Consider the following 60,371-nt stretch of genomic DNA (forward strand, 5'->3'; position numbering starts at 1 on the left):
CTTCACGTTGTTGAATTTTTCGCGTGTTCTACGGAACACACAGTTAAAATATGCCTTATGTATGTACTATGAACATTCGTATCGATATCATGATTGCCGTAGCATGTCTATACGTATATCACAACAATAATACTACTAACGACTTGGGTAAATTATGGTTAATCAAGGTAGCGAAACGCACGGTAATAATTCGGGCAATCGTCCTATGATTGTTCTCGTGAAAGGCAGCCCGACCAAAGCGATTACCTTGAGTATTTTTCCGGCACTTTTAAACAATTACCACTTTTCCTGCTCGCTAACATAGATCGACATTGTCCCAAATGCTGCTACGGCATCAGTAATGTTACGACTGCACGCATTGTGCACTGTCTTCACCACTGCACACTGAACGGCCACGCGTATTCGAAGATCCGAGATCTGTAAGTTGCATTAATTTGGTTTTGAGCTGTAGCTCTAATAACGTTATTAACGTTAAAAAAAAGTTTCTCAATTGAGCTCTAATAATTGTCTACTTAAGGAAATGCAAACGTATTTGCATTACATACAGCACGCGTATACGTATGTTGATCAATTATAGTAATTGTCCATACTTCACCACGATGGTCAGTGCGGGTGGAGGGGGATGATGCGGGTCAGACATCACTCGGCACCGATGTTACAGCCCTGACCGGGAATCAAACTTAGGTGGCCGTGTTCGTAACCTGCGCAGTTCGTTGGCCACTGTTCAACCACCTCACCCACGTTCATATATTTTATGTTTAGTTTGGTGTCCTTCCCCCCGCACGTACGGTGCGAAAGAAGTTCAACATACATACATATTCTACACTCGTTAAGTGTACGTGTCCGCATACACTCCCAATTAGTTATTTGCGTTCCAAAGTCGCTGATTTAATTGTACCGTCTTCTTGGTTCTTTCGGTAAAGTCACGTAGAATGGAAATAATAAAATAATAAAAATAAAACATAATTTAAAAAAGAACAGGTCTGTCGAGACTGTTCTTCACCTGAGGACGGCTGCTTGCGTTGTGGCCGAAACGTCGTGAGAATTGTTTTTATTGTTTTATTTTTATTATTTTATTATTTCCATTCTACGTGACTTTACCGAAAGAACCAAGAAGATGAATCCCTGCAGTCACGAAAGCTTTAAATCGAAATTTAATTGTACCGGTTGAATCGCTATTTAAAGTTGTGACTACGAATGATCGACTTGTCCTGCTCATGTTATCGTTTGAATTTGTAATGCATTTAAATAAACACAATTAAATATAACAGATGCTACGCGAAAGCATTCTCTGTAACGTTTCCCACGGTACGAGTGTATTTCATCATCATCATCACCAATAGCCGTGGTCGATTCGCTGCTGGATGAAGGCCTCTTGCTCAAGCCGTCGTCATCTCTCACCGCAACAATCCTCATCCAGCAGCAGCAGCAGCGGCACACGGGACGATTCCATCGCTCCGTCTCCTCGGTTCACGTTCCTGTACTCTTGAGCGCGTGGAGTCCTTTCCACTTTTCTCTGCTAAATTGCACGCATTGTCCGCAGCATACGTTTGTTCTTGCTTGTGTATTCCCCGTGGCTAAATACAATCGTGATTTAATGTCAGAACGGCAGCGTACACTACAGACTGCCGGGGCAAGCGCTTGTTAGCGAGGCAACCTATGAAGGCCGGCACACTGTGGCACACGAGGGGGTGGATGACCAGCATCACGCCCGACCGCCTTTGTCTCCCCAGTGGCGATGTCTTTACACACCGCACTCGGTACTCATTTGAGGCTGAGTCGACCTAGGGGATGCCCATGACCGTAGCGCAGTGTAGCGCTGTCCACTCCACACCGCTCCCCACTCAGCGTACAAAGTATACATCAACACCTGCGACGTACACGGTGCAGTGTATAGCACTTAAAATATATATACAATTAATTCATACAAGGTGTATTTACATAAGTGTAACATTATAACATGTAACGGTTACATTACCCTGAGCTGCGAGTGATTTCTGGGGCAAAAACAAAAATCGAGTGCCGTGGTTTCGGAGTTGGCGAGTTTATGAGTATCGCATTGTTCAAAACAGCACACATCGTCAGAAGCGGCACTTTTCTCACAAATGACCAAACCCTGAATGCAAAGTTTACAAATCTCACTCGCGGTTTCGCGTCACATTGCGAGTGTGTTATGTGAAAACAACCTCGACTCGTTAACGACGTCGGTCCATTGACTACAAATAAAACTTACTTTGCGGTCGCTTTTCTCGAGGACATTTAAGAAGGGTGGGCGCCCGCATATCCTGCCTCGCGAAAGCTGGAAACCCCCCCTGCAAAGCCACGTCGATGACGTCACCAAGCTCCGCCTACCACCTCCCGCCCAGTAGCACACGTGGGAGCAGATGTGAAACTTTTTACCCCCAACTGTTGTCGTCTTATCCGATTAGTTGAGTGTTTGAACCGACAATTGGTGGAGAAATCGATTGATCAATTTCTCGAGATATCCGAGTTCTAGCAGAGACATTGGACGAGACTCGCACGGGTTTTTTTTATTGAGTGGGATCCACACATGGCTGTGATCGCAGCAGCAAGAGTAACCTAAAACACAACATGTTCATTGAAATAATACCAAAGCTATGTCTTAATACTGTCAGTGAGAGCAAATGTCGACGTTTCGACCGACTGGCTTTCAAAAGTTCCCGATACTAGCAGCAACAGTAATCCAAGGGCATCCATAAGCGTATCATCCATTGCTAAAGAATTATAATCTGCAAGCAGTCCAAGCCAGGGCGATGTAACTACACAAACACACACACGCGCGTGGTAGTGTGCAGATTTCATCACGTGAGCTTGCACCCCTCTCAACATCCACGTGTTCGACATCATCTCGGCTGTCATGGATTACGATGCTTCTGTTCCCTGCCCGATGAAGTTCATTCACACTTTTCGGGGTTTTCTTTGGCATGCCACTGTATCTTGCATCAACGCGTGACCCACAACATTGCAATCACTCACATAAGACTACAGTATTGCCCAACTGCAATTATTTAACGCAGGGTGGTAGAGGAGCGGTAGAGTACCGCAAGTTGTTCGTGAATTGTGATCGGAACCAGAGCACCTGAGTTCGATTTCTGGGCATGGGAATGCATATTAGCACACGTTTTGCCTGCACTTCGGACGCGTATTTGCTCCGTTGTTGTCTGTTCCTCTGTACAGGTAATTCTGAAGTTGTTGTTCATGTTTTCTATGTTGATGCACCACGGATATCTTTTGAAAACCAGCTGGGTAATTGTGTATGTTGAACTTCTTTCACACCGTACGTAGCCAACCATGCTAATCGGAGGCGCGGGGAAAGGACAACAAACTAAACACAAAAATCAGTTCTAAAGAAGTGAGTGTTCAATCGAGATGATTTAAACGTGCATAGCTCCAGTGGCTTCCTCATTTCGGAAGGAAGAGCGTTCCAGATGGCCGAAGAAGCGCATCTGAGAGCGCGCGATGCAGTGACCGTCTTTGTTCGAGGGCCAGCCAAAAGCCGCCGGGAGGGTGACCGGAGTTCACGTGATGGTGTATGCTCCTTTTATCAGATCAGCAAGGTATTGCTGTTCATTGGGGCACGCACTTTGTGTGTAATGAGTGCGAAGTGATATCTGAACTTGTTCCCAGCTCCCATGCCTTCCTTCATTAACCTACACTGACCGGCGTGAAGGAAGATCAATAATCACCCAAATACAGAAACGGCACGGGGAGACCTTTATCCAGCGATGGATTCACAAGCAGGCAGATTATGACAATGGATGAGACCTTTTATGGGCATCTTGGGTCACCGCAACACACGTGTAACTACGGGATCTGGCAGAAGGAAGGAAGCAATGGCGAGAGGCGTGATTACCCGCTGAGCTTGACACCTTTGCGTTTGTACAAAACAACTTTAAACGATCAACACACAACAGCAACAAACGCTCCACAAAGTTGTATCGCTTGAATACATTAGCCATGAGCCGCCAAGTCAACATGCCCCAATGGCTTCAAAGACGACTGGACTATAGTTTGGCAGTGTAGACTGAAAATAGTTTAAATATGTCACTGGTAATGGGTTGCTGCTTGGCCGAACTAACCTCCCTTGTAAGAGAGACCCCAGGTTCTTGTGGTAGATTTTTTTTTCAGTCCTTTGTCAAATCCACGACTGAAGGCTTTCCCACGGCATTAATAACAATGTCCTTCATCCAGAAAGCCTCGCTTGCCGGGCTTGCAGTCAAGTTTTTAAAAAGCGTTCCAACTACCGTAAGGTTAAAGGGTTTACGCATCGATTCCATCTGTCCTTCTATCTTGTAACGAGGGGCAGCGTAACTCGTAAAGCGTGACCCAAAATGAACAAAACTCTCTTCAAATAAAGATTGAACAAAACTGCAAAGCTGTCTCGTGCGGGACACACGCGTGTTGGAAAAGCAACACGGAATAATCACAAAAGTCACCCAAACGCATGCGATTTCATGCGCGTGTCTATTCCAGTGCCGTTCGTTACATTTGCTAAATTGTATTTGTAAAATCTACGCGGCGATTAAATATGTACACGTCTTCACCCACCCCCCCCCCCCCCCAAATAAAAACCCCAATCCTATTTGTGGACGGAATGAACGTCGAAAGGCCCTTCATACAAAGGGCCTTTTATTTGTTGTAGACTAACTGAACGGAGATTGAAGCCGAAATTGCGCTGCACACGTGCCTTGATTGTATCCAAACGCAGACGGTTACAATCAGGACGCCACTGCAGAACAAAGTCATAATCCAGTAAATCACAGCACACGACGTCAGTAGGAACACACAACCACGTTTTGAAAAAAACGTAAATGCTACTCAGCTTACACGAGAGGCGTGCAAGCAAAATAACAAGAAGCACGATTTTTTGTTCGAATTCGGTAAAAAAAAAATGTGGAAAAAAAAACATTAAAATTTCCGGGGGCGCAATTTCACGCGGTGAATACGAGACGACGGCCCTTCTATAAACAACGTTCACGAAGCAGTCCTCGAAGAGCCGCATGCGGCTCCGGCGCGTGGCAGGTTGCCGACCCTTTGCTATTGAAATGAGCCGTGTGGCGTCAATCGCAAAGGCGAGTAAGTAGTGTTCAGGCGCGCCCTGATAAAAAAAAACCGAGCAATTCCATTAAATGTCAGCGAATACATACAGGGGTGGTGCCAATTCGATGTCTGGCCACGGCTAACATCAGTAGCGAGTGTTGTCTGAACGGGTCATGACCTCTACCTTTCACCACCGCCCCCATACCCATGGCTGGTACAGCTTTCTGCACCGCAAAGGATTGACAACCATCTGTTAAAACCTTACACAGCGCCACCTCCTGTACCCTCGCATCGCCGTCTTGCCTGTAAGTCACGACAGTATATGCGTACCCTGAATCCATGTAGATACCCCCACTAAAACAACCGGGGAAAAATAATACAGAACCGTACATATTTCAAACCATACATATTTCAAAGCGTCTTACCTGTCTCCGCTCAATCTTCTCAATATTCAATCTTGACTTAAAGCTTTCGTGACTGCAGGAATTAATACTCTTTGGGTCTTTCGGTAAAGTAACGTGGATAAGGTTCAAAGAAAGATAGGTTCAGCAACCTATCTACGTGTTATTTTTTTGTTATTTTCTTTGAACCTATCTACGTGAAATTTCGATTTAAAGCTTTCGTGACTGCAGGGATTCATCTTCTTGGTTCTTTCGGTAAAGTCACGTAGAAGGGAAATAATAAAATAAAACATAATAAAAACATAACATAACATAATAAAATAATATTTATTATGTTGTATTTGTATTATTTTATTATTTCCCTTCTACGTGACTTTACCGAAAGAACCAAGAAGAACTATCTACGTGACTTTACCGAAAGACCCAACGAATATAATCTCAATTTTGTACGCGTATTAGATGCATCCCACTCCCATCTGTTAAGTCAGGGAGCTCCAACCAAGGAACTTGACCCCTCACTCTCCACCAATGCAGCCAAGACTCCCCGTGGAAGTCATCACGTAACTATTCACGATCCCTTCTGCTACGCTCGTCTGGGATCTCCCCAGTCATCAGTGCTGTCGACTCCCTGTCCGTTCAAAACTTGGCTGAATATTTATTTTCTCCTCTGCCGATGACTGCCTAAATAAATAGCCTCAAGTTTCTGAACAGCGCCTCGCGATGCAGTCGCATTTAGACGGATAATAACACAATTTTTTTTAGGCGTAATGTGTTGCAAAAATACCGCACACATAATAACCGATCCATCGTGCAGTTTATTATTCAGCATCCACACCACGGTGGCTGGCCTTACCTGGGCACAGCGGAACTTTCAGAAGTATGGGGCGTTAATGCTCTTACACCTCCGGTCATTCTCTTCTCCTCAATCCGGGCGAGCGAATTGAGCACTGAGGTTGATGTAGTAGTGGGAGAAATGTTATATGTCCGGGGCTATCTGGAGTGATCCTACAATAACGACGAGTCTCGTGAAAGTGCAAGCGAAGCGATTAAAGGAACACACGCAGTTATACAAATAACATGTCTGCAAGAAAACAACGCCTCTGCACTTTTGAGCGGCGGAAATAATCTCAAAGCAATCGTTAAGAGAGCTCACGACAGGAATTGGACTTTTAGGTTGTTGTTTTTTTGTCATTTTAACGCAGTGCGGCTTGAAACCTCGGTTTTAAAAAACTACTCGGGATATTGAGTAGGTGTTATGGAGCAGCGTCTGCTTTGCGTCAGCACAATTACGAGTTAACGTATGCAATGATCTCTTTTATTTTACCATTGTCCATTCACAAGTAGTTTATTTTAGTAAGATGAAAAATTGAAACGACACGCTAAGTGTCTTTTTAATCAAATCCAGCTTGGTAAACGCGTTAGTTGTGTATAGAAGTAAACTAAACGTCTTACATTGTTGTAACATTGTCGGGCATTATTTTTTTTGCCAAAACCCGTTATGAATACATCGTTATTTATGCGATATGCGCTAAAGTCAATGTATTCACTGACATGCAAAACAATGACCCAAAGTGCAAGTTACACGCCAGCAGTACAGCAAATAGGGTTACGACCTTGCTGTACCGAGATTGAATGTTTTTCTTTGGAGACGATGGTTTCCTCTAGAGTTTAACCTAAAAAAAATGAATTGGCCAAACATCGGAATCGAGGGCCCTCTGAAGCAGAAGACGTGAGATGAGTAAAGATTTCTTGTGTAAACATTTCCAACAGTCATCTCAATTGTATGTGTGATCTAAGTTACTGTAATGCACACGTGTTCTAAGTATAGATAACACATTTAAAATGAGTAATATTGGGGTTCTGTAACGTTCATAGTTTTTAGGGGCGTGCGCGCGCTCAGATCAACATCGTTTATTTTAAGCCCACACATTTCACGAGCACTTTCCACATCACGTAAACAAAACTTGGAGTGGTTACCCGCAACGTAGAGTTGGTGAAAAGTCTGCAATGCTATCTGGACTTCTCTAATTAAGCGACTTTGCCATGCATGCTCATCAGCCTTTACGATGAGACAAAGTGAAGACTTGGTCTCTTTTCACATGGTAAGAGGTTTTTTTTTCAAATAAAAGTTTGCAATACCAAGGCTGGTTTTAGGATTAACTTGACATGTCCAGTATCCGGGTAAAGTTAATCAGAGTATAAACCCCTTTTCAAGACAAATCCTGCATTGTATTTTTTTGGTCAATACCAATTTAAGAAGCTAATTAGTAAGGTTTGTCATGAAAACAAAACATACAAATTCGTTACGAGTACAACACACCAGTCAGTTGGAGAATAAACCCACAACATTTACAATTCCACTACGACGTTTTGGCAGTAATTACGAGCATATTTGTGTAGAAATGCTCCTATTTCGTTCTTAAATAGAGGATAAATATGATGTCGTCACTTGTCAGCCAATCTGGTGCGAAGACCAAAGGGGGGAAGTGGAATTTGACAGAACTCTCCCATTTCTGGATATTCTGCTCGGGCGTGGCCGAAACGTTTACCGAAAGAAAATGCACACTGACGCCTATCTGAATGCAGTCACACCATCACCCCGAACAGAAATCCTCTTATCAAGACGCTCATACATGGGTGTAAGAAAGTGTCAGATGGTGATAGTCTGAGAAGTGAAATGAACCAAAGAAGCGCTGCAATTAAAAACGGTTAAAATGATGTACAAATCAACAGGGCATTGAATCAAATATAAAAAGTATTGAAACCGACCAAGCAATTAAACTATTAAAATGCCGTACCTTGTGGGAGTAACTGATAAACTAGCCAGATTTTTGGAAAAAACAAACATGCGGGTCAAAATTTGGCATGGTATATACACTACAGCAACTAATATCTGGTACTAAAGATGGGTTATTGAAGCTATAAATAACAGGTGTGGACCGGATTAATTGCTCGTGACAAATGCTATGTTGGTCAGACAGCACGAATGATCAGCACGAGACTAAAATAACACCAAAGGAATATTACATATTCCCAAATCAGGTAGATAGAAAAATAATGAAAATAAAGTGAATACAAATATCACGACATTTCGATCACAACACAAGCGGTCGTCATCAGGAAAAGGGGTTAGCCTCTAAAGGCAAACTGTTTATAAAGGTTTGGAGATGGGCCTAGCCCAAGTGTATCAGCAAAGGTTTGCTTTGCTGCTAGAATTAGGCTTTGCCGACACATTTGGGCTTTGCCGACACACTTGGGGTTTGCTGATAGACTTGGGCTAAGTGTATCGACAAAGGTTTATAAAGGTTTGGATAGGGGCTAGGCCCATCTCCAAACTTTTATAAACAGTTTGCCTTTAGAGGCTAACCCCTTTTCCTGATGACGACCGCTTCTGTTGCAATCGAAACGTCGTGATATTTTAATTCACTTAATTTTTTTTCTATCTACTTGATTTTACCGAAAGAACCAAAGAATATGAATTCCTGCAGTGTACGAAAGTTAAGTCGAATTGTAAATGTTATGGGTTTACTCTCCAACACACCTGTGTGCTGTACTAGTAACGAATTAGCATGTAATGATAACGTGACAAACGTACTTGGTTGTCGGGTGGTGGCGGGTTTAACGACACATTTATATTTAAGTGATCTAACCCCAAAAAAAACCCCTCTTATGAACCAATTCAAGGAGCGTTGTGTGTAGGAGGAAACCGGAAATGCCTGGAGAAAGCCCACGCATGAGAGGACGTAACATTAACATGTCCACACAAATGCATTCGAGCACCCACATGCTAGACTGTCAAAACTTTTGGCCACCTTCTAGCCCAGAGCATTTGGGATTTTCACAAATTTGAGTGATCCACCAACCGTTGCCACCTCCGTCTTGAATTGCAGGATTGGCCCACCACAAAAAAACACTTGTTCGTAAAAATATGAACTTGATCGTTGATATTTTCCACTAAGAATTAACTGGAGTCAATTTACTTAATGTTAATGAAAAATACGGCACATGCTTTGTACGTATGTTAAAGTGCGTCGTCGTACAATGCGTTTACATACAAGTTACACAAGACGTTAAGCACATTATTTTTCACACATTTATTGTACACCACTGTGCAATCATGTTTACATAGACAGATGACACTTATTAAAAAAAAATGTTATTAAAGGATGAAATTCCTTCACAACCTTGCTAACACCCAGAGCTGTTAATTCAGCACACACAACAGGAAAATATGCAAACACATTCTGCTCATTCTGTGGATTTTCTGTACGTAAACTTAAAATTTATGAGACTGGAACTATAAATGCCAATTCAGTGGAATTCAATTTACCCAGAAACTCTGCCTAATTTATTTTGTGCATCAAACCTCGGTTGAATTTGTGGTCCAATACCATACCTGTGTGGGTAAAAATTCATTGTATCTTACTCTCCCATAGAACAAACATTTAAGATATTTTTCAATCTAAACTTTAATATCCAATAATAATAAAAACTTATTCTAACTGAAAAAAATGTAACCGAAATAGACAAGAAATGTATTCATAGCGAATGTCTAATTTTTTAACCCTTCATCAATATACCGCCAGAGAAATGGCATCACCATGCCCTGTCAGTCATTAAGTCCATACTTCACCTTACTGGTCAATGCACCTTGCTGAAGGGGAGCCAAGGACTGGTCCAGATATCCCTTGCCAGTGACCTGAGCCGTGGCCAAGCATCAATCGAAGGTAGCTGGGTGCAGTGTGCTGACCACTGCATCAACGCTCCCCCACCCAAATTTGTAATCATTCTTTAATGTATTTATAAATAGGAGAGAGTACTTGGATACATAAAGTCGACATGCACCTAAGCAGGCATCAACACCAGCTGGAATATACCCAAACTATGTTACTTGCATAAAACAAAATGTGTGAACATCCATGTGCGGTTCAATGCAGTTGTTAATCAAGGTGAGCGGTCCAAACAGAAGAGCTCCTGTGCCGCTACGCTCAAGCCATCATGACCGGCCTGGCCTCCTGGGCTTCCAGTGCCACTCCGGAGCCTGAGAAGCCGGTGCCACCCTGGGAACAGAGAGAAAAAATAAACGAAAATAAAGACAACCACAGGGACGTGCAGGGTGGGACAGAATAAAGAGTTTGCATTCCTCTGCCGGCACTTGCTCCGCACGTCATTGAACGCAAACCCATTATTCTAGCTAACTCCAGATTCACACAGACATGATGAAACCACCCCCTCTCTGCAGGGTGAGGGCAACGCAACCTTGAGCAGTAACCACAATGCAGCTCTCGCTGAACTGATGCACACCGTACACTCCTAAAATAAACATCCACATTGCTTTTAGAGGTTTCGCTGTTGGGAAACGCCCACATTAATCCACATAATGTAAATAAAGTGGCGCGCACACCCCTACAGCTGCCTACTCCCCCGTGGAAATGGTAAACCACTGGAGAAAAGGATTTGCAGCTCGTGAGTAATAAATACCGCTGGAAGAGCTGTAAGTTGCACGATCCAGTATGAAGTTTAGCTTGCAAACGCTGTGCCACTGATCAGCAGCTGTGTGTGTGTGGAGTAGAGACGACAGCTTAATACGTGTATAAGGTGGAGCATTATGGGCTGTACGGGCAAGAGACTTCCAGAAAATGGACGTGGATGGAAGAAAAGCAGGCAGGAAGCAGTTTGGTGAAATTAATTAATACATATCAAAAATATCAGAACTGAGGCTGTGTCAGCTGCACTGCCTCACCCTGTTATTAGTAACGGCTTCCAAACATACAAAAAAGCAACGATATTATTTAATACAACTAAGATGAGGCAGACATTTTACTTATTTTCAGTGAATCGATACATAATGTATTCATGAAAAGCCTAAGTAATAGTGCAACATGCATTCAATACAATAGAAGCACACGTACAGTCAATACAACACACGCACACACTAAACACAAAACAACAATCACCAATATGGCCTTTACCAGACTGTTGGGGCGAGTGTCGTTAGCGAGCACCTATTAAAGTGGGCACAGTACACGAGGTCGTGGGCTTGCCAGCACCATACTAGGCTGCCTTTGCTTCCAGAGTACTGTTGTTGACACACCACACAAGGTACTCATTTAAGGCTTAGTCAGCCTCGGGGAAGACCAGGACCAGTTCAGACATTCATCATCGTTATTGTTCGTAGCACAGCGTGCTAACACCACTACACAACTGCTCCCGCCACACTAAACACAACACAGGTGCACACACTCAGTACAATACTGACGCAAACACGCTCAATACAACGCAAGTGCATATGAGCAACAAAAACACATACACACACTCAATACAACACAGGCACACAAACAAATAATTTATGATCACATACAAGTACAACAAGCTTGATGTTTACCACGTGGTTGGAAAAGTGAGTGCGTTGACATTTTTTTAAGTTTTGTTCATCACATTATTACAACCTTGTTTTTCACGAGGACAATTACATTGTTTAGTTTTAATTCCAATCTCTAAGCAGAAGCCACAGCTACCGGTAGAGGCGAAGAAACACTGGATGCCACGGGTTTTGCTTTTGCCTACATCCCAAAGATTTGTTCATTCCAGGCCACACCATCCGTGTGGGCTCAGGGTCAAAATGTGCTCAGCCATCTGGAAGAGAAGAAGAAGCTGGGTCCCTGCGCCCTCCTTCAGCGGATATTGAAGATCCGCCGAGGATCTTCGCGAAGAAAGGTCACGGTGTGCCGCGTGCTCGCCAAAATTACATTTGGCTCACTGACAAAACGAGAGGCCTGTTTGTAAACAGGCAGCACGCAGCTCTGACAAGCTCCTTATTAATATCATCAATAACGTAAACAAAATAACTATTTAAGTATAACAATCCCATTCTGTGCAGCGACACAGAAGCCCTTATTGTAATAGCTCACATAAACAACACATTTCACATTCATAATTAAAACCGCCTTCTCACAATGTAATACATGAGCTCATATTTTGGACAATCGTCCTTCAGAGGACAAGATTGCACCTTGCAGTATGGTGCCTTAAAAACATTGGATAAGGTTGACATATGAACAACTTATCCCCACATATACTCTGTGCGGACCTTTGTTAATGCACTGCTGGATGAAGGGGATGTTGTGCAGTGCGCGTAGGGATTAATTTACCAACTTTACCACTCTGGTCTGTGCATGTTTCTGAACGTGGGGAGCACATATGTGCATAATATAAGTAAAGTATAATAGTATGTTGCTGCAATACCCTTTGCTGCTCACAACTGAGCCTGAATGTGTCGACACCATGTGTAAACATACATGTGTGTGCCATGATCACTTGTGTTGTTGCGATATGGAGATACTATGAAACATGGTACGACATACGGTTCACGATAATCATACTGTCTATTTGCAGACTATCTTTTTGTATGGTGATTCTTTTGGTTTATTAATCATTGGGAAATATACTTTCTACCATAATAATTAATTTCTTGAGAAATATTTCTCCATAGAGCAAAATGCCAATAATGAAAATTCGAAGTAAATATCTATTAATCATTAAATTAATGATTTGCAAGATGTTTTCTGTAATAAATGGCATGATAGTTATGACTTCATCATTTAGCTCATTCATCGAATAATTGTAATGAAAAGCACCTGCATTATAAGTTACAATTATTAAAACACATATGACATGCTTATGTTGAATGAATTGCAGTCTATGACCTTTGAAATCATCTTTATTTGTACTGGAAGTACAGCAAGAGCACAAACACCATAAAACATAAAGACAAAGTGATGGATAACAGATATCTCAATGATCATTTTGTCGTGGAAATGAATAATGTACCGTGGAAATATCGTGGCAACGCTGGGTATAACACTCACCCGTTGGAGTTGAATGATATCCTTCTCGGAGAGTGCTTCTCCAGTGGTGGGGTCTATCATGTCCTTGCGGATGAGCCTCTCCACACACTCCATTGTCACCACGGCACCCCTGCATTGACATGGGAGACAAAGACAAAGATTCCCTTGTATAGCTGTAACAGACTGTCGGGGCAAGTGCTGTGAGCGAGCACCTTTGAAAGTCGCCACGGCATCCGAGACAGAGTGGTGTGGCAAAACACGACACCCGGCCACCTTTTTCTCCCCAGTGTTGATGATTACACACCTTACTGGGTACTCATTTAAGGCTGAGTCGACCTAGCGGAGGCCCAGGACCGGTTCGGATATTCACCACTGTTATTGGTCGTGAGCGTGAATCGAACTCAGGTGGCCAGCTTTGTAGTGCAGTGGTTAGCACACTGCACTAAAGTGTGCTAACCACTGCACCACCACTCCCCCCCACACACACATGGCCCAATGCTATTTTTTTTTCTAAATCAACAAAATGCCAGTTTATTGAAAATAAAAATGTTGTTGTAACGTTCCGATTCCACGGTGCAATTTCACGTACATGTTGTGAGCCTAAATAATAAATATTAATCGATGCATTGCTACACTCCTGATTAACGGCAAATTGAAGTGTAAAGGAAGTGATGTCGCAGTAGCTTCACAAGTGATACAATGGAGTGTAAACATTAATTTAAAATCTGTTCTTCTCATTATGCAAATCTCAAACCTGTTTGACAGAGGACACAAAGCCTCGATACATATCAACCATATAACAAGCACAATTTAAATGTATATAATGCCCGAATGCAACTGCATCTCAAAATGCTTTAGAAAACAATAACTCCTTTGGAGCCTTATTATCCTTAATATATGCTGTAAGTTCTCCTGATATAAACAGCTGCAAGAAGAGAATGTGTCAGTCTCAGGACCATCACGTTTCATTACATTTATACAAAAGATGTTTGATTTCAACTTTGTGCACAAAAGACGATTAATACCTCCTTACATTAGCACATCACATTTTATCGGTCCCAATGCCACTATAAACTTTGATGAAACACTTTTCACCTTTTATATAACATCTATCAGCATCTATCTATCTTTTTTAACGTCAGGGTAAATGGCAGACTGCGCACAGGCTCCGCGAAGATAAAGTAAATAAATATATTATACATTTAAAAAAAACAGCATTGCCAGTCGGTCATCCGGAAACACTTCACCCCACGCTTGCCCCAACCCCTCTGAATCATCAGATAAATCTGCGACACTGGGCTGCCATGTCTATTGGGGTCAAGTCGCTGTGGCTATTCGGGGCAGATGTACACAAATAGGGGACTGGGCTTGGGAGGCAAAGGGCAGCCCTTCCAACGTTCAACGACTGATCATAACTTTGATTGAATGCGATAGTGCCATGCAGCGTATTAAACTGCAAATGCCACGCGCATGTCCGATCCGCTGTGGCCACTTTTCACTGGCGCTGTTGCAAACGCAAAAGAACCTCTTTGGCACTGGCGTTGGGAAATGGATGGCTATGCTTTACCTTGATGATAAATAATAAAAAAAAAGTCAGAATACACATTCTGAAGCAAAATTATTACCAGCTTTGCTAACATAAACCAAACGCATATTAAACATATGCTGAACCAATCATGAAAATGAAAGTTTTGCCAAAATTAATTTTAACTCGTATGTATTGCAAGGGGTATTTTCATTGAAATGTGCGACATTTTGTCAGTGCCAATAATTTAGAAAGCCAGCAACAAAGACATCGGTGTGCTTATTTCTGGGACGCAAGCTGTGCAGGGTCCAACGGCCATTAACAAGCAAGAAATGAAAATGCAGGGAAAAGCTCGTAAATAAAGTTCGAGTAAAGACTCCAATCACACGCCGCGGCACTTGGCACGGCTTCTCCGGGTCAGGCCCGCGAGGGGCATTCTGCAGGTGCGTACGAGCGTTGCTCTTGTAGAACCAAAGGTGATTTTTTCCCCCGTCAATCGCCCACCACCACCGCCGCCGCCACCGCCAGGAAGGGTGGACTGGCGCACAGATGTCACAGTAACACCCGTATTATTGCACTTGGGGATTATGAGCCAGGATCACACCATGTGCAGTCTCCCCGAAACAAGTTTTACTTTCATACAACAGTGCTGAAATGGGTTTTTTCCCCCCCATGTATGGCCTAAAGAGTTGCCAGAAAGGTGAAGTAAAACTGTTTTGCCCATCAGACATGTATACTTGTGTTTCAAAGTGGTATTTACAGTTTAAAAAAAACATGCGGTCATCCCGGTTAATGCCAGCGACACTATTCAATCTCGAGTGAAACCTTTTTCTTTCACATCCCATGACTGCTACAGTCAACCTACAAAGGTCAAGAACTACTTAAAAAAAAAAATTGTGTTTTTTCTGAATCATCTTCATTTAGAGTTAAGATTTTCTGTTTTGAATGGAAAATGCAAAAAAACGACTTGAAAACAAATGTGGGACTTAATTGTTACTAATGGTTTTGTAAGGAGCTCTGCTCAGAAAAAAAATGCGTGCATTTAAAGTGTTCATAAAATAACTACTATAGAATATTAGTCTATATGCAGTTTAGACGGAGTTCGATACAAGCTGAAAATTACGTTTAGATGATGATGATTAATATACACGGAGTTATTATCAGCAGCCATCATCTATCCACTGCTGGATGATGGCCTCCCCAAAGAGTCGCCATGTACAATGAGTTACCATTGAGTAAAAAAAAATGCAGAAATCAACAGCCAATGCACGAGAAATGCCGCACATTGGAAAAATATTGAGAAAACATTTTATCTCGTGTTTATTTTTTATTTTCTTTTGTAATAACACAGTGGCAACTACATCTCCACACTCCATAAATACAGAGACCATGCTATGCTGGAATGCAGTGGCATGCCAAACGAGGTTGCTCGGTTCTCTGCTAAAACATGGTGAATCCTACAGCAGATATCAGGCAAGACATGCCAAGCATAGCTTCCACTACTACCAACACAGAAATGCAGGAAGCATTCGATTTATCCACGAACAATTTGTAAGGTCTTACCGCACAAAAAAAGTAACTTTTTCATGAAATACTGCATGCCAAGTTGTTTTTGGCATTTTATTTGCAGAAGCTGCCAATCAAAACTTTCCGTTCACTTTTTTTATTTAAGTTTTTTGAAGGTGGAGAAAGCCTCGTCATGTAAGCAGATTGCTCTACTTCCAGTAAATACAACTGCAACAGATACGTTTTAGCAGCTGCAGTTAAAATTGTTTCATTAATAAACCTCAATATTAGTGTATTTCACCACATTCTGCAATTCATTAAGGACAAATAACTCATACCCAAAATGTACGAAAAGTGAATAATTTTTTGTTAATTCCCTTAAATGCTATTATTCTGAATAGAATGATGATGTCTGTGCTATGTCTGTGAGGCCAGCTACAATCACACATCATATATCATTGCCGTGCCCATTTTAACATTACAATAAAGAAAATCATTTAAAATTAAGATTAGTGCCTGATTTGCAAAACAAGCAGAACAATTGTAATTAAGTCCATCAATTACTTATTTTAGATGCGGCCAAATTGTAAAGATAGCAGTTTTAATGAAAGACTACTTATTTTTGTATACAGCCAAACAGAACACACACACACACACCACGGAATAACTTGTTGCTTACTTTTTAAGACAACTTGGCAGAGAAATAAGAAAATGAAGCCGAGATTGATGGTACACAAGAGTCTTGGGACTCTAAATGATGTTTTCTCGGTGACTATTAATACCTTTAACTAAAATCTCGTCGCACATACCATCTGGCCTTCTCTACTTAAAACAAAATATGTAGCAAGAGCCAAACGCAGCGATCCCTGGGATGACAAATTGATAACCAAAGAATGTCAATTTATTTAAAACTTCCTCTCAATTCTCCAATGGGTATGGAGACCGGAAAAGTGTGATGGTATCGCAATGCTAAGCACCAGAATTTGTGATAAATAAATAATTAAAGGGAACACAACCTCACTTTTTTTTGGTGCCCAGTTCCCCGCAGAATAATACATCAGCCCAATGTTTAAAGAACATTCCTCTAAAGCCAGACAACAGTATTCCCTGTGGCACAGTGAGAGGTGACACGATTTAAACACAACAAATGCTTTCAACACTCACTGCTTCTCACTACGAGCAGGTTCAACTAAACCTAAATGTCGCTAAAATGCCATCCTGTTAAACGTCAATTCCACGAAAGAGAACACAAATCTGCGACATCTACACAAGATGCGTTTGTGCTGCCTAGCGCAAAACGCAGATGTCCGTAAGTGAACAACACAAGCACTACTGGCATTGGCTATGATCCCTGTTAAAGGCGCGTGACCACTGCTGGCCATCAGGGGGTTTTACACAGTGCTTGCGCTACAAAGTGCTCTGTTATGCCTCAAGCGCAGGCAATGCGCCTGACGGTAATGAGCCCCCGGTGGCCCTTTTACGGCCCATGCCAACAGCTACACCCGCTTGCAAGCCGCACTATAAAACCACATTCCACCGAGGTGAAAAAGTGCCCAAGTTTTCAACATCTACGGATTAATTTACAACATTAAAATAACGCGCGCTCCACCGCCGACGTATAAACCTTGAACGGGAATGACAAATTATTGGGGGGGGGGGTTTCGTGGCCTTTGTACTGTGCACGGGAGGGTTACCGGGTGTAGAAAGAACTTCTGTTTAAGTGTCAGTGTTTAGGCTCTCAGGCGGGGTTAGGATTGAGGCAAAGGTTATAGGGCAATAAGATTAGGTCTCGTGTTTGCCATTTTGGCTTAGGGGTAATAGTGGAGGGGATAAGGTAAATTGTGAGAGTTAGCGATGGTGCTAGTGTTGGGCATTTCAGCTCAGAATTACAATTTTACGTTATGAGTTTAGTGCTCATAAAGTGAATAGCTATGAACATTATTTGTATGAGGGGTTTATGTTAAGTGTTGATAACATACTCGTATAGATAGGTTCAGAATTAGTATAAGTGGATTTTAAGTGAATGTTGATAATAGTGCTATATGGTTATGTTCAATGTTATGGCGGGTTTAGATTATGTTCATAACAGTTTGGTACAGCTTGGATCAGTGTGAGCAGCAGATTGTTTAAAGTAACGTGTTCATAGTGATACCATGCTTCTTGCTTCAACGCCAGTACAGCGGAAACTATATTTATCCATAACCCTTTATCCATTGCCGCCAATCAATCTGCGGTTATTTGGATGAGAACCCCTCTCATTCTCGAAGCTGTTTGTCCATGTACAGCGCCCTTAGCAACGTGGAGAAGAGCTTGCATATTAGGTTCTACATTTCTAACATTTGTTGTGACACATAGTTGAGAAACAAGGACGTTGACAAAGATCGTGGAACAAAGGTTAAAAAGTTCTCAAAGGGGCATGGAGAGATGTGTGGTTAAAAGTGCGACGTGAGGAGGAACACATGGATCAGAGCACATATACGCAAGTCAAATATATTCATTGTCATATTGACCATTAAGAACAGCAAGTGGACTTGAATGGACGAGACTAGTGACAGAGATGGCCGAGAGGATGTGCACAGTGTGTATGGAGCAATGAAATCAGCTCCTGTGAAATTGCCAGATGAATTGCTGAACTTGCAACATAGTGAGAGATAGCAATCGCTTGGAATGACCTCCATCGTGGCTGATGATATGGTTAGGTTCATTGCTCATATGTGTACATTTGTATTATTGTATAAAGAAGTTTAAAAAGTTCAGTGTTTATACCATCTCTATATGATGGCTGATAACAGTTAAAACAGCTCTTTTAGACTTATTATACAAGGGAAAAAGCTAGGCCAGCATGAGATTTTGGTGCAAAATACAGACTCTTTGTTTTGGGTATGTGAAAACAATTGATGCCAACCAATTTCCATCCGTGGCCTTGTCCTGCCATGTGGAAGGAGCAACTAGAGGCCATCCACACAGGTGGTGGAATGGTGCTATAAAGGAGGACCTAAAAGCCCTCCAAATAAATGTTCACATGGCCCACGTCCAAATGAGGATTCCCACTTTCAAACGGTCCCCAAACGATATTTGTGCATCAATTAAAGAATCGCAGCTGCACTAATTCAGTGCTAGAGGGTAATATTTTTTAACCTGACAAGGGCATCTTGCAGTGAAATTAGAAACATAGTAAATTAGAAACAGGTTGAAAACCCAAAAGTATTTTAACGTCCAATATAGCCCTCAGGAAACAATTCCCCACCTCTGCGATAAACTGTCAGGTTGAATAGTTACATCTCTTCCTGCACTTTAGTTTTGTCAGCAGGCTGGTACTGGTTCTATTCACTCCTCAGTCAGGAAAATATTGCACTTCCCTGTGCTACACACTTAGGTTGAATATGCATGTCTTAAGTCTGTACTCGTTCATAAAGCTCGTCTTCACCAGGCAAAAGTTTTAAATAAATCTAAGAATTAACCTGACATGATTTTTTACATTTTCTATCTACGATCAGACACCAACTACTCCAAAAATGTGTATTTTTCTGCAAAAAATGTTTTTTGACGACTTGCTTCAACTTCTTATATTTAAAGACGTACCCATCAGAAACCGCTCAATATAAAGATTCCGTCCTTTTTTTATAGAAAGAACAAAAAATTATTAACTTAATACTCTGGAGGGGAAGATCCTATTTTTTTTCAATTTTCGAATAATTCAAATTTTAACATAAAAAAATGCGTAAGTTTTTAGTTCCAAACCGCTTTAATCCGAAATATCTCAAAAACAATAAAATATCGAACAATGGTTCTTGCATTAATTTTATTTACTGTTTAACGCTCTATCAAAAGAAAAAAAACGCAATCTTATGTTTTGCACGGTTTGTCAATGACACGCGCAAACATGTTTATGGGGCACTTAAAATCGAGATTTGGGGGGGCCTTATTTTTTTTCTGTTGTGTCCTAAAAATTACACATCAAATGTCAGCTTTCTACCTTGTCTGGAAGTATCTTACAGCTTTTTGAGACACACACAGATTAAGGTACCTATTTATATAGATGCATGTTGAACCTTACGGACCCAACCATGCCAATCGGAGATCTCGCTGCATTCCAGTTTTGTGATCCCGGGTGAGGGACGGGGTGGGGGGTGGTGGGTGGTGGTGGTGGGTTCTCAGGCTGTGGCACTCACGATGGACGCAGCAAGGCGCACGGCACCGAGTTGCTGAGCACGTCGTTGGTGACGGCGCACACGAAGCGCTCCTGCTTGCTGATGAGCGCCGTCTTGGTGTCGCGATCATTCACCGCCATGAACTTCACCGGGTACAGATCCTTCAGCCGCAGGGGACGCCCACTCATCGGGCAATACACGTTCTTGTCCTGCACGCGGCGGGGGGAGGCAGAACGACCGCTCCGTTAGTTTTAGCAACATCTGTCGCATTGCGCTAGCAGTTGTAATTGTTTTATTTCCCCCTTTGTTGCACGACTATATTCCATGATGAGTCGATAAAAGTTCTTCGAAAATCTCACAGCTCTACTGTGTAGGCGTTCGCACTCGTGCTGCATAGCTCCGACGCGTTTTCAGGTTGTACCACGGCAAACTTCTTCAGGAGCTATTCCATTCCTTAAAGAACTACTTGGGAACTATTAAATTCCTGAATAAGTTCCCACACATGTGCAGGGAAACACATCAGAGATCAAGCCAGACAACACCCAGTACAACATGACAACACATCAGAGAACTCCTGTAGTTATAAGTGCACCGTCTTGTGTCGAATTTTGGCCCCGAAAAAGATGACGTCCCACAACTACTTCCGAAATAACTTCAGTAGGTATATTTATCCATACTAGAGGCATGCATTTTAATTCCCTGTATAGATTGTTAATCATGTGACTAGGTTGAGACCAACTCACTACAACTGAGAACATAGCTTAACCATGGTTAAGTCATATATCATTAGTTTTAACTGTAAAATACTTGGGTGAAATGCACCTATGGCAAAATGTTATTTGGAGGTGCTGAAATTGTCTCCTCATATTTGTGGGAAATTAATGGGACTCTGGATTGCATATTGTGGTTCCCATCTGGGATGGAGTAATTTTGAGATTTGTTGGTGGACCGCAACGTAATGAAGCCATGATGTGCGAGGGACACCCAACTGAAGGGCAATAACATGCCCAGAACAATAAGGAGGATTCTATCTTGATTTGAAGCTGACACAATATCTGTGGACATTTTACATGTTTTATATTTTTATCTCTATTTCAGGTGGGGATTTTCTCTGGCATTGAAATGTACAGAAAATTAATATTAGCCAATTATAAATTATTGCTTCTCTTCTTAATTCAACAATACCGAAAGAACCAAAGAGTATGGATCCCTGCAGTCACGAAAACTTCAAATCTAGAATAAAAATGTCTTACTCATAAAATGATTTGTATTTATTTCCCCTCTGAATGCAAATGCGGCTCAAAACCCTGTACAGAAAATAGGTAAAGGGCTTACATCTGAGTAAAAAGACAAGATACAACTGCTGATGCACATATCAAACTATATCACACTGTTTTTAATGTACGTACATGTACAGCTTTTTGTCAATGCAGGAGTGTATGACAGCTTCCCTGTGCAGTGTAGATCCATAGGTTATATCGACCATACTTCACCACGTTGGTCAGTGAAGGGTCGTGAAGGTGAGGAGTATGAATAGGGGGGAATATAAGTTCAGCACAGCTATAGATTGTGGTACACTGCCCTTTGCCGTCATCTACGTAAACACGCAGTCCCATGACAACCTCTTTGTGCGAATGATTACCCATCCAAGCACATGTTTATAAGGTCGCACTCTTTAGACACAAAGTGCTTTCCACAAATGAACCACAATACCTTGCCGATCTCGTCATGGAGCATAAACCATCACGTGAATTCCGGTCATCCTCGCAGCAGCGTTCGGCTAACCATCGAACAAAGACGGTCACTGCATCGCGCGCTTTCGTATGGGCTGCTGCAGTCGCCTGGGACGGTTTTTCTACCGATAGTAAGAAGCCACAGGAGCTATGCCATTTTAAATCTAGATTGAAAACTAATTTCTTTACAACTGCTTTTTGTGTTTAGTTTGCGGTCCTTCCCCGCACCTCCGATTAGCATTTTTGGCGACATACGGTGCGAAAGAAGTTCAACATACATACATACATAGCCAAGCTCAACCATGCCCATTCCATGTGATTTGGTGTATAGGTGCTCATGTAATTATATAAAACACAACTGTTGTTTACACATAGTGGATACGAACACATGATGACCAGATCTATCACGAGCATCTACGAGAGCGATAACCATCTCTCGTGAGAATATCCAGATCGTCCTTTGGGACTCACTCCGAGAGAGGCTGTGAGGGGCCTCAGCTATCTGCTCTCTTGTCACTCACGTGTAAACACGCACTTTGCAGATAAGTAACTTCCACCAACAACAGGACCTCTTCTATTTCCCCACGCAAATGACAGGCTCAATGGGCATAATCTAAATTTACTGGCCTAAAAACACCATCATTGACAGCGGGCCAGGTAATAAATTATGCCTTATCTATTCTAATGCATCAGCTACCAAGGGAAGGCTGAGAAACACTTACATCCATTCTCCAATGTGTTTGTTAAATCAACTGTCAGCTGCTATGAAACATTGTGCTTGAAACGTTGATGGATGAGACAGTGTTTAAAGCTAAATTGAAAACAAATCACTAATTATGCTCGAATGTTCCCACACCCTGTTTATCCCAATACCAAGTGATATATGTTATATATATATAACAATACCATGTTATATATGTTTACATGAAAAATGGGAATGCCTATAATGCAGGGGCACCCAAACGTTCATTGACTGAGATGTACAAATACATTTTTTTTAGATTTTTTATTATTTTAAGGACAAAAATCTGCCTTGTTTGGTCATGGATCTCTGGAGATTTAACTAAAATGAAAATACAAAATGACAAGCAAAATCATCGAAGCTATTGAACGTTTATAAATTAAATAAAGTCGACTCATCTTGGTAAACACATTTTTGGGCCACCATGTCGAGCATTAAAATGATAACTAACATTGCATAGATTAAAAAAAAAATCACACAATGATGTACCGCTTATAAGCATTTACATTTCAAGGGGTAGATTTAAAGTTTGAATCGTATCGTATTGTCCATATCATTATTTATAAAGGAATACTCCACTTGGATTAAAAACATGGATAACCACAAATTAACTAATATGTTCATAACTGGATTAATATGTGATGTTGTAAGACATGCCATGTATCATGACGTATCACTAAATCCTTCATGAATACCTCACTGAAAACTGACGTTCTTGCTCCTTAGAACATGGCACAGGCCCTCTCAAATCAGGGTGGCAATTTGAATTCTTGCGTAGGTCACTGGGGTTAATGAAGTCATTCTCTGACCCACCAGACTATGAATTTCACCAACTGCAGCCATCTACCCACTTAGAGTACGTGTAAGCAAACAAGATGAGCAGCACTGACAATTTACGTCAAGAGGGCCCAAGCAATGCATCAGCAGTCAAAACAAACACCCCGCTGCACACCGAAGTCACATGGGTCAAGCGAAACCAATTGCTAGAAAACACTGCATTAGGGACCACCGTGAGCCTATTCTATACGTGACGAAGATAACAGGTTAAATGTAATAATTGTTTTTTTACCCTTTTATCTGGCAACAAAACTGACACCTTTTTTACGAGGAGTCATGTTTGCATAGACCACAATACCTGCAGTCATAATGCAAACAAAAAAAACATAACTCTGATAATGTATGCACTGTCCTTGAAGTTGATTGGTCCACACCTGAGACAGCTTTCCTTAGAGCATAGTCTCACATGGTGTTGGACCAGATGACACCAAAAGGCACACAACTCAAAGACATATTTTTGACTGGCAAATGAGGTTCCAATGAGGTTAAATGTATCTATGGAGTGTGGCTTAAACATTCAAGCCCCCCCATTACACACATTTAGCATCTTGTATGTATGTTGAACTTCTTTTGCACCGCACGTAGACACCTCTGCTAATACAATGTAATTCAACTATGCGATATAGCATTGTACGTCTCAATGTAATTTATTGTTGTATAAAGTAATTAATTTATTTATGGTGTTTAAGTGAGGAAGTAAGTATCCTGTGTAATGCTACTAACAATAATAATCAGCTACTATCTATTGCTGGATGAAGGCCTCTCTAAGCTTGTTGTTTTTTCTTCTTGGTTCTTTCGGTAAAGTCACGTAGAATGAAAATAATAAAATAATAAAAATAAAACATAATAAAATAATTCTCACGACGTTTCGGCCACAACGCAAGCAGCCGTCCTCAGGTGAAGAACAGGTCTGTCTGTCTTCTCGACAGGTCTGTCTTTCTTCTCGACAGACCTGTTCTTCACATGAGGACGGCTGCTTGCGTTGTGGCCGAAACGTCGTGAGAATTATTTTATTATGTTTTATTTTTATTATTTTATTATTTCCATTCTACGTGACTTTACCGAAAGAACCAAGAAGATGAATCCCTGCAGTCACGAAAGCTTTAAATCGAAACTTGTTGTTTTTATCTACAGATGCGCAGCTGCAATCCATTCATCTACCAAAAGAGCCATGACCACTTTCGTTTGATGTTCTTTGTGCTTGTCCCTAAAGTGCATGTTCCATGTCTCAGCTGCCACTAATAATATCATTCATGCATGTGATACATCAGTAATATTTTAAGTTTCACTTAACAAGTTGCGGAGAAAAAACACACCGAAATTCCACATAAATCAGTGTGAACTTCAGAGGCATTGAGTGAACAAGACGTACCTGTATGTTCATTGCACTATCAAGCTGCCCTTTGCGCCAACATTTGCAGCGTAACCAACCAATCTTTCAGCTCTTCCAAAGCTTTTATCAGGCAAGTAACAATTCAATCAGATGCATTTCTAAAGTTTGGCATTGAGATTCTATACTAGATGTAGCGCAATATTAGCTTCAGGTTTTATATTACTCAATTAGATTAAAAACATAGTTTTTCTGCATCCCTTTGTCAATCAACCACTAGATGACAGCCTCCCCCCATGCCACCATGGTGGTGATTGAATGACAATATTTCACCTGGATGGTGGTGATTGCGAGTTGGTCAAGGCAAGCAGGCTAGAGGTGGGAGAACAGAAGTACAGGACAATAGATGCCTAATGCCCACTGTGTAGCACCACCAAACCTGCCTGGGACAACTCCACGTGCATATAAGCCCTCGCCAGGCTAAAGCCTGCTTAGTTTCCAGGGAAAAATTGGGCGTATTCCAGGTGATTTGGTCTCAGTCTGGTCGTGGATATTGACAAATATTGTGGCAACCAGTGTTGCCGCCAATAGAAGCTTTCTTTAGCGGCAACAACAGCACGTTGTGAGGGGCGATAGTCAGCCAACCGTTCTCTCGCTGTGCAGGATTAAGCCTCAGCTCATAAATCAAGTGCTGTCGTGCTCCCAAACACCAGAGCCCCGCCGTACAGGCTGTCATGACCGCCGCAATTCTAAATACACTAAATCACCGATATGCGGCACCCACAGTACAAGCTCACAGCCAGCACCATTTTACAATCCCTTATTCGAATTCCTCAAGTGCAAGGAACTGAGAACATTTATCTTTAATGCATCAACACACAACAGACTTTAGGTAGTGAAAACAGATATTGGTTTTCATCTGACAAAATAAACTTGAAAGCTAACATGAAATACAAATTGAATAATAAATATATATAGCTCCTCGTGAAACACATACTTGTACTGCCATTATATGGATAACTGATATTTAAATTCCTTCATATTCTTTCATTTGAATCCTGACAGAGGCAATGGCAGATCTGCACCTGATTTATTCAAGGGGAGTGTGAACCTGAGCACAATTACGCATTCTGACTGCAGGAATGCATGTTATAGAGGATTACAAAACACAGTGGTAACAATTACCTTTATTTATAGGATAACGCAATGTGAAAATTCCTCAACTCCCCACAAAAGCGTTGGACCATATGCCTGCAGTGATGTAAGTGTTTCGAAAAAGACAACATTTATCTTCCCTTACGAACGATGCAGAAGAAAAGCAGACAAACCCAGACAATACTGGTCTTGGTGATTACGGGTATCTATAAACTCATGCACAGGTGCTAGATGGATTGGTGCATCGCAAGACCATGCTAGATAGTGATGGCTTGGGAAGAACTTCATCCAGGAGAGGATTGCTCATAGCTAATAATAATGATGATGACGGTGTAGCCTCTTAAACCACCAATGCCACCCCATAATCCCCCGTGGCTCAGTGAATCATTGCTGTAATACATTCTTGTGAGCATAAACCAAAGCACACAAGATAACGCACCTGGCCGAGACAAGGCACAGAGTTCCCATTGAACAAACTATATCTATAAAAAATTGCAAACACACACTATGCGCGAGTTTTTCTCATGGAAATTCCCATTAAAAATGTGTGCAACCTACTCCTCTTCATTTGAGAAAACTTACACCTGCGCTAGCTACGCGGAGCTTGCAAGGAATATAATCTGGTGTTTGGATAAATATGCCGCTGTGATATACACCACTGCACTTTTTACAGGGGTTCCTGGCCTCTTTCAAGGTCCCTTACTCGCTATTTTACGAAGGATTGGCACCCTGCCCCAAGTACATATCTCTCCTTTTGCAGAAGGCCCATTTGTGCAGCTTGGTGAGAAACTTCAGGCTGCTGACATCACTATAAATATGTCCAGCGCCCTTAACAAGCCCATGCCCTTCATATCCGCTCCCACACACCCACCCTGAATGTTAAAGCCATTATTTTAGTGTAGAACACTCGTTGCTTAGACCAATACACAGCTTGTTAGCACTTAACACAACTCGTGACAGCTGAAATTATCGGGTGCAACAAAGTCCCCATAAAAATGAGTTGCCGTACGGCAGTTAGAAACGTGCATCTAAAAAACGCTCCGCTGCTTATTTATCCATCAGACCAAATTCTTGAGGCAGCCTAAATTTGTCAAGTTTCAACTTCACCAATGTTTAAGGGAAGGCGCATGTGTCCACATTATTCACTGCCCAAGCGCAGGTTGCTATGGCAAAAGATATATATATTTTTAAACTATTCGAGGAATTATGCTTCTTTACATCTCAGTATGCAAGTTCCTATTTGAAAGACTATAAAAAGCAATACGCCCTATAGGGTGCTAAACTTTGCCAGCGATGAATATCTTTGGTCAATTCCGCAAACATGTTACATCTTTTGCAGCAGAAAAAAAAACATCTTACCAAAGTATTGAAGCTTATCATGTTCACTAAAAACAGAATGTAAACATTCTTTATTTTGAATTTATTAAATTAACATTTGCTTGTTTCTGCCAAGACTGTAACATGTTTGTGGAATTGAACTCAAACAGACATTGTCCTGCTCCAATGCGGTTGTAACTGTTGCACCTGCTGTATATTGGGCACAAAACATAATCCCATGTGCGTGCAAGAGACGTGGGGTGTGGTCAGTGCAATGGCCAGTGCATCAAGCTCACACCAATCACAAACATTTTTTTAATCCTTTATATTAAGTTCACTTGCTTGCTTGCTTGCACGCTTACGACCGTGCAAATCTTTCGGTCGTTTTTTAACCCACTTCCCGTGATCCAATCGAGCTGACATTTTGCACACAGACTCGTTGTGCGTGACAATTTATTTTCGTGAATTTTTTTTCCATAACTTTACACTTTTTAGGAAAAAAAAAAATATATTTAATTACCAATTGCTTAATGGTGGCAGGCAATCATCTGACCCATAGGTGGCAGCCATCTCAAACCAGAGGACGAGAGGACTCTAGCCGCCACGCATATAAAGGATTTATAGTGAAAAACTTTTTTTTTACGGGTTAATTTTTATCATCAATAGCAGCCAAGATACATGCACTGTTGGACGAAGGCCTTCCAAGCTGTTGCTATCTTGGTCTCGCGAAACATCTATCTCCATGATGGACATGCCCTCGGATGTTTCCTCCTTTTGACGACACTCCATCAAGAGTTTCATCCAACAGCCATCATCTTGCTAAATCCCACTTCTTTGGCTTAACAGTCAGTGCATATCTTCTCTAATAAATGTGTTCCTCTTCCTGTTTCTCAGTTTAATGCCAAGTATGCATATTCTTATTCGTGCACTCTTCAGCTTTTGTTCAATTTATGTTGTCCTCGTCAATGTTTCTGATCCACGTGCCATAGCCAGTAATATAAAGTGACTTAAACTTTTTTCCCAAGCGCATTCGCATGCCGCTTGCTGTTATTAGAAAGTAAGAACTGAAAAACCATTTACACCAGTTGTTCTAAACCGTTTTGATTGAACGGCTCCCAATCAAGACGACTGGTCAGAAGAAGAGAGGAAGGGTGTGGACAGGGCGCTCTCGCCCTTCATCGCGTCACACGCGCGCTCACTTACAGGTTTCTTCAGCTCCGTAGCCTTGGCCTCGGGCGTGAGTGACGGGATCCAGAAGCTGGGCAGCTGCTTGTCATGTAGATTGGCCTTGGTGCTGCTGCTCCCTGCAGCCGGCTCCTCCGCGCTCGCTGGCAGATGTGCAAGCAATCGCAATTTGGATCGCGTTCAGTAAAAAAAACACCGTTAGATGGTTTAATCAATTGGTTTGCTACAATAACATAACATAGGTTATTGTAGCAACAGAAGGTGTATAGACACAAATTTAAAATATTGAAAATTGCAAACAATTGGTAAAGATTTATATCTTCTTGGTTCTTTCGGTAAAGTCGCGTAGAAGGAAAATAATAAAATATAAAAAATAAAACATAATAAAATAACCAAGAAAATGAATCCCTGCAGTCACGAAAGCTTTAAATCGAAAGATTTATATGTTGATGAGAATAAACATGTGGCTAGTAAAGACCGTTATTACAGTGTACATGTAAAGCCACTTGTGTTAATTCACTACTCGGACTCAGTGAGGGCCACCCCACGGCATCGTGGGGGTCAATTAACTGTCAGTACAGGTTGAAGGTGGGGACCATAGATGTGGAAGTGTATAAGTATAGTACAACAATTCATGTTATTGCACTGCCCTCTGCTGCCCACGTATCCCCACAGCCAATAACTTTCTGTACATGTTGGTCACCCATTAAAGTACTATTCAGGCTCAACCTTAGCTTACAAGATACGACAAATTCAGGCCCATCCCAAGGTGACATGATAGGTTTTACATAAAAAATCCAAAATGTGCTGAATAATCATGACTGAATAAAAGAAAAATAACCTTACCAACATAATTAGTTACAAAAGCCTCACTTGATAAACAGAACAGATGTAAATGAGCTTTCAGAAAGTCAGATAAACTTTATGGACACATATGCATGTTGTACTGACAAAAGCACATGTGCAATTATCAGAGCACAGGTCTAGAAGTGACCACTCGATTCGGTGTATTTGGGACTGTGCCAGTGTGTTTATGCCAGTGTGCAGGGAGCAGAGGTGCAGCGGTTAGCGCATTGAATTACGACCAACATGTACACAGATCCTAGTTCGATTCCCGCTTACGGCCAACACTAGTGATGAATATCTGAACCAGTCCTGGGCCTCCCCTAGATCGACTCAACGTTGCCAAGAGGGTGACAATGGCGGCAGGCCGTTATGCTGGCCACCCACCCCCTTCATGTGGAATGTCGACCTTCATAGGTGCTCGCTTACATCGCTTGGTTTAAAAGTCTGTTAAGGCTAAATGGAAGATGTTTGTGCGAGTGTGTGGAGGTGACTGGTAACTGATAATTGCTACTCACTCTGAAAATGATTTGGAGATGCTAAAACTGAACCTGGAGCATGCCACGAAGAGGGGGGCTGTTGTGGAGAGAGTGTAGAAGTTTTTGTGCCGAGGCAGCAGAGGTCGCAACCGGGTACCCGATACCCATACCCTACCCGATACCCGGCTACCCGTACCCGGCCGGGTACGGGTACCCGTTTGCGACCCTGGTTCGGCCGGGTACGGGTAGGCCGTGAGTCACTGGTGAGTAACCGTTTGTCACTCATTTCCCAACGTCTTGTCTCTTCTCACAATTCAAGTTCCTAGAATCAACCCACCCACGCCTGCAACATGGTTTCATCCCAGAGGTACCCTACCCGTACCCGGCCGGGTCCCATCGGTAACCTCCTCTGGCAGGAGAGGCTGTTTTTGCTGGGTCATATAGCCCACATGCCCAGCCACCGAATGCCCAAGCAGCTTCTGTTTGGCAGATAGAGGGGGCTAAATGGACTGATGCCGTATAAAAGGATGTGGAGCTGGTTGGACTGCCTGATGACTGGTACCAGCGGTGTCAAGAACGGGCTCTGTGGAGGAGGCTCGTGAAGGACACGACTGGGCAGTTGGAGGTAGGCGCCCTCCAACAACAATGGAGGACAGAGGAGCGACACTCAATACAATGAGCTGGGCGGCTAAAACGCGAGTTGGCACATTGGGGAGTACAGGTGGTGAAATCTGCCAGTCATTTGAGTCAGTCAACTCATGGCACCTGGGTGTGTCCCGTGATCTTCTGCCAACGAGCCTTCGACACTTCACGTGGCCTCAAGATGTACCGAGTTTGGCACAAGCGACGTAGTGACGTCGCCGCCACTTAGTGGTGAACAGCGGTTGTTGTGGATGACTGTGCTAGTGTGTGCAGGTGACTGTGCAGCTGCTTTTGCAGGTGAATGCAAGCTCTGACCAGCAGCAGATTTGGGTGCGAAGGGGTTGAGGGGCTTGGAGATAATGGAGCCTTCTTTGGCGAGGAACGCCTTCACCTTGGACTCCTTCTCAGCCTTTGCCAACTCCTGTAACTCTGTGCTCTTCTTTTTCTTCTGTTTCTCGTACAGCTGCACCAAAACCAAAATCAATAATTTACCCTGTACAATATCAACAGTTTAACAATACAGTGTGAATAATGCACCATCGGAAAAAGTTTGCCTTGTATGTGAGCACCAGTGAAAGCCAAGGCCACATTTTAATTCATGGCGTTTGTTTTAAATAACTGAGAATCGTGAACATATTGCACGACTGATAAAAGTACCTTTGTTTTCCTGGCTGTCTCGCACTTCTGGTGAAGAATATACTCCAGGATTGCCTCTTTCTCGTACAGAAATCCATCTGGCCTGCAATCACAGCAGCAGTGAACAAAGAAAATGAAAGATGGAGGATACATTTTTTTTAACTGCATAAACACTGCTTGGTTTCACAATAAAACAATAATAATCATCGACTTCTACCCACAACCACCTTAAAGCTGTCTCCAGCCAGATCAAGGTGAGGGTTTTCTATACAAAGTTATAGGCAATCTCTCAGTGTTTTTTTGTTCAAATAGTCTGCAAAGGTGTGGTCTGCTGCGGTTTGTTCCGTTATTTGATTTGTTAATTAATGAGACTGTGGGGACTCTCTCGTCTGGAGGTCTGGAGTCATGACCCAGCAAGAGAAGTGGTTTTGCCAGACGCCTTCCACTCAAGACGATTATGCATAGCAGATGCTGGAGAAATGCTTATGCGGTCCAGTTTCTTGTGTCGAAACCATTCTTCCTATGGACAGCTTAAATACACAATATATTCCTACTCGTCCTTTTTTACATGGTGCTTTCAAAAATTAATATCGAACACATGGCAAGAAAATGGGCAACAATAAAACTTTAACTGGCAGTAATACTGTTATTTCATGGCACTTATTCTATGTAAAGAAATGTATGTTTTCAAAATGAATATCATTCTGTGGTGCATATAGAAAACAACACAGTAACGCTTTGGCAGTTTTTTTTTCTCTTAACAATTGGAGATCTTAAATAAGGCTTTTAAAGACAATATTATTGTTTTTACAGTTCTCTGTTTTATTTTAAAAACACAAAAAATAACAACTACTGTCCTGCCAGATGTAGAATGCAAAGTTCATTGTCGTGCAAACACTCAAAACATGACGACAACAAAAACATTTCTGCTGGTCTCCCTTCAGAACTCCCAAACCATTCAACCAGTAGGGTAAGAGGTCTCAAGAGTACGTGGGCTCAGAGTACGCGGGGGACCTGCTCATACACGACCGACCCCTGACTCATATTTGCACTTCACGCACGGGGCGGGAAGCGAGTAAAATCACCCCCGCCATCATGTGAACATGTATTTGATGGCGTGTAACTGTATTAGCCCGTGAAAGAAACGAGTCCACCCAGCTCGCATCTCTCGTATTTATCATACACAGATGATATGAATAATCTACTGTGCAGTACTTTATTTTATTAAATATTTACGTACATATACACTCGTGTAGGCGAACCCCAACTTACGCGAATTCGCGCTTACGCGGGGGTACTCTGAGACCTTACTGTATTCTATTTACACTAATGCCAGGTTAAGTGTTTTAAGTGCAAAGCAAAACGGTCATTCTATTAATATCGCTCCTTAATCGAACGATACATGCATCGAAATCTGTAAAACCTCTGCAGCCACCAGTGGCTGCTACAATCACCATAAATTAAAATAATAATCATTCCCAAAACGTGACAAATTCGCCGAATCAGAGGGAATCGGGAGGGAATCGTAAACATCCTGGGACCTACTAGCAAAAGATAACAAAGGACAAGTACATTTTCTGAGTAGGGCTGATACAATAACCGCTGGAATTTATATTGCAGTAAGTGCTGCAGAATAAAAAAGGCTGACCGTCAAATACTGAATCGCTGACTGGTTACAAGTGAGTTATTTCCATTTAACCCGATCACCATAATAACATCTTCTTAGTTCTTTCGGTAAAGTCTACGTGACTTTACTGAAAGAACCAAGAAGATGAATCCCTGCAGTCACAAAAGCTTTAAATTGAAATTTCACCATAATAATAGTTGAACAAGTCTTCATTGCTGTCAACAAACATTAAGTACAATGACTATAATCGCCCATGAGACCGCACGATGTCTCACCACAATGTTTACGGAAAGAAACAACTGCTACAGTTAGCAGATGACGTGTATGAGTTTGGATTGCAAAGTGTGCGCTATGTGGAGAAACAACATATCACGCGCTGCTGCCGGGAAAGAAGGCCAAATGTGCAGCCAGTGGAGAAGGGCCACAAACTGCTGGGTGCTTTCCCAAACACCGTCTTTACTCTTGAGCGTTAAGCCCACGCAGTCTGCGATGAACCAGCCTTCTGTTTTAACCCTAATTCAACAGATTGGCGAGTCAGATGTGGTTCAGTTAGGCAATGGTTCTTTGTGTGTTTTAAATTTCTCGGCCAAAATTCTGTTAAGTGGCATTAATACAAGATATGATCAAAAGCATTAGGCTTGCAATCAACACCATGTGTAAAGAAAATTATATTAATTGCATTGAGCAAAACATGGTACATTCAAGTGTACTCAATCAACGATGACCATTTTTAAGTAGCAATACCCTTAAGACAATGTGTACAAGTCTCACATTATTTAATCCAGCTTTACTTAAAAAACAGGTGCTTTGCTTGGACCACTCTTGTAAATAAAACACTTAAGCGTGATGGATACTGCTTTGTATCAGGGAACGAGTTCTTTGGCAAACAATTTTTGTATTTTATCAGTTATGATAAACAATAGTTCATCATAACTGGGAAACATGAAGTAAAAATCCCTGCATTATTATCCATGTTGCATGAGTTTGGTTTCTATCCACTCACCTTCCACAAAGAAAACTTAATGTGGTTTACGTTTTTAAATGGCAGTTTTATGTTTATGAAATACTTTTGCTCAACGGGTGCTCAAAACAAACTCTCTTACTGAAAAGTATCATATTTGCCTGGGCTTTCATCTTTAATCATCACATCTCTCTGTCCTGAAGACAAAACATGGGTCATGTGTTTTCCAGTACGAATAGAATAAAGCTCCCTTCGCCGCAACTATCTTATTCATGTCTCCCTGCCCCCACATTATTTCAGAGAAGTCAAGTTCCTCTGTATTTACAAGAATATGCAAACTTAGATCAATCCAATTCCACAGACTCAGCTTGTGAGTGTTTGGGTCTCATCACTGATATTTTCTGCAGCACTGAAATGACAGACTAGTTACACGGTGGAAACCAAATCTTACTCACGTCACGACGGGCTCTTTACATGGCTGCAGGCTCAGGCAGCAGCAATCAAAGTCCTTTATGGAATCCTTGCTGAGGCGGGCCCGCTGGGTGCCATACCCGGAGACCGCTGTAAATCATCAAAAATCATCAATGAGAGAAATGTTTAGTCACATTAATGTTTTGAGAGTATAGGCGGTCCCCACTTTGACGACACAATGTGTTCTTGGAAACCCCTTCATTGTAAATCGGACCCTATTTTTCCAGACAGTAGAAACATCACTTGTCGATGTGTTTTTCCTTTTATCAGTCATATTTAAGAGGGCTTAATAGGCAAACAATCCACGGAAACACTTGAGGATAACAAAAGCCCCATGCAAAGTCACATCGGAAACCAGACCGACTCTGTTAAAAGGTATTTGGAGTGATGTTGGAAGATGCATTGTAAATAAAGCTTCTGCATTGTCGTAAATCCATGGTGGCATTATATAAACGTTATAAATGTGGATTGTTGAAAATCAGGTAAAGTGGACCGTCGTAGCCCGGAAACCGCCTGCCCAGTGTAACTGATGGGGTATAGCATGGGCTACCTCACCCCTGAAGAGAAGTGGGCCAAATGATGTATTTTATTTTATCTTCTGGGAAACCAGTGCAGGAGTCATCTTTACTCGAGAAATTGTACATGTACAGCCCTTTTGAAAATCCACTGCTGGATGACGGCTTCGCCACGCGATGTGGGTTGCGGGGATATTTGACACTTCACCACCCGGTTTGTGCGGGGTTGAAGGTGGGGAGCACGGACAATGCAGCATACAAGTATGGCACAATGGATTGTTACACTGCCCTCTACTGCCCTTCAAATAGCCCAAAAAATATTTATGCACACAATCTGCTTAGTTTTCAAGATCTTATAAGGTTATTTTGGTAATTCGACAAATGTTAATTGCATGAATCTTTTTTAGACTGGAGGAATCCGATGAGCTATGAAGTGTAGCTGGTATTGCCAGCCCAACTAAAGACAGTATTACTAATGTCGCACCTGTGTCCTTTTTCTTTTCGTAGTAGGTGTACACAGCACCGGCGGTGCAGTTTCTGCCATGTCTGGTCATGGTGCGTCACACTCCAGCCTGTGAACAATACCGTGGTTAACCACTCAGCTTAGCACATGTGCGAGTGAGACTGCATCTGGCGATCGTCCATCGTGCACTTGTGGCCACATTGTCCAGAACGCAATGTGCATGCATGCACACTGTACGATACAGCCTCCAAACTCCAAGGCGTCAATGTAATTGCATGTCAGTAAGGGTATTACGAATAAGCCACTGCATTTCCTTGATTAATTACATTTCACTTCTCGCCCACAGTTCTATCATTATATATTGCGGTTATTACGTGTACTTTGGTTAAAGCTGTTCTCACATAACTGTGGAAAATATTTTTACGCTTCAGTTATTGGACCGAAATATGAAGAGAAAACAATGTTCCGTATCTTAATTAATCAACATGTGTTATTTTGCTGAATAGTAGAATGCAAGCATTATAAACATGTTTATACAATTTTAAGGATAGTATTATCGTACGCTTTGATGTTTTTAAATATTATTTTATCACAACATACATCAACATCAATTTTTAAACTTTTCTGAGAAAACACCAAAAATGAGTTTTTTTAAAACAATGATTGACAGCAAAACAATACTCTAAAAATAGGCCCTTTTAATACAGCCAGCTCAATATCACAACAAATTACAAATTTGCAATTGCTCCTGCTTGCGTCACCTCTGACTATAAAGTTATTTCAGATTTCGTTTTGCCATTATTACTACAGTCATTTGTCACTGCCATTTTCAGAAAGAGCAAAGGCAAATATAATTAAATAAAGTTCTCACAACTAATAACAAAAATGATATCAACTATACTGCAGGCTAAAGGTTCACTCTTTTAACAAGTGGAAGGGTTTAGCATTTCAGTTGAAAAAAAAAACTGCACGTGTTAAAATATGCAACTTTGGCCAACATGGTAGTTTCAACTTTCTGAAAGAAGAGGCAGCATTTAATCAGGGGCCACGATAATCCTCCTCCTGTCGCAATCGGAGAGGTGCGGCAACCCCTGTGATCGATGGAAACGCTGAGGTCACAGACTCGAACTGATGCCTCCTGCTGCCCCCTGTTAGGAGCGGTCACAGGCGGGTAATTAATTTATCTACAGCACTTAGCGGAGACCTTTAGTTACAAGCACGGCAAGCAATCACGGGCCTGAAAATGATAGCGGGGGATTTAGACCCGACCGTGTACATGGACAGCTGCATACCGTCAAGGCAGATCGGTCAGCCGACTTGCAAGGGGAGACGTTCAAAGGGGGAACACCGCGCTGCACCGGTGGATGGGAGTCCTGTGACTTCATGACCACGCGGCCCATTAATTTTGGAGGTCCTTCATCCCGAGATGCACTACAAAGGACAAGCTGTCTGTGACCCCCCACAGCCCTGCAGGACCCAGCCCCCACGCTAATCCACCCTCCCCTGTGGAAGATAAATGAATTGCAGTGCGCCAGCTTGATGGCTGCAGGAAAAAGTCGTATATTGCCAAATTTCGCATCAAAAGGTCCTACAAGGCTCTGACAATTAAATGCTGGGTTCTGGCTCAAAATGTCAATCCAGCAACGAGTGTAATTCAAAATGCTATGAATTCTAAGGTTGCAGCATATTGCCACGTTATTTTTGAAGTGTTAAAAAATACTTACTCAAGTCTGTTAAGTTTGAATGAAATAGTACGATTTACAGATGGTACTAAAGTTTTTTAAATGAAAATTTGTGGTATGCAAATATACACAGGCTTACCTTTCATTATCAGTGCAAAATAGTCAAATCAACATGGATAAATGTAGTTTAAAGACTGAAAATATTTATAAAAAAAACTGTTATTCTGAATAACAATATTTTTTTTAAACAAGACAGTTTATTTAACTACCACTGGTCAAAAAATAAGAACAGCTGTATTATTGTACAAAAACAGCAACAGGTTTAATATTCAGCCAAATGTAAGAGTGTTATCTACTGATTTAGTTTTGCATGGCAGTCTGCAATGCATCCCACTTTATTTTCATCTGTCGAACGCTGTAAATTTCTGCAAAGGCACGGTTACAGGCAGGTGTCCGGGGCACGTAGGTCTGCTAGTCTTCCTACCATCTCTCCCTTGTCTCCACTCCTCTGCCTAATATAACATACGAGTGCATTTAACACATTGGCACTGAGCAGCTATATGGTGCAGTATGGCACTTGCACCTTTTCCATGCCAAATTAAATCCACAAAGTAACTCATCTCTGCAGACAGTACTGTGTGCACAACACTCCCTTTCTATGCCATTAGTAGTGCAAAAAGACGCAAGAACATTATCATCACTCTTAAAAGCAGCAGTGATGTTGCACAGATGCCTAATTGAATGTAGTAGCCTACACACTATATCGTTATAAACATAACCAGTATTCACACAAAAAACCCACCATATATCCATCACTAAAAACTCCTTAGAAAAGAAAAATAGGCTGACGTTTCAGACCGAGGTCCTTCATGAAGAAAAATGGCAGCCCATTTTATATGTTGCTGTTATAAGGAAATGTTCGTGATGTATTTGCCAAGGTTTTTATTTGAACTTGTGCATCAATGTTAAAAAGCAGTCCCTATATATTGTTAAACACCAACATGAATTTACTCTAAATAGTGGCAATATTTAGAATTGATGTATTTTAACTAATTATTACCTCTTACACAGGTCTTCCAAATGTTCAATTTCAACAGATGTCAAACATTGGTAAATGATGGGACAAAGGCCAATATTGGACAATATATTTCGGTGCAAAATGTATAATTAGCATAACTACTGACCATGAAGCGCTTAGGACACTATAGTCTACACTTACAGAATAACAATAAAATATTTTTAATTACTGCCGTTTTGCCGCTGTCAAACAAACTACTTATTCGATTTGTTTAGAATGATCAATATTTGGTAAAAACAGAAATTGTATTCAGGTTATTTGCATACCAAGGCCCCTGATGTGTGGGGAGGGGGGCAAAATGTAATATAAATCCCGTGGCCCTCCTCAACTCTCCCTTGATCTCAGTGGTGATCCTCCCTCACACAGCCACGCGACATTGACATTTTCACACTTAACGTCACACGTTAAATATGATTACGTTCACCCGCTCGACAACGTACAAAAAATGACTTAAAATTATATCACACAAACACCATTTCTGCGTTTCACCAATATCGTCCTTTTTTTAAGAACATAAAATGTCAAAAAAATGTTTTAAGTGCAAAGCAATGAATGCAATACAGTTAAATGACCGAATGATAAAAGAATAATGTGCAGCACTTTGGCAGTGATCAAGGTCTAGGATTTTGTAGGAATGCCCTGGACTAACATTCCATAGCCAAAGATTTGCAGCAGCATAGATAGTGCCCAGTGACTCCCTGTGATGTGTATACAACCGAGGGCATGCACTTGGTCTTTATGCAAACACTGACCATGGACCATCCACCAGTCACTAGAACCACCAACATGTGGAAATTCAGACACTGCATTCATGTTATGCAAAACCAACGCTTTCAAATTGTTTCGTCCCTATTGATGGAGTCAAAATTTCACTTTCTAAGAATGAAAGTAATTTTTTTATGAAAACGAACATAAACATACAATAACATACTAATCCATTTAAAATTATTAAACAAAAAATAACTATTAGTTTATCACTCATTTCTGAGTGAAGGTCTTCCAAAACCATCACCATCTTTCAATCTTGCCTACATTGCAACATTACATCAAAGTCCTGTTCATGAACTTATATCTCGTTTCATCTTTGCAGTGCTCATACCTCAGGTGCATTCTTTTAGGTGCGAATCTGTCACGAGCCTTGTCCATCGGCCAATATGCTTTCTATTGAAGTATCCTCTGAAAGCTCAAGTAACTTACAATTGGCCCAGATTCACCTACCTACCTGCTCCTAATTGAATGCATGAATCTCGGCATTTTTTACACGCTACTTTGTAAAATAATATTTCTGTGCCCATGGTTATGAAGAACCGATAGTCTTATTTTCTAAAGACAGACCGTAATTTCCTGCTGAAATTAGCAGAGGTGCTCATCTCGCTCATGGTCCAGAGGCGGTCGTGAAAATTTTATTATTTTTACTTTACCATGTCAGGCCCACTGAGCTATATACAGTATATACTGTAGTAATTTTTCAGAAGCCACCTGGCCACAAATGATAGCCCAAAGTGCCTTATCACGTCGAAATGTATTGCAGCCAAATACTCTCAACGCATATTTCTAACTGTGGAGGGAAAACCAGGAGGATCCGGATAAAATTCCACGCGACCACGGGGAGAGAGAAATGGAAACGCCAAATGTACAAGCGTCAGGGTCGGGATTGAACCCACAGCCATCTGTATATGCCAGGCGAGGTAGTTAACATCTCACCACCGCGGTCCTGAATTCCACATTCATATGACGGCGTGTCTATTCATAGGTCAATCCGGTTAACTGCTGACTTCCTCACAAATTGGTAATTTTATCGACAACGGAGATGATGAGCTAAGTCGAATCCCATCTGGGATTTGAACTCACAACCTTGTGTGACGCTCGCTCTACCGCTGAGCCACCTGGGCAGGATTATTAACAAATTTGCTGTAAATATATGGAAACAATATACATTGCTTCCAACAAAATGTTGTTATTTTTACAGACCCTGGAGAAAGTGGTCATAATTACGATATTCGAGGTACGGGGGCTCTTCCGCCCCTTCCTTTACCAAGGCGCACTGAGCAGCGTGGGTGAAGTATGGTCAAACAATCCCACACGATTCACACGCCGTGGGGACGCCTTCATCTGGCAAGACGTTGACAAGAGATCTACATAACTATGATGAATGACTACAGCTAAACTACCGTACAATGTGTGGGTGTTGTGCGGTTACAAAGATCCCCCACTCCTATTCTTAGGTTTTTTCGGTAAAGTCACGTAGGTAAAACATCAAAATTAATGAAAATAAAATAAAACAAAAATCACGACGTTTCGGAGGCAACACAAGTCTCCGTCATCAGGTGGGACCGTCACAGCCAGATTAGCTGCCCCGTGTAGCCTTAACAGAATGTTGGGGCAAGTGCTGTTCGTGGGCACCTATGAATGCCGGCACGGCACACGAGGTAATCATTTGAGGCTGAGTTGCCCTCGGGGAGGTCCAGCACCGGTTCAGACATTCGTCAGCGGCTTTGGTGGCCGTGAGCGGGCAAATCGAACTCGGGTCGCCGGGTTCGTAGCGTGGCGCGCTAACCACTACCCCCCCAACGCCCCCACTGTGTCATTAGACACAACAAACACGGAGAGCCACAGCACACACGGAGAGACACGGCACACAGGGACAGCCGTCGCGTTGGTGGCAAAAATCCAAGGGTGGCACAGTCGTTTTTTTACAATCGGGTTTAATTGTCTTTTTATATTAAACCCGATCATCTGAGATTGGGAGAAATCCGGTTTAATTGGTTCTAATTGCAGAATTGCACTTCTCAACGATGGGCTTCATCCATTCCAAGCTAAGGAACTCACTGGCGCCGACGATTGTGGAGAAGCTCGTGTTCATCAAGACCAACTTGCCCGCCGCATTCTACGACTACCCCGTGCCCGACGGCCCCCCGAGTACGATAGCAGCACCGACGAGGAAGCAGCCTAAGCCTTGGATCAGAGTTTCGTATTCATTAAACCAGGTTTTAATTACCCGAAGTTGGGTTTAATTGTATTAAAGAAAAAACACCGATGCCTGCCGCTGGAAAAATCGGGGTTTTCCACCCCGTAAATGCGATTGCGTCACCGCCCGGGCCTTGTAACAACAACAGCAGCAGCAGCTGGGGCCGCCCCAGGGGTACGAGATGGTCATCTTACACCGCGTGAGGCGAACGCCGCGACAGCGAAGCAACTTATAGGCGGGCGCGACCGCTCGGCACCGGACCGCGGAACGCTTCGACGAGAAGGCTGAAGGCGGCCGCCGGGCAACTCACTCCGCACTCGGCCGCAAGTCGAAGGCCTCACACCCCCCTCACCAAATACCACGGGGGGGGGGGGACTTTACATTACCTACAGCGTACGCGCGCGATTCCCAAAGGCGATTGGATGGAAGCGATCACGTGCCTGGAGTCAATCCGGGGTCCTATTGGTCAAAGTGGGGGCGGCTGCACTGACCACGCCCCCTTACCTCCCCCTCACAGACCCCCACCCCCCTCAAGATGACGTAACTGCGTATCCGTTGTGTGAAATACAAACGGGGTTTCGGGGATTTTTTAAGCTACGGATCGTCCGTAGGGGGTTTGGTGGGGGGGGTTCGCGATTTCGTAATGCGCGGGGCCGCCGTATCTCGCTATTGGTGTGCATAATAAAGATAATAGATTTTGATTTATAGCTTTCGTGACTGCAGGGATTCACATTCTTGGTTCTTTCGGTAAAGTCACGTAAAAGGGAAACAATAAAATAATATAAATGTAAAACAATAAAATTCTCACGACGTTTCGACTGCAATACAAGCAATCATCATCAGGTGTGAAATCTACAGCAAGAACATTGAAAACGTCCTTACACAGTACATTTTCTTGCTGTGGATTTCAAACCTGATGATGATTGCTTGTGTTGCAGTCGAAACGTCGTGAGAATTTTTATTGTTTTATGTTTGTATTATTTTATTATTTCCCTTCTACGTGACTTTACTGAAAGAACCAAGAATATAAAGATTATACTTCTAGATTTGAAGCTTTCGTGACTGCAAGGAATCATCTTCTTAGGTTTTTTCGGTAAAGTCACGTAGGTATAAAATAAAATACAGGTTATATTTGTTGTTGGGTTCGATCGCGTAAATATGTCGTTTAATTGTAAATGTTGTTTTAAATCAAATAAAAAGCTTGAATTTACAACCAGCTCAGTATTATTTTCTGATTAAGTAGCACTGATTGAGCAGCTCAAAAAAACTGGAATTGCTACCCGCCACCACCCGACACAGCCAATTAGTAAAGTTTGTCACGTCAACAGAACGTGCCAATTCGTTACTGGTACAGCAACATTTACAATCTGCGTACGACGTTTCGCCACTAACACTGGTCTACAGACAAAATGCTTCGGAAATGAATGTAGTCCAACTTTACTAATTCTGGGTCACTAAGAATGAAAATTATGCAAAAAATTGTTCATTGGCTCTAGTTTTCAAGATATGCTACTGGGTCAGTATATACGACCCTTGACTTGGGAATAGCGGAGGATATGTGAGTTTTTAAGGGAAGGGATCTCAATTTAAACCAGAAATCACGAAAATACATCTTTGACTGAATATATGAATAGATCTATATCTGGGTTTGGACAGTACTTGCTTTTTGAGCAAAACAATGATGCGATCTGAACCTGGTATCGTGTCATACATGATATGAATTTCGATTTAAAGCTTTCGTGACTGCAGGGATTCATCTTCTTGGTTCTTTCGGTAAAGTCACGTAATTATTTTATTATGTTTTGTTTTTATTATTTTATTACTTCCCTTCTACGTGACTTTACCGAAAGAACCAAGAAGATGTTATGAATTGCATAAAGTTATTCCTGGAAGTCATGTATACCATCATAACTAGGCTTACATCCCTCTGCTGAACAAATTGCCCTATATCAGCTCTAGAAATCAGATGGTGTCGTGCTCTCTTATTTGTCAGTGTTTGATTTTGTAAAGGGACACATTTCTGTTTAGCCAAGGTGAGCAGAGATGTGCCTCGTACTTGTGTGAACAAAGCAGATAACTTCTGCTATGTTTGTATCACAAAACCACAGTATAACTACTATGGTTAAGAACGCCTATCACCTTTATTTTGGCTGCAAAATTGGAGATCAGGACAAGATGTGGGCCCCACACATGCTGCAACACTTGTGCAACAAATATTCGCCAGTAGTTGAACAGGAAAAGGAACGCTATGCCTTTTGAAGTGGCAATGATTTGGAGAGAGCCAGCAGATCATATCAGCAATTGTTACTTCTGCATGGCACCTCCAGTTGGGAAAGGTGTGTCAAAGAACAAAAAGTGGACTTCATTATCCAAACATTCCATCAGCTATACGCCCAGTTCCTGATGCACCAAAATTATTCTCACTTGAGTCAGACGAGGAAGAGGATGAAACTTCATGGGACCTCCTTTTCCAGTACCAAAATATAAGAACAGGGTTTCTCCTTATTTCTGGCATACAAAACAGGTGTTAAGATGGTAAAACACCAAACTGAAACCTTTTACAAGGAATCATGTCAGCATTAACCACAATACTTGTGGTCAGAATGCACACAAAAAATACTTTGATAATATATGCATTGTCTTTGAAACACCGTTTGAGACTAGGCTCGAAAGAAAGCTGTTTGGTGTGGACCAATCTGTTAACACCGTTTTAAGGCTCGAAAGAAAGCTGTCTCTGGTGTGGACCAATCACACGAGAGACAGCTTCCAGATTTTCTCCCATGCTCCTCATCTGAACCACACCTCAAAACACAAGGTGAACTGAAAGACCTTGTCAGGGATTTGGAACTACCCAAGAGTAAGGCAGAGCTGTTGGGCTCCAGACTGCAGCAGTGGGATCTCCTGGCAGGTGATGTTAGGGTTTCCATGTTCCGTGACCGTCAAAAGGATCTTGGCCCATTCTTCTTCATGGAAGGTGATCTTTTAGCCTGCAACAACATCGATGGTGTGATAGCAGCCCTCAACATTGTTCATGATGCAGATGATTAAGGACTAAACTATGTACTTATATATAATCGTTTTTTGGCCTTTTTCATAATAAATGTTATTTATACTCTTTGCAGTCACGAAAGCTTCAAATAAAAAATGTTATTTATATAACCCTTTTGCTGATTTTAAAGTGTTACATGATAACCTGCCCTGCAACCATAAACACATGAAAAGACCTAGGTTTACAATTTATGAGTAAAACTCTACTATCTACACAATATACATAAACACTTAAATATCTTGGGAACAGTAGCCAATCAGTTGTTTTAATTGCCATATTTGAATTCAGCACAAAAATCCATAATAAACAGCACATTTAATCTCTGAAGCAGACGACATCTAAAAAATTGTAGACCAGTGTAATTACAGCTAGCTTCATCAGGCGACAGCCAGATTTGTGTAGAAATCCTCCTGTTCCGTTCCTTAAATAGAGGGGTAGATGTGATGACATCACTTGTGAGCAACTTCTTCCTTAAAATGGGGAGGGCGATTCATCAATGCATATAATGACTATGGGTGTCCATTACCGGTTAGGTTATTTGTATGGTAATCAACGTGTTCTAGTACCTCCTGTTGATTGTGTGCACTAAAATAGCCGTGCTTGTTGTTCAATGGTAATCCCTATTGAAGTATGGTGATACCCATATAATATAAGTATTTTTTTTGCATCGAGCCAACGCATGTTTTGCAAAGATAGAATTGATTTTTAGACTTTTGTTTAAGCTTTACAACTAAAGTTGAAAGTATGGTTGCTAGAGCCCTCAGTTTATCTGTTCATCTGCAATGGGACGGGACATGGGAACTCTCGTAGAGATGATCCAACATTAACAAATGTATAAAGTTGTGTTGCTAATGAGGAGCTGCCCTATGGAAAACCTAACCAATTGCGCCCGATACAGTTGTGGGAATTGTATTTCGCAAACCCCCGCACCACCGCTACCACCCTCAAGGTTATTAGCCGAGCAATTTATCCAAGTAATGATTTTAAGCCTGCAATAAAAAAATGTATTACAAAATAATATAGAATAATATTTTGTCAACGGCTGTTCTTTGGCGGATTTTACATTTAAAAGTTTCACTATTGAGATCCTTGTTGGTAATTAGAGGCACAAATGGGCATCGTGGCATGTTTCTCCGTGGTTTCCAGTGTCCGTGTCCATAGCTGGGAACTCCGTGATGGTGAAGAAACGCTCTTCAGATGAAACCCTGTTTCTGCAGTTTATCCTCAATACGTGCATTTTTTTTATTTCTTACAAAAGACAGCTTCTAAGAGCTGTGCGTGTTTTTATTTTATTTTACAGTGTGTTGTTCATGTTATGGGAGGCATGGCCAGACATGAGAAAAAAGCAAAAGGTGCAACAGAAATCTATTTTTTTAATTCTCAAGTGATGTTTTTAAACTTGTTCTAGTTACGGCTTTGTGCTTTTTTTTTAACGTACTCCTGCAGGCTTGAATTCCCTCTGGCCAACCTCACTGTGAGACACCTTCCCAGTTAAAATCCCAGACTCTTTAGGTGCTTGTTTTTCCCTGTCTGTATCATGTGTTGAAGTGCAATCACATTTGAATTGTTTAAATATGCAAATGTAATTGCATTGCAAGTTGAAATAATTAATCTAGTGGCAAGAATTGATACTTTTGTTTAATATAAATACTGATTGGGTCGTGTGGTGATGCAGTGATTAGTGCACTACGCTACAAAATCCCAGTGGCCTGAATTCAGTTCCTGGTTACGACTAACATCAATAGTACTCTTTGGTTTTTTCGGTAAAGTCACGTAGGTAAAAAATATAATGAATGAAAACAACTAAATTAAATCACGACGCTTCGGAATTTAGTTGTTTTCATTTATTTTATTTTTTACTTAAGTGACTTTACCGAAAAAACCAAAGAGTATGAATCCTTGCAGTCACGAAAGCTTCAAATCTAGAATTAACATCAATAGTGTGTGATGTTTGAGCCAATTCTGATCAGCTCCTTCACCAAGCTGCAATGACCAGCGTGGCGAAGAATGGTAAAAAATAAAATTCCCATGATAACATGGCATGCGGAGGCCTTCATTTAGCTGTGGATTGAAACTAAAATCTCTTCATAGTTTTCGTAACTTAATTTATAAATACAGAACTTGCGAAGACTATCCAATTGAGCTGAATGGCTTCAAGTTAACATTTTACAGTCTTGACCAGACAGCTGCTTTAATTAAACCAGTTGTTTACTAAAAGGCAGACATCTGAATGGATACTCAATTACATGCCATTGATAATATCATTGGGATAAATTGTGGAGAACAGACAATGTGTTTGACTGTATTGTTAGCCCCAAACGGATTTTTGTTTCAATTTCTCATTCAGAACATTACACTGATGTACATTGATTGTAATGCATGAAAGAGACCCTTTCACTTTTAGAGCAGCTAATAAGATTAAAACATTTACAAAATACATCGAAAAAAAGCCCATGAATACGCAGCTCCACGGCGTCGATGTTTAATATCTTAAAATTGGTTGTGATGAAGCTCTTGTTGTCTTGCAAGTTCACCTCCCCAACATAAAGTGATACATGGTAACACATTTTTGCAGGATGTATTTTTCTTTTTCGGAGAATAAGACTTATTTTTTCCACCACTTAAGTTGTTAGTGCTTCCTCCTAATTTATTGCTGTCTTTCAGGCACTTTTTTTTGTGTGGCTGTAAGTCTTGTCCAAAGCGCAGCTGCACCGTCCTCTTGAATTGGGACAGAGAAAAACACCCGCTGGTTTCCCCGTTCATCGCGGATATTCTGATGACTCCTCATTTTGTCACATTTTATCGGTTCACGCTGATCATCTTCAGCTGTGCTCTACAACATTTGACTTTAATCCAAGTTCTAGGAGTGTGTTTAATTGGGAGCAGGTTGTGGGGTTGTAAACAGCAGGTTTTCAATGTGCGGAGGACACGTTGACCAAGGCTGTCACTTTTATTTAAACCGTTTACTCATTTTAATTCTAATTATCACTGAACCCAAAGTAAATGTTTGTGATAATATACTGTATATAAAGGTCATGAGTGAATAAAAATAACCCATGAGTTTAATAAACTGATAATCTAGTCCAGACTTGTGCAAGTTGGGCTGTATCACTTTCAGGCAATAAAACATGTCTGATTAAAATAAATACAGAGATCCTAAATGCGAATGTCGTTATCGGCGCCAGTAAGGGCCCTTTCGATGTGACATCCAGCTGCTTTTGAAACTTTTATTAAAAGGAGTTGTGCTTTTTAAGTTGTGGACTTTCAGTTAGTTGCTGTACATATTTTGGGTGTTTGCAAAGGGCTAAAGCAACTGCAAGTTAATTTAGCAAAACACCGGTCCGGCTGTCTAATTTAACAAAACATTGTCACAGCAAATGAAACACGTCACTTGAACTGTTTTCTAACTCCCTGCCCCAGACCAACAAAAAGTAAATTGTGTTTTTACAAGCTGTGCTCAACAGCAAGCGTTTGTGTCATTTGATTACTGTGGATGTTCATATAAGGGTGCACTTCCTCCCCAGATACCAACGGATGGAGGTCAAATTGGGGATGGTATGTAATAAACAAATAATCTTGTCCTCGTAAAGTTTACGAAAGTAATATTGACTTATAGGTGTGTAATCTATACACAAATAAACTAAACTAACGTAACTCGGCATTTGTAACTCAGATGCCGAGTCGGTGGATCATGTAGACATGGAACCCGTGTGTGGCATATATTTTCTCCGAAAATATAGGCAGTGCAACAAGTAGGTTGTTGCTATATCTCTGAGGTGTTAGTGATATTCTCTCATGTAAGTGTTTTTTTGGGGAACTGTGGTTTCCTCTCACAAGTGAAAACACTCAACATATAAATTTTCCAAGCATCACAAAGACTAGCAATCTCTGCGTCAAAGAATATTTCATGCATTCCATTGTTAAAATAAAATATGAATATTTAACTACTGTATTATAAGGATAACAGGTCTATGACATGTTTTTATAAGTCGTTTTAAAGTAACATTTATTTAACAGTTTTGAATATTGATGTTTATTTTCCCAGGAAAACCTCACAGCAGCAAAAGTAGTTTTCAGGATGGCCCTGATTTCGTGTTTATGGCCAATTCAATATTGAGGAGTGATTTGTATGTGGTAGGCAACCAGAGTACATACGGAAACCCCACCATTCATGTGAGGAGATAGGTTCACGACCATTTTGCTGTACTGCCTTTTCCTGGCCACCTTGCAGCCTAATGGGTTTGTCAGTTTCACAAATTCACCTATGTGATGCACAAACCCGTGCCTCAAAATTTCTGGATCGTAAGCATGCCCACCATGCCCGGCCTTAAATAATACATGTCCAGGTTGAATTCAGTTTGAATCATCAGCAGCAGCCATACATCCACTGCTGGATAAAGGGCTCTTAAAGCCACTACCATTCCCCATGATCATGCGAAGGAATACGCTATCTCACACCTACATGTGAGTTGATTTCATATCTTACCTGGAATAAGCTTGCTGCCAATGACATCTGGTAACCCAGAGCCATGAGTTTAACAAGCCTGACTGCGATGACACCCAGAAGGTCAAAACCAGCTAAAATGTTGGTTGCTTAAACAAATGCTGCTTGATAATGTTGATCAGGAAAGTATGAACTAAAACATTTTTATTTAGATGTGTAGACTGATTGGAGTGCTGCTCATATTCATCTTCTTGGTTCTTTCGGTAAAGTTATGTGACTTTACCGAAAGAACCAACAAGATGAATCCCTGCAGTCACGAAAGCTTTAAATCGAAATTTGCTGCTCATATTGTTTATGCTTTTATCCATTGTGTTCAATGGCAAAGTCTAATTAGTTCACGTATCATAAATACAAAGGAAAAACAATCTAAATGACATTTAATTCAGTTCATATTGGGAAATTGTATGTGTATGCTGTACATACTGTATATACCGCTGTTGCTGAGCAACAGCCCCACACGCTTAAAATGCCAAGTGGCCAGCAACAAACAGCACTATTAAAGCTGTGATAGATAAGAGTTAATACGTTTCTTTGAGTAAGCTTATGAGAAATTAGGAAAAAGAGACGGGGGGGGGGGTGGTGGCGGTGGGGAATTCCAAAGTCGAGCAGTGCAAGGGAAGAAAAAGAGAGAAGAAGTGTTTTGACCTGCAGTGTTATGGGTGACCACAGTAGAGATGAGACGAAACAGAGTTCCCAACATCACGGGTAGAAGAATCAGTGAGTGAAATTTACGGGAACGATAACCATGGTAGTAGCGATAGACGAGTGACGGAAACGTATACAGATGGAAAAGTACCAAAAAAAAGGATTGAAATGGTGGTAATTGGGGAAAAATGCGGCAGTCTTTTTATCAGTGGGCATTGCCATATTAACGAGGAATGAAGTGAATCCACACAACGCTGCCTCAGGCAGGCACACACACACGAGAAGGTATAAAATGAAGATTAATAGGAATAAAAACACTGACCTTTGGGCTGTGACATCCGTTACCGCCGTGGAAATGCTTACATTTGGTGAGGTGTGCCCATGAAACATGCTTTAAAAAAATCTCAAGCTGCCACGTACATTCTTAAAGACCATATTTTAAGAGTTTTTTTTTTACAAGGGCTTTTTGGAATTTATCGCCATAGTTTTTTTGGAAAACAAAATATAAAAAAAAATATGTTACAAACTAAAGGGGTACTAGCTTTAGTGATACACGCATTCGTGTCTTGGTCATTAGGGCATTCACAACTAAACAAGTTTGCATACTTTTGATAGTTTGAGTCCTGCCACTGCGAGGTAGCACTGTAGGACATTGCCAAAGTACGCTATTGGCTCTACACACAACAGAAATGTTTTTTAATCACAATAAATAACAGTGGGCAATTGTGTGATAGCATCATGACCAAAATGTTGTGATGAAAGTGTAGCAATTTCCAATAACTAGATTAGAATCTCAAAAATAATGTACATTCTTTATTCAGGAAAGCCTGGGTGATCTTGAATTGGGATGTTTGGCCAATCCCATTAACGAGTGTTTATCTTCACGTGGGAGGAAACCAAAGTACAGTACCTGGAGAAAACCTATGCAAATGAGGGGATAGCGCTCAAAGCTTTGCAAGGATGGATTCAATACACTCGCTGTACTGTGTAGTGGGTTTGAGAGTTGCACACATTTGTGAGATCCACTAATTATCACCTCCAAAGTGCTGGATCAAAGGTGTGTGCGCACGTACAGTATAATTTCCCATGTCAACTTTGCAAAATAAACCTTTCATCTCAGTGGACTATGACCAGGTTAAGTAAAGGGTATTCATATTATTCCAGTTTCATGTATGACGCATTACGTGTTAAAATACGCGCGTGGACTTGTTCGGTTTGCAGTATACCTTTGAGCCTCAATTGACCATGCGCCATGACATTTTGAACGAGGTTTGTTCCATTAGAAGTTAGTTTTGCATCCAGAACAGTAAATCAGGGCATTTACACACGTTCGCTTCTCTGCATGAATAACCGCATAAGCCAATATATTTGTCACTCTCCAAAACGCTCTTGCATCCCTTCCTCTGCAATATTTATGGCATCAAATTCTTTCCCTCGTGTTTTTCTTGGATATATTTCTGAGGTTCCTGCTTCAATCCTTTGAAGTCATAAATCTCCAATTGTAGTTTTCTCTGGGGCATTTTACATTACTTTACAATCACTCTTTTAGTTTTCCAGCTTTTTTTGTGCATAAGAACCTATTTTGTGTGTTGCACTGCCGGTGAACTTTATGAAAACGTCTGTCACATTAAATATACAGTGCAATAGTTACAAAAAGTGTGTGTTTTTTTTCCAATTGCATAGAAACACAATTTAAATTTATTGTACGTTCTCTGTATGCAGCGTACAAATAGCTGAAGCCACGGTGGACTTAGTAAAAGACACGAAGCAATTTCACCGTAAAAGATCAAAGAGTCTGCCGATGTTTTTAGCACGAGCAGTAATGAAAGTTTTATACAGGTTCAACAGAGGACATGCTTGTATCCTTGTGTTAAGAGGTCCCCTGTTAAACTTCAAATCATGGGACATACGGCATATGCATATAAAGTTTTTTTTTTTAACTTGGGTACCAAACAGGGACATCACTAGTTTCACCGTGGGCAATTAATATTGTCGTACTAACATCTCGCAAGTAGAAAAACCGATACATACCGTCATTAATTTGCAACGGTAATAATGTACACAAAACCCACGACTTAAAGGTTACATTCTGAAGACGTTTGCTGTCTGGGGACAGAAGCCTCCTGAAGTGGCATTCCACCTGCAAATGCTAAAAACGATTTTCTCATGCCAGTATTCATTTAAGTAGTCCATCACTGTTGGCGAACTCTGGGACAATTCACGTGATGAACAAAACAGACGGACTGATTTGCCAGTTACATAATGGCTTACATAATGTCCCTGGATTGGGATAATTGTGGTATTGTGGAACTTGCACATTTATATCGAAACATCAAATAAATGGCCCATTGGGGAAAAAAATAAGCAATGTGAAAACTTTGGATCAGTTTTGACTTCATGAGCCCCATCGATGGAGTATGACCTGCTTAACAAAAATCTGCAGAAATAAGATGGTCCAGAAGGCTCGTCGACTGATGGATCTAGTTGTTATTTTATGTTGTCTGTTGAAACAGGACCCTGTTGGTTGATATGTTTTTGTACTGTATTTATTGATATATCTATTTTGTGAACTCGGTGCTTCTCAACTGGCAAAGTCCCAAGATGCACTGTGGTTTTTTTCGGAATTAAAGTAAAGGAAATAATCTAAAGCTCCCACCCCCCACTTCTCCCCCTACCCTCTCCATTGGCCAGGGCGCAGTACGGCAGCAGACAAGCGTCAGCCGCCACCCCCGGCCCTCTAAACTCCCTCGGTTGGGCATGCGCAGTTGGGCAGACACGGTTACATATATGCAGGCATGGAGAAAATGGAGAAACACCCACAGGGACACACAAAGACATGGAAATAGACACAGACATGGAGACACACAGACACAGTCACAAAGTTGAGCAATAACTTGTCACAGGTTTTTGCAGGGCCAATTGATTTCCTTATTCTCGATTAAAAAAAAGTATAAACAAGGGATCGTGAATTTTCTGTCAGCTCCAATGCATTCCCCCCCCCCCCCCCATTCGGGCCCACGGTAAGTTTTTGGTTCGATGTTCCGACAAGACCGAGTCGGCTCGAGAGTGTGCAGTGGAATGAAAAAGGTTGAGAAGCACCGTTTTAACTTCGTGTGTTATCCACAATCCATCACAATAACCCAGACGACATTCCGTAAATTTCGTACACTTAAATAATATAGTATTTGCACAACAATGAACAACAACGATTTGTGCAAGAGAATCAATTTGTGTAAGATTTGAGTTTTATGTTAAGTACTCCAACTCTAGCCATCATTTATGTCATTTCAATCAAGTTAAATTCACTTTTAACATGCAAATCAAATTGGCCAGGTGGTTCAGAGATCAGAGCGCTGAGGTGACATTGGGGAGACCTGGTTTAAATTCAGGCAACCACATCTGATTAAACCATCTCCTCAAGTTCAGCATTGGCTAAATTCGACCTCTAATAATAAAAAAAGCATATTGGCTTGACTGTCATACGAATAAGATTACAGTCATACCTCGGTATACGACCGCTTTGGAATACATCGAATTTGGTATACGACGTGTTTTGACGAGAAAAACATGTCTTGGGATACGACGTCTTGCTTGGGATACGACGCGCTTGCTAGAACTTGTATGGGTCGGGATGAGTCACCGCGTACCCGCATATACCCCGTTCACGACTCCTCCCCTTCCTCACCACCATCCTCGTAGGCTATCAACTCCTCTCAGCAAGGTAAAGTGATGTAAACTTTTATTTCAATTTATTTTAATTTATTTATGCATTTATTTTTATTTATGTATGCATTTTAGTAATAAGTAGTGTCTAAATTATTTTATACAACCCCATTAATGTATAATATGCTATATAAAATAGAATTTATTATACTCTGGAACGGATTATTTCCTTTCCATTTATTTCTTATGGGAAAAATGCGTTTGGTATACGTCATTTTCGGTATAAGTCCTACTTTCTGGAACGAATTAACGACGTATACCGAGGCGCCACTGTACTCTTAAGTGCTTTTGTGGGTGGGAAAGTGTTTTCCCCTTCTGCGTAAAAGGGATCTCAGACATAGTTCTGTAAGATCCACTTCCGTGGGTCGTTCTCAAGCATGAAGGTTGCACTCTCTGAGAGATCCGAATGCATACTTTGTCTCGTGACATGACTTCTGACAGCATAATTGGGAAAACATTGGGGAAAGCTACAGAAAAGATTGAATCAATAAAATAAATCAATGTTACATACACCCTGACTCGTTACAGCACCATCATCTATTATGACGTTCCCTATTTTAACTGAAGTGCAATTTTTTTTACATTTTTAACGGCAAAAAATATTGGCAAATGAAGTTATAGCTAGGCAGGTAATTATGCACCGTTTTATCGGTTAAAATACATTCTTATTCTCGATACGTACATTAAATCATGTGCCTGAGAGTCGATGATTTACCATTTATGTAAATACGTTGCAAACGCTACGCCAGTGTTACATTTATCCTAATGGAGTGGACGAAACAAGAAAGAAAAGGTAAAACAATACCAAGGGGATGGTAAAAATGCAGATAATAAAAACGATTTAATCTTCAATCAAACCATGGCCCCAAACAGTAGCATAGATATCGCATATGCAGACGGTGCAATCGCTGGGGCCCATGGCTCCAAGGGGTTCAGATGCTGTACTATAGAGAGGGTTAAAGTTAGACGCAAGCGGGATGGGGGCAGCATTGAATTATTTGCATCCAGACTCATGTCAACCACGCTGCACCACTGACCTCAAAGTGACGATTCATCAAATTGCTGTGGTGGGGAGAGTGGATTTTTGCAGGCTTAGAGCGAACAGCGGGTGAGGATGGAACGGATAACGAGACGTGAGCCTGGTGTGGGGAAGTCGTGTGCCACGTGACCAAATGAGACGAGTATAGGAAGCGCCGCAAACCGCGGGACTGGAATCCCGTGACCTCCGTTTGAACCACACGGTAGGGTCCCATGTGTGCAACAGCGGCAGCACTGTGGAAGTGGTAATCTGACAGGCCAAGGAATTGCCCCTCCTGCTTGATATTTAAGACTCAAAAGATCCCTGGCGTAATCCCGCAGTGGCCTGCAGCAGTGAACGCGATGATAATTTACGTGGCCTGGGCAAGATCAGATCTGTTTTTATTTGTGAGCAGCCCTCGCTGTATACTCAAGCATCAGACAAAAAACACGCACACGAACAAATGCATTCACTTAACGGTCAATGCCGTCTAGGTTTAACTTAACATTAATATCTCTACACAAGTGGTAAATACAACTTATTGCACTTCAAAGCCCCTTTTGCTTATTGGTGCTGCTACACACTCAAAACAAAGTGCCGGTAATATACGACCAAAGGAAGAACAAACGTTCACTACATGTAATAAAAAAGCTTTTTAAGACCTTCAAAACCCATTTATTAAGGGAAGTGCTCCTTAGGTAATTCCGCTGGCTCTGTCATTGCCTTGTTATTTTTTGCCGGCTGATGTAATGGCACCAGCCTGGCTTGGGTTGACGCGCTGCTGCTTGGTGGGGAGGCTCGTGGAGGTATCTCTTGTGCGCGTCGTGCACGTGGTCAGGAGGCAGGAGACGACGGAGCTCTCCGTGAGAGCCGCGTACGGGACGAGGCCAGTGGCGTAACTAGCGGTGGGGGCAGGGGGGTGCCTTGCCCCCCACCACCACCACCACCACCCCGGTGGCCAAAGCGACGAATTGGGCCCCCCTTGACAACCACCATAAGATGTTTTCAACAGTGTAAAAGAACAAACACTAATTTTATAACGCGGTTTGAAATTTTGTGTTTTTTAATGAAATTATTCAATTTAATAGTGGCTATATTTCGCAAATGTTCGAGCCCGTGAGCGATTGCTGACAATGTAGTTAGTTGCTATGCCACTGGACGAGGCGTTTACGGAGAACTACTTGTTCTGGTTAGTTTGCTGTCCTTCCCCCGCACATCCGATTAGCACGGTTGGCTACGTACGGTGAGAAAGAAGTTTATATAGTACTCCATCCCCACGCAAGTAGGGCCAACATGCGGGCAGCGTGGCGTAACCTAACACAACCTTGTGGCTTTACAATATCTGGAACTATTGCATTTGTAAAAGTTTGCTGACATTTTTGGATGTTGAGTGGATGCATTAAGTGTCGTTATTCTACATATGCATTTGCAGTAGTGCTGTAGAGCAGCTCTTCGTCGATGTGCTTTTGGCTTGTACCGCGTGTTGTTCAACATTGTCCGATGTTTCACCCCATGTGCTGTGAGCTTCTTCAGCATGTGGAGCAAACCGTCAGACATCATGCAACAATAAACACAGTACAACCTGAAAACACATGGGGGAGATATTTAAGTTGTTGTTTTGCATTCGAAATTACCCAAAACTGTAACATTCATCTCTAAGCGCAAGTGCTTTCACAGATTCCGATCAGCCCCAGTTTGTCAGGGCTGCGATGATTTTTTTTGCAGCTGATGCCAGCAAAGACAGAAGATTCACTGCACTGTCTCAAAAAAAAAGTAGTTAGAATTCTGCCAGGGCAATATGCTCTTAATTAAAGCCAGAGAGATGAGTCTATTGGGAGATGTGCACGAGGAATTTTCACCTCTGGCTGCCTCTTTCATTTTTCTTTGCCTTCGCTGGCCGTTGGGCCAATGTTTAGAGGTCACATTGAACCCTGCGCCCGTGTCTATCATTCGCTGTGTAGTTGCTCGCACTCCCACAGGAAGAGTAAATTGCACGCGCCGACAGACAGAGCTTTGAGAGCGCTCGCGGGCAGTCCCATAATAACATCATCGCAAGCCAACAGTGGCATGGACAGCCCTTTACAAAGCGAGAGGAGAACCCGAGCCAATACAAACACTGATTTACTGAAATCATTACAAGTTCCTAAAGAAACAACAAGGGGCACTTTCTAACATTGATAAATAACAGTTAGCACGTGATAAAGTTTATTTATTGATTTTTTTCAACGATTGTTGTTAGGAGATGTGGATGTTTTATATCACACCTGGTCGCGTGAAGTTGAAGTCCTCTTTAAAAAAAAAATCTCAGTGGTGCCGATGTCTCTTATACAGGGTGTACGAGAAGTTCCTATACCCGTCTTGAAATCTTTTATGACTGTCAGAGGTAAAGGGGCATAGGGGACTTTGTACCCACACTTTGCAGTGTACAATACCACTGGCTCTGATGAGCAAAATCGATATTACAGATGACGTTTTGGATTATGGCTCTCGTTCATCGCGGCATCTCTCTCCGATGAAAAACAGCGATTAGCAAAAGGTTGCTGAAGAAGGAATCGAATGTAATGAACGGCCATTGCCCAAACGTCACCTATTATAATCGCTTTTCCTCTTTAAGGCAGCGTTATTGATGAATGTTTTGAGTTGTCTTTATTTGTGCTTATGCACCACTGCCAACGCAAAATCACAAAAAGAGTAGTGGACAGATTCTCGATTTGAAGCTTTCGTGACTGCAAGGATTCATACTCTTTGGGCTTTTTTGTCGTAGTGTACAGGTTAAGCCGCACTCCAAAGCTGAGTACGGTACAATGATTGAAACCAGGTTCTTTCAAATTATGAATGCCACTTTTGTTTCGTGGCAAAGCATCAGCATTACTGTAATTAAATAATACTCTTCTGGCACAAGACACTTGGAAATGTTACACCAGACCATTGACTTATAGATCACACTCAGCACACGTGTGTGTGTGTACGTTATTATGGTAGTGTCACAGTGCTTATCACACCGTCCTTTCTGATGGCATGATCAGAGTTCGATTACCGACCGTGGCCAATAGTTATTGGCAAGTGATATCTGAACCGGTCCCATTGCCTCCATTCGGTTGATGCAGGTTTAAATGTGTGCTGTATTGGTGCAGTATGTATACACTGGGAAGACATGCAGGGTGTGGTGTAGATGATGACCACACCACCCCCCTTGGGCACTGCACTGGCCTCAATGAGCGCTCGCTAACAGCACTTGTTCCAGCAGTCTTTGATCTGAACCAGGCTCTTGTTACTGCCACTGTTGGCCACTGGAGATGGCCGATGTGTTGTGTGGAAGAGCACGAGTGTTAATGGCTTGAAAAAAGTACGAAGGAGTATGTTGTGGTAGAGAAAATGAATATACAATGGGTGGTTGATGTTATCACTCGCCTTACATTTTAAACTTTTGACTTTCTGACGTGCAATCTTGTTCCGTCATGGCACAGGCCACGTGACAGCAGCGAATACTGGTGGATGCAAACCATGGGTGGAAAAAATCCGATTTTTCCAGCGGCAGGCATCGGGTTTTTTTCTTTAATACAGTTAAACGCGATTTCGGTGAATTAAAACCTGGTTCAATGAATACGAAACTCTGATCCGAGGCTTAGGCTGCTTCCTCGTCGGTGCTGCTATCGTACTCGGGGCCGTCGGGCACGGGGTAGTCGTAGAATGCGGCGGGCAGGTTGGTCTTGATGAACACGAGCTTCTCCTCCACAATCGTGGGCGCCGCCAGTGAGTTCCTTAGCTTGGAATGGATGTAGTCCATCGTTGAGAAGTTGGCGAAGTGCGGTTCTGCAATTAGAACCAATTAAACCGGATTTCTCCCAATCTCAGATGATCGGGTTTAATATAAAAAGACAATTAAACCCGATTGTAAAAAACCCGACTGTGCCACCCTTGATGCAAACACTGGATCTGGAATGCAAGAATATGGAATCAATTAAAAGTGAATACTGTTTTGAAAATTATTACTGCAACCCTCGCAGTGCAACGCACGACTGAAGCAACATAGCGCCGATAAGTTATTAGCTCCGAACGTATTATTTTTAAATTGCATGTGGATAATTGACCCCCCGTGTATTAAAACATAGCTATCTGTTTTAAACTGCAACAATAAATATGTTCCATGGAAACATTCCCAAACATTGTTTGAATTTAAAATTTAAATGCATTCTCAAGCGTATGCGCACGACCACACACGTTATCTCTCACAAAGGAATTATATCCACATGTATACGTGCAATCGATGCACAGTGAGTGATATTTGTATGTACAGGATGTTGAACTGCTTCTGTGGTGCCACGACCGCGGAGCAATTCCGCAAGCGCCGCGATCCTCTCCCAGCCCCCGCACTGACAAAAAAGACAAAGATCCCCCGTATAGCCTTAACAGACTGTAGGGGCAAGGGCTGTTAGCGAGCACCTATGAAGGCCGGAACGGTACACGAGGGGGTGGGTGGCCAACACCACGCCCGACCACCTTTGTCTCCCTAGTGGCAATGTTTACACACCGCACCAGGTACTCATTTGAGGCTGAGTCGACCTGGGGGAGGCCCGGGATCGGTTCAGATAATCGTCACTGGTGTTGGCCGTGAGCGGGAATCGAACCAGGGTCGCCCAGGTTCATAGCGCAGCGCGCTAACCACTACGCCACCGCTCCCCCCCCCGCACTGAACACACGCCCACACACAGTGCACCCACGTAGTGTCCTGGCGGGGGGTTGCCTGGCACCTCGGGGTTTTAATCCGAAGGGCCCCCAGGGGGAGAGTCCCACGGTTTCCCGGTGCCAGGAGATTGGCCGACCCCCACAGGACAGGTTCCATTGCGGTGCCCCTAAATTGGCTTAAAATTGTATGGGCGCAAAAAGAAAAGGTTCCTCTGGCCAACCGCAATGAGTTACTCACAACATTAGGGGGAGGACGGAGGGTGGAATATTAGGCATAAAGAGCAGACCCGAAGACTCGAACTATGGGGTACGAGAGAATAAAGGTAGGAGCCCCGGGACGATGCGTTTAGTTGTCGACAACCTCCGGGCCGTCACGACCCACTCGCTGCCTGCCATCCTGCCTCTTCAAGCCACTCACAGCATCCGTGTGATGCCAGCGAGTGCTGCTGCGAGACAGTGATTGGGCAAGTCTTCTCTCGTCCTTCTCCCTTCGACTCTCTCAGCGTCCGTGAGACGCCGTGAGTCCAGTTTTGATGTACGTGGTAGGACGTTCGAGTAGCTGGGTTCATAGGCAGAGTTACGCTAGGCTCTCCTCGCCAAATATTCCTACTCCAAGCAGTATGTATTGGCGCCATTAATAAACTTTAGTTCAGAATATTGGTGTAGTGTGATTTCTGTGTGAGAGCTAGCGCGGGGCTGCAGAGTGTCGGCGCGGGGTTGACGATTTGAGCGTGTGTGAGGCGCGCGTGTATTACAACATATAGGGCCGCCGTTGGTTGCGCGTGTTTACGCGCGCGTGTAGAAAACGCGCGCCTGCAGCGCCGCGTGAGTGGGGCGGGGTGCGTTCACACCGCGCATTTACACAGTAAAAATACCATTAACGGTGATGCGTGCACCCATAGTCCTACCGCCGCCGTTCCTTTTCCGTTAGCATTGCGTGCACGCGGTTTAGGACTGAACCACCCGGAGGGGCACGTGCATATTCATACCGCCGACATTTCTTTTGTTCAGTGCCAGCCTGTGCGAGGGAAATACGCGCCTGCAGGGGCGCGTGCGTGCACGCCTCCGCATTCGTTTGTGTGGTGGTGTGATTTGAGCGCGCGAGATAACTCCAGGCGGTGGTGAGCCAGCCACTTGGCCATGTCCCTCAGAGGGCGATTGCGTGGGGGGCCGATTACCCGATCGGCGGGGGTCCGGCGAGAGGCGGCCGACGAAGAGGGGGGAGTGGCAATCGTGTTAATCGGAGGTGAGGGGGAAGGGCAACCCACTAAACACTCAAATCTGTAAAAAAAATTCAATTTAGATTTGAAATTCAGCCGTAATTATTTTGAAGTACCTGACAATCAGTAGGTTTGTAATCATGCGCACCACTTGCTCCGACATATGCTTCGGAAACATTGTCATTAACACGCACAAAATCAACGAAAACAGAACATTTTACAAAGCACAGAGAGATTCATGCGTGGAATTTCAGTGAGAGATACAGAGGCGTGTATGGATTAAGATAACATACTGAAGTAAATTACATTTTATTCAAGTAACATGACCTACTCCAAATCATGCAGCCAGTGTGGAAGATATAGTCTTGTAC

At 42.1% G+C, this 60,371-nt stretch overlaps 1 protein-coding gene across 2 annotated transcripts; it reads right to left on the reverse strand.

The window, feature by feature from the left end:
- Window positions 1–9,537: 9,537 nt before the first annotated feature.
- Window positions 9,538–41,520, reverse strand: NOSIP (nitric oxide synthase interacting protein). 2 transcript variants are annotated; one of them, XM_078859012.1, is made up of 9 exons: window positions 41,466–41,520; window positions 35,449–35,536; window positions 34,434–34,539; window positions 31,412–31,493; window positions 31,070–31,217; window positions 28,809–28,933; window positions 20,513–20,700; window positions 13,331–13,439; window positions 9,538–10,522 (listed from the first exon to the last, which is right to left on the reverse strand). In XM_078859012.1, exons 2-9 carry the CDS (start codon window positions 35,516–35,518, stop codon window positions 10,451–10,453), a joined length of 900 nt encoding a protein of 299 aa, XP_078715138.1. In that variant the 5' UTR covers window positions 35,519–35,536; window positions 41,466–41,520; the 3' UTR covers window positions 9,538–10,450. The 2 variants fall into 2 exon arrangements, with proteins under 2 accessions (XP_078715138.1, XP_078715139.1); XM_078859013.1 differs by having other exon boundaries at window positions 41,350–41,475.
- Between the last annotated feature and the right edge of the window lie 18,851 nt (window positions 41,521–60,371).

Source organism: Lampetra fluviatilis, chromosome 8 (assembly GCF_964198595.1).
Source record: "Lampetra fluviatilis chromosome 8, kcLamFluv1.1, whole genome shotgun sequence".
In the NCBI taxonomy this organism is placed as follows: domain Eukaryota; kingdom Metazoa; phylum Chordata; class Hyperoartia; order Petromyzontiformes; family Petromyzontidae; genus Lampetra; species Lampetra fluviatilis.

Coding starts and splice junctions, on each gene's coding strand:
- NOSIP (XM_078859012.1), bottom strand. CDS start 35,518: ATGACCAGACATGGCAGAAACTGCACCGCCGGTGCTGTGTACACCTAC. Junction 34,540..35,448: donor CGAAAAGAAAAAGGACACAG/GTGCGACATTAG, acceptor GATGATTTACAG/CGGTCTCCGGGTATGGCACC. Junction 28,934..31,069: donor CGCACCCAAATCTGCTGCTG/GTCAGAGCTTGC, acceptor CACATCTGCCAG/CGAGCGCGGAGGAGCCGGCT.